Raw genomic sequence first — 71,830 nt, 5'->3', positions numbered from 1 at the left:
ATTGTAGGTTTTCGTTCGTATTGCAGTAACAAGGTGGTTGTTGATATTGGACAACCAACCCCTGCTTCTCATCCAAAGGTGCTATTCCATAACATTTTCCCCTTTTCTTTTCATACAAAAGAAAATGAAATTACTTTCAAGTTTCAAACTTGGCATTATTTGCTAAAATGATTTTTTTTGTCATATGGTTTTTCATTTAAGGGTTAAGGCTAATTCCTGATTAGCATGTTTATATGTTGTCTTGCAATGTGTTTTTAGTTACTAAAAGATGGGGAGATCACCCCAGGTATATCCAGCGATGAATATATCGAAAGAAGGAAGAAGTTATTGGATCTTCTCCCCGAGAAGAGTTTGGCCATCATTGCAGCCGCACCGGTGAAGATGATGACGGATGTTGTGCCATATACATTTCGACAAGATGCGGATTATTTGTATATCACAGGCTGCCAACAACCCGGTGGTGTGGCCGTTTTAGGACATGATATCGGTTTATGCATGTTCATGCCAGAAGTAAAACCTTATGTTAGTATGACAACATCTTATCCTTATTGTGACTTGAATTCACTTTCGATTTTCTACTGGAACATTTTCTGTGATACTTATCTTAACGTAATATATTCAACTTATGTAAATTGTTTTTAGACTAAAAAAAAATTGATTATTTGTTTATTGAGTTAGTCTCTGGTCAATCTTTAAATATATGTAGTATAATATTTCAGTTGTTCAATCATGCAAGTATCCATGGATTTGGGTCATGTGTGTGTGATTTTTGTTGTCGCTTCTTCTAGTTCTGCAGCAAGGAAGTAAGTAATCCGGAATCTGATGTAATTTTAAAACCATACTTTTGTCTAGGATGTGACTTGGCAAGGGCAAATAGCAGGAGTTGAAGCGGCATTAGATACATTCAAGGCTGACAAGGCATATCCGATGAGGAAATTGCGTGAGGTGGATCACTACTATCCAACATAAATTTTCAAGCATCTATGTTTTTGTCTTATGCACCTGAAATATTTCCATAGATAAGCCTGCTGGAGGCTTGCAGCCAATGTTGCTGAAGCTCTAATAAAGATTTTTTATGTTCCTCACCTCCTCGGTCAAGCAGTTGTGCTATTTATAATGATATTTTATTTAACATTTTTAATTAATGATTCAGATCCTTCCAGATATGTTACGGGGATCCTCAAAGTTGTTCCACAACACTCAGACTGCGACCTCCACATACACAGAACTGGAGGCCTTCCAAAAGCTAGTTTATTGTAACAATGTAAGGGATTTATCTGTTTATACACATCAGTTGCGATGGATAAAGTCACCAGCTGAGCTAAAGCTCATGAAGGAGGCTGCATCGATTGCTTGTCAGGTACATCCATCTTCGTTGCACAGTTAATAGTCCAATGACTCAAATTCCTAGCGAGGCTGTCTGATACACCGTTGTTAATTATATTTCTACCATTCGTTGGGTCTAGGTGCAAAATGATAAAATCTTGATACTTTGAACCTTTCCTGTCTGTCTTAAATAGGCCCTTTTGTTGACTATGCTGCATTCAAAAACATACCCTTTTGAAGGTATGCTAGCTGCAAAGGTTGAATATGAATGCAGAATGAGAGGAGCACAGCGAATGGGGTGAGTGCCTCTCTATTGAATTAATTAACTGCTTAAGGATTTCTTTCATTTATGATTACTTTTGTGTTTTTAATTGATAGTTTAAGAACCTTTCACATTTATCAATGATTAATTGCTCGCTTTCTCTTGTCCTTTATTGCACTTCATAACAGATTCAATCCTGTTGTTGGTGGTGGGCCGAATGCAAGTGTCATACACTATTCCAGAAATGACCAAAAGGTAAATTTAGTTATCATCATCAAATGCTGTCTCCTAGTATTTATTTTTTATTGTTGAATTTTTATCATATATTTGGCAGATTAAACAGGGAGATCTTGTTTTGATGGATGTTGGATGTGAGTTACATGGTTATGTTAGTGATCTTACTCGTACCTGGCCTCCTTGTGGTAGCTTTTCTTCTTCCCAGGTTTGCCTAATTGAATTGCTTTTAGTAATTCCACATAGTTATTGGACGAAACAAGTTTATTTTATTGTCATGGTGTCATTTGCCATTTCATCCTTGGTGGTATATTTAGGAGGTTTGTTTATGAAACTTTATTTACCTTCATCTTGTTTAATAAGGCCTTAAAGTTCCTTGCCACTTCAACCAAATCCATGAATGAATTGCTTAATGTTTCTTTTTATCTTTTTTTTTTAAGAAAAACATAAAAGGAAATCTCCATCTTCCAAATAAGGAAAGTGTGCAAGTTCATCCTTATCGAATTGAGGATTGAGTATACATATGATTGTGCATCTATTATAACTTCAGGAAGAAAGCCAAGGGCCACAAGGAATGAAAGGCACCTATTTTTTGTTGGTAAAATTTAGTATTAAGACTGTAATAAGTAGGAGAGTAAAGAAAGTGAGGAAGCAGATGCCTCAAAGACTTATTTGGTGTTTCTCTCAGTACTTACTTTTCTATTTGACTACTCTTTGGTAGTCAGTGAGATTTCTTCAACAAGACAGTATGATAGTACCACTTTCTTATCGATTCACTTGTTTTTGAAAATTCAATAAGCAACCAAAAGGCTTGCCACAGGAATCCATGACAGATCAGAAGATGGCATTATGGAAGAAGTGAAGATTTATGTTGGTGCAAATATGCTGAATTAGTGAGATATGCTCCTTTTTAACTTTGTTCATGCACGTTTGGGCATTCAAGATTCTCAATATATTCTTCCCTTGCCCATGGCATAGGGGATCTCATGGGGCTCTCTCTCCTTTTTGTTTAATTTTTTTTTGGGGGGGGGGGGGGGACTAGGAAAAGAATATCAAATGATACAAGGAAGCGGAGGAAAAGAGATCCTCAGAACTTATTTTTTGTGCCATGGCATCTTCCCCTCTCTATGCTAGCCAATGAAATTTAAATGTGTAGAGCTTACTTTTTGCTCCTTATTAATGCACCGTGAAATTGCTCATTTCAAATGCATTGTCTTCTTAGTCTTATAGTGTGTGATATGATCTCCTCTTGTACGTTCAGGAAGAACTTTATGAGCTTATATTGGAAACGAACAAGCTTTGTGTGGAACTTTGTAAACCTGGTGCCAGTATTCGAGAAATACACAACTATTCGGTATCTCCTTTTTCTTATCCCTTTTTAAGAAATATTATTATCAGAACTGTTTTCTTTTATTAGATTGCAGTTTTGTGGGCCAGCAGCCAGCTCATTAACAAATTTTAGGACAGAATCCATCTATTACAGCCATCCACCTGAAAACTTTCAATAAATGATTTGTACAAGATGACCAGTTTTTTCTTTCCCGTTCTCCCTGTATTTTGCCTTATTGCTCGTTGATGCATTATGCGGACCATCTCATAAAAATTAGTAGCCATTAAAGTGTGCTACTGACCTGAATATTTCCATGATAGAGATATCTGTGTTTTTTGAGTCACCTTTTGTTTCCTTCGGTTGAATGTTAACTCATTGTATACTCAATTAGCTTCCTGAAGCTTTATTTATAAAATAGCAAAACTTGTTAAAGGTCTGGTTGCATAGGTTGATATGCTGCAAAAAGGATTCAAGGAGATTGGACTATTGAAAAATGGTGGAAGCAGTTCCTACCACAAGTTGAACCCAACTTCTATAGGTATCTTTCTTAAAGCACCCTTTAATCTTTTCACTATCAAATTATGAAAGATATGGACTTCATAATAACCATTTGTTACTCTAGAGATTCATAGCTAGTTTGGATTTTTGAACTAATTTATACGATGATAGCTAATAGAGATTTGATGTATTCAATCACGTCACATTTTGTTGGTCCAGGTCACTATCTAGGAATGGACATTCATGATTGTTCAATGGTCAGCTTTGATGCTCCTCTGAAGCCAGGTGTTGTAAGTTATTTCCTTGACTATGCAATAGTTTTATCTACTACTTTGTTATCCATATCGAATATGGAGAAATTGAAATAATAGCACTTCTAAATTCTAATGACAATGTTAGAAAATGTATTTCCAGCATGCTATCTTCAGGACAGTAGGTGGACACTTTTCATGTCAAATGATAACAAAAGTTCCATTCACAGAATAAACTGCCTAATAAAAGAATAGGGATTCTACAATTCTTGCATTATTATAATCACAGCCAATCCAAGAACTAAACCAAAAGTAAATAAATATATTATTTTTAAAAACAAGATAATCTTCACGTTGAAAGAAAGCCATCCAGGTGGTTGTGATTTAACTTAGGGTGAGTTTGTTTTTTGTTTTTCCACAACAAAAGTGATTTCTTAACAAAACTTTCCCAATGAAGTTGTTACTTTCTCTAATCAAAGGCTGAAAACATAATTTATTTTATTTTTATATTTTTTGTTGAAATTAGGATGACTACCTTCTATTGAAAATGAATTGTTTTTAGAAAAAAAGAAAAGCTGAACCCAATTCCCTGTATGAGACAGAATACATTTTGCACTTCTACTGCTTTACTTAATATTCATTGGCTGACACTTGACAGCTTATGCTTTTTATTCATTGTGAGCAGGTGATAACTATTGAACCAGGAGTTTACATCCCATCTTCTTATAACTGCCCAGAGAGGTACTTGTGGTTTATTAAAGAACTTGTTGTAAGTGTAAAACTGAAATTGATTATTGGAAACTGCATTTTTCATCACTTGCTCTGAGATTTCTCTAGTTCACCAAGATGTTTCTACCAAAAGACATGAAATTTCGTTACAGTTTCCATCAATTGATCGGCTTCAAGAATCCCTTTTTCATAATTTCTTTCAGAATTCTCGAGTCTCTCTGTACCTCTGGCCATTGGAGCGTCCTCCATCTCTATATTTCATATTTTTAAATCTATCAAGAGAATTATAACAATAATCGGACTTAAAATTCTTAGTTGGGAATTAAGAATCCTATATTCCAAGTTAATCTGTTTTTAGCTGTAATTCAATTTGCAGAGATTGGATCCTCTCAATTTTTTTTTCTCACTTGAGGGGGTAAAGTGCAATTTCTTATCATACATTTTATAAGTAGGACCAAGAGAGATCATGAGAAAATATTAAAGAGTTAGAGATCACATTTTACACCCTCAATTGAAAAAAAAAATCAAGAGGATCCATTTCCCAAAGTTGCATCGGCCTAAGATAATATGCCTTTTGTCTTCAGGTCTTTGTTCTACTAGTTGGGTTCATTTAGCTATTCACTCTTCATAACTTTTGTTACATCATTGGTTGATCTCTTTACATAATATTCATCATGCATTCCATTAGAGCATAAATTTGTCTTCAAACATGGAAATAAATGTTATAACTTTATGTTACTGTTATTGATATAATCCATCTCGAGGGACGTGCATACAGGTATCGAGGCATCGGGATTAGGATTGAGGATGAGGTACTCATCACAGAAACTGGTTACGAAGTAAGTTCTTTAAATATGTGATTGAAACTAGTTTTTATCAATTTTTAACAGCTAGAGGCCTAGAGGTGCTGATCCGGGTTTTCTTGAGTGATAGAATAATATCTGAAAACATGTTGATAAATATCTATATCTTGTCCTTCTTTTTCCGCTTTTTCTTTTTTTCGCCCCAAAAAATTATTAATTTTACCAGAACTTGCGCATATGATATGGTTTGATTGTTATAGTTAGTGCAAAGTAACTAACGTCGTTGTAACACAGGTCCTTACAGCATCAATTCCAAAAGAAGTAAAACAAATTGAGTCCTTACTAAACAACTTCTGCAATGGAATGGGTGTGGACAACCAAAATAACATGAGAGCTACATTCAGTTGACAATGCCCTTAAAACATTCAAGAACCAGAATAGTGATCTCTTCACGTGTTGATACCAAATACCAATGTTCTAAATCCAGGAGCAGTGGCTCAGTTATTTTCATCCTTTGTTTTGGTCCCTTGAGTTAACAACATGAGCATAATAATGCACTCTACAATCTTGGAGGGGAACAAATCAAGGGTGTGTTGTGTTATTTAGCTTGTTTCATTACTTCCTTTTTTTTTTCTTTCAATTTTTTACTTATTACCCTACTTTTAGTGATTGATTAAGAGCTTTTCTTATTTTAGTTTTTTTCCCCTTAAAGAAAACTATTGTTGTAAATGATTGGTGGTATATCATGAAACGACCAACTTGCGACTTCTTGTTTACAGCTGTTGGAATGTAACTTTATACTAAATTTATGACAAATATAGTCATTTGTTTAAGAGGGTTGTTATACATTCAAGTATTTTTTTCATCCAAGTTCATTCAAGTAGGCTCAACACCAACAAAAATTACTCTCATTAAAAAAGCGTGATTACACGCGCATCTTCTTCTTCTCACGCTCATTTAAGCATGGAGCTGCTTTTTCTTCTTACGCTCGTTTACGCACAGAGCGTCTTCTTCTTTTTCTTCGCGTTTCTCCTCCTCTTCCTCCTCCTTTTTTTCGCGTTCTTTCTTCTTTACGTGTTTTTTCCTTACCATCATTCTTTTTTTGTTATTGCTACTGTATTTTTTTTTCTTTTCCTCCTTCTCCTCTCTCCAGTGAAGAAGCAATAGAAGGTGAGAAGGAAGAATTTTGAATTGTACAAAACAAAAATAAACTGAAATTATATTTAGAATGAACCGAAATTATATTAAGAAGATGTGGTGTGTGTACAAGCTTATAAGATTTTATATATAAATAAAACGAGAGCCTTTTAATATATATATATATATATATATATATATATATATATATATATATATATATTTTACACATACGTATTCTTATTGGAGCAGTGTTTCAGGGTACTTGCAGCTTAATCTTAACATAAATTCTAGTACAAGTAATACAAATCAGATATCTGAACTCAAACCACGGACTGATGGGAAATTTGTTGTTCGCCTTCTAAGTTATGTATATATAGTAAATTGTGCGGAATATGGAGACATATATGATCATGAATAATTCTCTAATTATAACTGCAAACGGATATATTTTAGGCATAAATTCATATTACAATAGTTTAAACACTAATACAACCGTGTTTAAAGACGATTTTTCATCAATCTTAAATTGCTAAACCATTTTGCTAACATCTATATTGATTCTGATTTTTTATGGTGATATCATTAAATAAATTTGGAACCGAAAATATTATAAAACGAAACCATTGTAAAATACTAAGTGAACCGAAAATTGTCCATTATATAAATTCAAATTCAGAAACACCTGCGTTTCAAATAAACCGAAAATATTATCAAAACAAAATCATTGTATAATGCTTAATGAACCGAAAATTGTCCATTATATAAATTCAAATTCAGAAACAAGTCAATTTTGAACAAAAATACATTCAAATCAATTTTGGATCCGACAATGTCATCAATATCACAAAAATTCGATGATAATGATAACGACGATACGTATTAAAAGAAGACAATGATGATGATGATGATGATGATGATGATGGAGGAGAATGATGAAAAGAAAGGAGGAGACGAAATTTCAATAAGAGGAGGTGTTGTTGGTGACGATGGTAACAAAATTGAAAAATAATAAAAAAGGAGGAGGAGAAGAAGAAGATGTAGCATCCGGAGTGAAGAAGCGCAAGGAGAGGGGAGAAAACGAAAAAAGAATCACGTAACTCAAATCACTTGGATGTTAAAATTGCTTTGATATGGAGAATTGTTCATAATAAAAATTTTAAATTTTTATACTTTAATAAATGTATAATAAAAACATTAAAACAAATAAACTCTACCTTTTAAAAAGAAAATTCTCAATTGATAACCTTATAACATTAGCTAAACCTCTAAGTTTAAACAAAAACAGGCTCTACACATTTACGTCTTTTTGACAACCAAGTCCAATTAAGTTAGTCTAAACTTAACAAAAACCACTTTCATTACACGCAGTATGTACACACACACTTCACTAACGCAAACAAAATGCCTGCTTCGCTGACATTTTGCATGCCACGCTCAAAGAATATGAAAAACGATTTCTATCTTCGTGCATCTTCTCCTCTTTTTTCTATTGGTACTGCTGTTATGTTGCTGGGTTTTGTTTTTGTTTCTTCTTTTCCTCCTTTTTTCATGTTATTGCAATCATTATTTTTTTCCTTCTCTTTTTTTGTTTTATTTTTTTCAAGAGAGTAAAACAAGAAGAATTATGAAAAAATGAAATAAAAAAGAGAAAATGAAGAAAAAAAAGATGAAAAAGAAGAAGAAAACGAAACAGAAGATGAGGAAGAAAAAGAAGAAGTGTTTTCAATTGTGCATATTATATAAAAAAGACAACACCGAACTTTCTTAACAATAACACATAAATGTCTTAGTTTTCACATCGAAATTTTGCTATAAAATACAAAAATATCTTTTTTAATGCATCATTTTTTCTTCTTTTTATTCTTCCCTCTTTCTTTTTTTTTTCTTTTTTTCTGTAGCTCTTACTTCTTCTTTTAATAGCATTACTTTTCATATTAGACTTGAATGTATGTATTTGTACTGTATTGCAATCTTATTTAATTGAATGTATATCACTTCATATTTATTGGATTGAATTCTTAGCAGAAATGGACCGAAATTTATTCTTCTTTTTTTCTTCTCTTTTTTTTTGTTTTATTCCTCCCAAGACGTAAAACAAAAATAAGTACAAGAAAATGAAATAAGAAGAAGATGAAGGAAAAAAAAGATGAAAAAGAAGAAGACGAAGTAGAAGACGAGAAGGAGGAGGAAGAAGAGTTTTGAATTATGTGCACCTTATCTAAATCTAGAAGGCACCAAAATTTCTTAATGATGACGACACACAAACAAACTCAGTTTAAAATAAGCTCAGATTAGAATGCACCAAAATTAAACTCAGAATGCACCGAATTAAATCCAGAATGCACCGAAATTAGGAACAAAAATAGATTCGACAAAAAATTTTCAAAAATCGTACATTACATTCAAATTCAAACTGTCAACCATGAATACAAATTTTCATAAACAAAGAAATTATTCAACTACAGGAGCATCAAATACTAACGAACTATATTAATGAGGTTTGAACCAAACTCGTCTACTTGATTCGTGTCAAAACAATAATCCAATTCACTTTGGTTCATCTCACAGTGCGAACTTGCATCATTCATTGTCTTCAAAAATGAAATACCTGTTCAAACTTGATTTCACAGCTTGATTTCAAAAAAAAAAATTGATCCAAATATTCAAATTAGATCAAAGAGCATTGATCGTGAACAAAGAGAACGCAGAGAAGGAAGAGAATGCAGAAAACGCTGAGAAAATTTGAAAAAGTAAAAAACGAAATCTACATAGAAAAGACAATTATATATAGTTGCACGTTAAGTCAAAAGGTTGTTAGAGGTAGTGGCGCGTGGAGCTGAATTAGGTTATAGCAACTTGGTTGGACTTGATTGGCTAGATGACTTCGATGTAGAGCTTTATTGTATTTTAAATATCCAAATAGATGTCATTTATTTTGTGACGGTTAGAAATATAACCATTAATGTTACCTTCTTCTACCAGCTTAAACTTTTAGAATGAGTGATTTCATAACAATGATATATATTGTAGATCTCTCATCAACCAAAGACGATTGTTGTTACTAGTATACATAGCAAACCCCATGTGATTTAAAAAAGAAAAATCAAATTGATATATATTTTATTAGATTTTTTGTTTTTCCGTTATTTTTAATTTTTTTTCTTTTTCTAACAAGTTACACATTTAACCTATGCTATGATGCACGGACACAGAACACGACATTACACGAGACACGCCAACACACGAATTTTAAAATTTTATACGACATGGGGACACGCATACATATAAAATATAAAGTATTTTTTAGATAAATCATAATAATATTTTTATATTTTCTTGATATTAAAATAGAAATAATTTTTAAATTATTTTTAATGTCTTATTTTAATTATATAAAGTATTTAAAATATTTTTTTATTTTAATAAATAATAATATATACTATTTTTAAATTTATTTTAAAAATACATGTTAAGAATAAGATTGGACACGCTAACATATGATAAAATTTAGGTGTATCCAAGCATATCCAGAGAAGAATTTTTTATTTTTTATTAAGACACGATTGGACACAGTAGACACGCGTGTCGGATGAGTATCGGTGAGTGTCGTGTCGGAAATGTATCCGACACGCAGACACGATAACTCAACAAAGTGTCTATACCTCATAAAACCTATGTAGTTAAGACTAGGAGGATTTTTCGCAAGGTTAGTTTCTCCACCAACATCATCACAATTGCAAATCTTGCACAAGGAAGCAGCAAATAGCAATGTATGATAGAAAACACTTAAAGGACAACAAATGCTGTCAGATCCTGACCTCCATGCATTCAAATAAGCATTCTAGAGCTACAGAGGTCCAGTTCACGCGCTCTCAATGGCGTTGGAAAGCTAACTTCCAGATCTTTCCAACAATATATAATAGTTTATACATTGCTTTTGAAATAAAGGACCAAAACAGGCGTTGAACACCCAAACTACCCCCTTCCTGGTGTTCAACGCCCCAAGAGGACAGAGCCCAGCGTTAAAACACCCAAAACTGGTGTTCAACACCACAAAGGGTGCAAGGCAACGCATTCACACCCCTTAGTGGGCGTTCAACGCCCATCACTCAATTTGGACACCAAGCTCAACCCAAACATTCACCAAGTGGGCCCAGAAGTGGATTTTCGCATCTTTAGCTTAGTTTATTTCATTTTTGTAATTTCTAATTCTTATTAATTTCTTTTTAGGTCTAGTCATTAGTATATATAAGGGAAGATCACCATTGTTTAGTATCTTTCCCACCACATTCAAACCTTATACGTTATTCTCTGTACAGTATGAGAAACTAAACCTCCTAGGTTAAGGTTAGGAGCTCTGCTGATTCCTATGGATTAATAATATTACTGTTTTATTTTAATATATGTTTGATTCTATTCTATAATGCATTTTTGTCCTTCATCCTTATAAATCTGGGGTGGAACGGAAGTTTGACCCCTTATTCTACATGAGTTCATGCGAGTCCTGATCCGGATATTATTGAGCTACAGCTTGAGAGTGCATCACAGGTTCCAAGAGAGCATCTGGGCTAATTGGGGTATGTGACATATAATCCCGTTAGTCATGGGTGAATGAGGTCTCTGTGGCGCTAAGGCTAGAATCATAAAGCGATCATTCTCCGATCCGGAAGATCCGACCTTGTTCTGTGGCGTTTTGAGTAGGATCAACAAAAAGGGAGTGGATTGCACGGGCTTCATCTTCGGCTATAGTGAAGCACTATGAGCTAACTTGATGAGAGGACATGAGTTACTCAAATACGGTGTGGAGCTATGGTTTAGAGGAGATTAACTTGATGAGAGGACATGAGTTAATCACTTACAGTTTTGCCATTGAATGAATCATTCATTATTGAAGTAATCAGTAAGAAAATTTAATCCAGAAAGATAAAGCATCTCCGAAGCCTTAACTGGTTTCTCATCATTTTTTTTTGTTATTCCGTTATTGCTTCCTTTACTTATTCTATGCACGTTCAACAACAACCATATTTTCTATTCGTCTGACTAAGATCTACAGAAAAACCACAGCTTGCCCGATCCGAAAATTCTCGTGGGATCGACACTCACTCACCTGAGGTATTACTTGGACGACCTGGTGCACTTGCCGGTTCAGTTGTGCGAGTCACAAATTCGTGCACCAATAACCCACGGATATAGTGCCGGACACATTCTTACTGCAGAATATCTGCCACGCCAGGGATATAGCGCCCTGCACACTCACCCACGGATACAGTGCTGGGCACACTCTTGCAGCAGAAGATCTGCCACGCCAGGGATATAGTGCTCTGCACACTCTTTCAATAACCAACCGTCTCTTATTCATCTCCAAGTTCCAAAACTTATCATCAATTCCAAATTTATCAAAGCAATTTCCTTCAAAATCAAAACCCATTTCTTTGGTAACATTTTCCAAAAATTCCAAAAATTTCAAAATCATGTCAATTGTGATTCTCTTCCAAAAGTCATCAAAAATCATTCATTCTAAATCAGGATTTGGTCATAAAATTCTCTAGCAGAGTCTCAAAGATTTAGGGAAGAATAACCTAACTCATTTTTTTAAATTCATTTAAAACCTCTAAAATCTTAGCTTTTTGATTTGAATAGATAAAATAGAATTTAAACAAAACTAAGTCATGTAGCCAAATATTCTGAACCAATTTCAAAGCCCACTTACTTAAACCAACACCAAATCATTTAAACCGAAAACTAAATTTCAATTTCATTCTTAAATCTGTTTCCAAAGGCTCGGAAATGATTTCAGTTTTGCTAAATCAAAGTTTTAGAGACTACTTCAACTTTTCCAAAAATAGCATCAAGTGAAATTAGTTAATCAAAATTCAAGTTTCTTTTAAATCCACTAGAACTCCTCCAAATCTGTTTACTTAAATCAGATTCTAAAAAATAAGAATTTTTATATTTAAATCGACTTTAAAACATAATTCTTTTCTTAAATAAATTACCTTCAAAATATAATAATTTTCTTAATAAAATAAGTTCAAACATAATTCATTTATCAATAATTCAATTCAAAGCATAATTCATTTTTTTTAAAATAACATTTCAAACAAAGTCTCAGATTTTATAGAAATTTCGACAGTATCTCCCCTAAAACTTGGACTTTGCCACCCTTTTCGGGTCCCAACCAAAACAATAAGAAATCTCCATTTTGAACAAAATCAGACATTGTTTCAATCAAACAAGCAACCATATCCATCCAAGACAAATCAGACAATTCATAAGACTTACATAATCACCAGAAAAGGATTTTGCTCATCATATCAATTTACAACAATTCTGCTTTAAAATAAATTAGTTTTTATAAACAGCCCCTACCTTGACAAGCCGAAATCATAACCCAAACGCGTCAACGAAACCTTTTCTCTCAACCCAAAACCAACGGCAACTGAAACCTCAGCCCCTGATCACTTTCGCAGCAATCACAGCAACTTAAAAGCGATATGCAACACTCAGAACACGATCCTACGTTACTAGAACTTCAGAATTTATAACCAAACATAACAGAATTCTAACGCAGGGGTTTTTGGAACAGAAAATACTTACTATAATAAGAAAAACAAAATAGCAGCGGTCTCTGAACTGATCTGGCGGCAGCCACCCCAAGTGGCAGCGGCGACCTGAACAACATGCAGCGATGATGAAGTTCCCAGAAACTCAACGGAAAGGAAAACCAACTTAAAACCCTTACCAGCAGTGGATCTCAGTGGCGGTAGCGGCGTTCCCTGGCGGTAGAGGCGTGGCGGCCATGGCAGCAGCAGTAGCGGAATTCCGATGGCGGCGGAACCTCCTTACTAGCCCTTCTCTCTCCATGCGCATTCTGTTTCGCTCCTGGCGACGGCGACAGATTCGGCGGCACGAAAAGGAGGCACGATCAGCGGTGATGGTGGCTGGGCTTGACAGCGAGGACCCTTCCCGCCGTGGCTCTGGGTAGAACAGTGCGTCTTCTCTCTGTTCGCGAACCTCTATGGACGGCGATGATGATGACGGTGACGCGGGCTCCACGGGACGGTGACGCCTCCTCCTCGCGCGGCCCTCTCCCTCAGTTCTGGCCTTCCTTGTGACAGCGGCGCGGGCTGGACGGTGGCAGCGACCTCTCTTTCTCAGTGCTGCTCTCTCTCTCTCTCTTTACGAACTTCCTCTCTCTCTCCTCGGTTCTGACTTCCTGGCGATGCCACCTCCCTTCCTTCCTCTTCTCTTCCCTCTTTGGTTCTCCCTCTCTTCTCCTTTCCCTTTCTTTTCTTTTGTTCTGCTGTTGGGTAGGGGTAAGGGCGGTAGGGGTGCACATGGGGCCGGGTGAAGCCGGGTTCGCCGTGACCCAAACCCGACCCTAAATAATGACCGGGTCTATTTATGAGACCCTTACTCGACCCTAGACCCGATGAAATCGTGTTACTTTCGGGCTACACTTAAGCCGGGTCTAGACTGGGTGAAGCCCGGGTCTTGATCAACTTTATCACGATATCACCAAAAATTAGATTCTACATCTTTTGAACCTCTAAATTTTGGAAAATAATTATTCTATAACATCGCAACATTCACATAATAATAATTTTGAATCTAATAATAATAATTTAAAGTTTCATAATAATAATTATATCAATTACACATTAAACATTCAAAGTTCAAAAGACAATTAAAACAAAGTTAACAACCAACACAAGATTAACATAATAATAATAATTTATAGTGTCATACCAACTAATAACAACAAAATATTAAGTAGCAAATAACTATACGGGTCCAACGGGCTGGGGCCGAGTGACCCGAGGCTTGGCCCGAACCCGATTTAATAAATAACCGGGGCCATCTATTAAAACCTCGGGTCTGACCGGGCCATAACGAAGCCGGACCAAATTAGTCCCGAAGTCATCAGGCCCGGTCCAGGTCTTCGGGCCGGACCGGGTCTTGTGCACCCCTAAAGGGCGGCTAGGATTTTGGTGAGTGTGTGTGAGGGAGTGGGTTGTGTCAAAATTAGGGTTAGGGTGTGTATTGAATTGGTGATTTTGGGTTTAATTTGAGTAGGGTAATTTTAATAAAATTGGTGCAATAAATTTTGAAATCTAATTAAATTTCTAAAATTATTTTAAAATATTATTTATTGTATCAAAATACTAATTTGACTCTCAATCAAATACTCTAATTAAAAATATAAGATAATATAATTAATTTTATTTATTCCTAAAACATAAGTTTTAAATTATAAAAATATTAATTATTTAGCCAAGATCATATAAAATTCTTATTATTTCATAGCTACCAAATTTATAATTTAAATATAGAAAATAATCCAATAGTTGTGAAATTAGATAAAATTCTAATTTAAATAGCCAAACCTCGTTATTTTTTAATTTCTAAAACTTTAAATTATAAATAGAAAAATAATCCATAATTATAGAGTTTGGATAAAAATCCTTAATTTATTTCAAATACAATTAATCAAGGCTGCCTTTGATTATCTTCAATAAAATAATTTCTGAAATTAAAACTGTAAATAAATATATAATTTGAAATTAGTTCATAATAAGACTTTTCAAAAGTCTTGGGTCTTACACGTTTGGCAAAATTCTTTTTGAAATCTTACTACATTCATGGCGTATGCTGGGATAGCTTGAACATCTGCTTCAATTAAGATTTCCTTCCTTGCTTGATTTAGAAGTTTTTTCTTACAACCCCTAATTTTATCAAGGAATGTTTCTTCAATTCATTATAAAGCTTTATTTTTTGATCTACCCCACCGAGTGAATAATCCTAGATACTTTTCAAGTTTGTCCCATGTTGGCATACCAAGAATTTTCTCAATGTTTACTCTGGTTTGGATAGGAACATTCTAGCCAAAGGTAATTTCAGATTTTTTTTAATTTATTTTTTGTCTCGATGCTTCCGTGTACATGTTAAGGATATTGATGAGCTGATAAACCGCCTTCTCATTTGTCCCAAAAAAAATGATAAAAACATCTGTAAAAAGAAAGTAAGTAATAACCAGAGCAGTAGGAGCTGTTTTTAAACCTGAAATTTTCTCTTCTTGCAAAGTCTCATCCATCAAAACAGTAAAAACCTCAGCTACTATGATAAAAAGATAAGGCGAGAGTAGGTCACCTTGTATCAAACTTCTTTGAGGTCTGATTTTTCTAGACAAAATACCATTAATCTTAATTTGATAATTTACCTTTCTAATGCATTCCATTAACAACTTGATCCAATGTTGATTGAGACCAAATGCCTTAAGGGCTACTTCAATGAAGTCCCACTCTAACCTATCATATGCTTTATTTATATCAATCTTTATAGTTAGGTTATTAGATGCTTCCCTACCTTCTTTATTAAGATAATGAAATATTTCTAACACAATCTTGTCAATGATCTTTTTCAATCTTAAGACTAGCACTCTAGAAATAATCTTATAAATAGTTCCAATAACAAATAGGCTTAAGCTGATTAAGAGATTTTGGATATTTAACTTTTGGTACCAAAACTATGGTAGTTTTGCAAATATTACCTGACAATGATCCTTTTTGAAAAAAATGCTTTACTACATCACATATCTCTTTGCCGACAGTGTCCCAATGTTTCTGGAAGAAGAAGCCATTAAGCCCATTCGGTCCAGGTACTTTCAATCCCCCATATTAAAAGTAGCATCCCTTATCTCTTCATTCAAGACCTCTTTCATAAGTTCCTCATTCATTTCCGGGTTTATTCTCCTAGATACTCTCTTTAAGTAGTCATCCATTTTGAGATTCTTCGTTGATGTAAACAGTTTTACAAAACATTCTTCCACTAGTCTTAAAATCTCTTTTTTTTTCGCTGACCCATTATTCTTATGAGTCTTTAACTCTCTCTATTCTATTTCTGTCCCTTCTCTGAATAGTGGTTGCATGAAAGAAAGAAGTGCTTCTATACCCCATGTTCATCCATTTTACTTTTGGTCTCGCTCCCCAATACTTTTCTTCTTGTTTCGAAAGCTGTGATATCTCTTGCTTTATTTTCTTGATTTCATCCTGCTTGCTCTCAGTTAGCTCTCCTTCCTATAGATTCATGAGATCTCTCTTTAACTTATCGATCTCCATATTAGCCCTTTTGAAGGTTCTTTTACTCCAACTTGATGATTTTCTTTTGCACTCAGTTATTCTTTGTGTCAAGTCTGTTTAAATATCTCTTCTTTCTTTCTTTTTGTTGCTCTAACCCTTTTTGATGATGTGCTCACAATCCTCATGGTCAGCGGATACAAGGAAGCCAATAGATTGAAGAAAGTGTAGTGTGGTATTAATATTGAGTATGAGTATCAGTAAGCAATTCACAATATAGAAGTATGAGTATAAAGGAATTGAAGAATATGACTAGCAAAAAGAAGAAGGGGTTTAAGAAGAATAAGACAGTGTAAAATCGCTAGCCTTAGGAAGCAGCCAACAACCAGTAACCTGAGACAAGAATAAAGGGTGTACTAAGAAATTTAGAAGAATTAGAAAAGGGATATAATAGGGGAAAAGAGAATAGCTATAGGAAAGGAGAATTCATACCACAATTCACTAACGATCATAATCCTCCAACCACTTGCTATTTGTTTTCTCCCTGGTGCTCTTCCTGCTGCCCAAAATAGGTGGACCAGCTCCCACCTGTCCATGGTTTGTTACAACCCTTCCTTCCAACCCTGTCTGACTTTTGTTTATGTACTCCTCACTTTTGTTTATGTACTCCTCGTTTGCTATATTCGTATCATTACCCTCCCCATCAGCAACAACTTTGTCCTCAAGGTTGAATTCTGAAAACAACTTGTGAAAGTGATGAACATCTTCCCATATTGTCTCTGTCAAGTTGTCCTGTCCCCATTGCACCTGACATTGTGGCACTAGTCTATCACCCCTCGTAATAGAACGTGTAGAAAGTATCCTGGAAGGCTCTAACACTAGTCCCACATTAGTAGTGGTCAATAGGAGAGGAAAGTACTGGGAAGTACCCTCACCCCAAAATCGTTTGAGAGCTGAAACATGGAAGACATTATGGATACGCGCTTCCGGAGGTAACTCCACCCTATAGGCCACGTCACTGAGTTTTTTGCTGATCGAAAAAGGACCAAAATAACACAACCCCAGCTTCTGATGTTTACGCAGTGCCATGGAATGCTAGCGATACGGCTGTAACTTCACAAGCACCAAATCGCCCTCCTGAAATTCAATTTGTCGGCGATGTTTATCAATAACATATTTCATATATTGCAGGAAGCGTTCCAAATTAAACTTCAGCTGATCGAGTAAGTGATCACGGTCTTGAAGCCACTCTTGCAAGGAAGGATTATCAGTACTAGAGAGTTCATAACGAGCCAAAGTAGGAGGGTCCTGATGCGTGAGCATCTTGTCTATCTTTTTCTAGTGAATTTGCATCTAATTTGTTGAGTTTAATTAAGAATTAAATTATTGATGAGAATTTCAGATAAGCGAATAGAGATGCTTTCGTTCCTCTGAACCTCTGCTTTCCTGCTATCTTCATCCAATCAGTCTTACTCCTTTCCATGGCTGGCTTTATGTGATACATCACCATTGTCAATGGCTACTTTCGGTCTTCTCTCGGGAAAATGATCCAAATGCCCTGTCACGGCACGGCTAATCGTCTGGAGGCATCACCCTTGTCAATAGTTTCATCCTATCCTCTCAGTAAAAATGGTCAACGCACCCTGTCACGGCACGGCTATTCATCTGTCGGTTCTCGATCATGCTAGAATAGGATTTACTATCCTTTTGCGTCTGTCACTACGCCCAGCAATCGCGAGTTTGAAGCTCGTCACAGTCATTCAATCATTGAATCCTACTCGGAATACCACAGACAAGGTTTAGACTTTCTGGATTCTCTTGAATGCTGCCATCATTCTAGCTTACACCACGAAGATTCCGATTAAGAGATCTAAGAGATACTCATTCAGTCGAAGGTAGAACGGAAGTGGTTGTCAGGCACGCGTTCATAGGGAATGATGATGATTGTCACGTTCATCACATTCAGGTTGAAGAGCGAATGAATATCTTAGAAGCGAAATAAGATGAATTGAATAGAAAACAGTAGTACTTTACATTAATCTTTGAGGAACAGCAGAGCTCCACACCTTAATCTATGGAGTGTAGAAACTCTACCGTAAAAATACATAAGTGATAATGGAGTTCATTGGTCTCGGCCCCAGAGGGGAACCGGAGCAACCAAGACTCTGAATACAATGATAAAATGTTCTATTTATAATAAACTAGTCACTAGGGTTTACAGGAGTAAGTAATTGATACATAAATCCACTTTCGGGGCCCACTTGGTGTGTTCTTGGGCTGAGCTTGAGTGTTGCACGTGTAGAGGTCCTTCTTGGAGTTGAACGCCAGTTTTTATGCCAGTTTGGGCGTTCAACTCTGGTTTTGGATCCTTTTCTAGCGCTGGACGCCAGAATTGGGCAGAGAGCTGGCGTTGAACGCCAGTTTGCGTCGTCTATTCTTGGCCAAAGTATGGACTATTATATATTGCTGGAAAGCCCTGGATGTCTACTTTCCAACTCAATTGGAAGAGCGCCATTTAGAGTTCTGTAGCTCCAGAAAATCCACTTTGAGTGCAGAGAGGTCAGAATCCAACAGCATCAGCAGTCCTTCTTCAACCTCTGAATCTGATTTTTGCTCAAGTCCCTCAATTTCAGTCAGAAAATACCTGAAATCACAGAAAAACACAAAAACTCATAGTAAAGTCCAGAAATGTGAATTTAACATAAAAACTAATGAAAACATCCCTAAAAGTAACTAGATTCTACTAAAAACATACTAAAAACAATGCCAAAAAGCGTATAAATTATCCGCTCATCACAACACCAAACTTAAATTGTTGCTTGTCCCCAAGCAACTGAAAATCAAATAGGATAAAAAGAAGAGAATATACTATAAATTCCAAACTATCAATGAAACATAGCTCCAATCAGATGAGCGAGACTTGTAGCTTTTTGCCTCTTGAATAGTTTTGGCATCTCACTTTATCCATTGAGGTTCAGAATGATTGACATCTATAGGAACTCAGAGTTCAGATAGTGTTATTGATTCTCCTAGTTCAGTATGATGATTCTTGAACACAGCTTCTTCATGAGTCTTGGCCGTGGCCCTAAGCACTTTGTTTTCCAGTATTACCACCGGATACATAAATGCCACAGACACATAATTGGGTGAACCTTTTCAGATTGTGACTCAGCTTTGCTAAAGTCCCCAATTAGAGGTGTCCAGGGTTCTTAAGTACACTCTTTTTTTGCTTTGGACCTTGACTTTAACCGCTCAGTCTCAAGTTTCCACTTGACACCTACACGCCACAAGCACATGGTTAGGGACAGCTTGGTTTAGCCGCTTAGGCCAGGATTTTATTCCTTTAGGCCCTCCTATCCACTGATGCTCAAAGCCTTGGAATCCTTTTTATTTACCCTTGCCTCTTGGTTTTAAGAGCTTTGGCTTTTTCTGCTTGCTTTTTCTTTCTATTTTTTTCGCTATTTTTTTTTCTGCAAGCTTTGTTCTTTGCTGCTTTTTCTTGCTTTAAGAATCATTTTTATGATTTTTTAGATTATCAAATAACATGTCTGCTAGTCATCATTCTTTCAAGAGCCAACATATTTAACATTATTAAACAACAACTTCAAAAGACACATGCACTGTTCAAGCATACATTCAGAAAACAAGAAGCATTGTCACCACATCAATATAATTAAACTAAGTTCAAGGATAAATTCAAAACTCACGTACTTCTTGTTCTTTTGAATAAAAACATTTTTCATTTAAGAGAGGTAATGGATTCATAGGACATTCATAACTTTAAGACATAGTTACTAACTACTAATAATCATGTAATGAAGATACAAACATAGATAAGCACTTAACATAGAAAACGAAAAACAGAGAAAGTAAGAACAAGGAATGAGTCCACCTTAGTGATGGATGCGTTTCTTTCTTGAGGAACCAATGATGTCCTTGAGCTTTTCTATGTCTCTTCCTTGCCTTTGTTGCTCCTCCCTCATTGCTTTTTGATCTTCTCTTATTTCATGAAGGAATATGGAGTGTTCTTGATGTTCCACCCTTAGTTGTCCCATATTGGAACTTAATTCTCATAGGGAGGTGTTGATTTGCTCTTAATATTTATGTGGAGGGAAGTGCATCCCCTGAGGTATCTCAGGGATCTCTTGATTTGCAGTCACATGTTCTACCACTGAGCTATAGACCCTTGAGCTGAATCTTTCCATCTCCCATGACTCGGAGGTGGAAGCCTTTGTCTTCCCTTCCCCTCTTTTAGAGGTTTAGGTGCCATCAATGGTAATGGAAAAACAAAAAGCTTATGCTTTTACCACACCAAACTTAGAATGTTGCTCGCCCTCGAGCAAAAGAAGAAAGAATAGAAGAAGAAGAAGATATGGAGGAGATGGAGGGATGTGTGTATGGATGTGAGTGGTGAATGGAAAACAGAAGGGATGGTCATGAACGGAGAGAGAGAGAGGGTGAGGTGGGTGGGGATCCTGTGGGATTCACAGATCCTAAGATGATCCTGTAGTGTCCACAGATCTTGAGGTGATCCTGTGGTGTCCACAGATCCGGAGGTGTCAAGGATTAACATCCCTGCACCCATTAGGCATGTAAAATGCCCTTGCACACAACTCTGGGCGTTCAGCGCCAGGTTGGTGCCCATTTTGGGCGTTCAATGCCCATTTGTTGCCATTTCTGGCGTTGAACGCCAGAACCATGCTTGTTCTGGGTGTTCAGCGCCAGGATGCTGCCCATTTTGGGCGTTCAGCGCCAGAACCATGCTCTGTTCTGGCGTTGAATGCCAGACAGGTGCTTCCCCCAGGGTGTGATTTTTCTTCTACTGTTTTTGATTCTGTTTTTGATTTTTTTGTTTATTTTGTGACTCCACATGATCATGAACCTATAAAGACATATAACTAAGAAAAATATAGTTAGATAAATAAAAATTGGGTTGCCTCCCAACAAGCGCTTCTTTAATGTCAATAGCTTGACAGTGGGCCCTCATGGAGCCTCACAAGCGTGCAGAGCTTTGTTGAGACTCTCCAACACCAAACTTAGAGTTTGGATATGGGAGTTCAACACCAAACTTAGAGTTTGGTTGTGGCCTCCCAACACCAAACTTAGAGTTTAACTGTGGGGGCTTTGTTTGACTCTACTTTGAGAGAAGTGCTTTATGCTTCCTCTCCATGGATGGAGAGAGAGATCCTTGAGTTGTAAACATAAGGTTATCCTCATTCAATTGAAGGATTAATTCTCCTCTGTCCACATCAATCACAGCTCTTGCTGTGGCTAGGAAAGGTCTTCCTAGGATGATGAATTCATCCTCTTCCTTTCCAGTATCCAGGACTATGAAATCAGCAGGGATGTAAAGGCCTTCAACCTTTACTAACACGTCCTCTACTTGTCCATAAGCCTGTTTTCTTGAATTGTCTGCCATCTCTAATGAGATTTTAGCAGCTTGCACCCCATAGATTCCCAGTTTCTCTATTACAGAGAGGGGCATGAGGTTTATCCCTGAACCAAGGTCACACAGAGCCTTAAAGATCATGGTGCCTATGGTACAAGGTATTATGAACTTTTCAGGATCCTGTCTCTTCTGAGGCAATGTCAGTTGATCCAGATCACTTAGTTCATTGGTGAACAAGGGAGGTTCATCTTCCCAAGTTTCAATACCAAATAATTTGGCATTTAGCTTCATGATTGCACCAAGGAACTTGGCAGTTTGCTCTCCAGTGACATCCTCATTCTCTTCAGAAGAGGAATACTCATCAGAGCTCATGAATTGCATAAGGAGGTTCAATGGAATCTCTATGGTCTCTAGATGAGCCTCAGAGTCCTTTGGTTCCTCAGAGAGAAGCTCCTTGTTGACTACTGGACGTCCCAGGAGGTCTTCCTCCTTGGGATTCACGTCCTCCTCTCCCTCATTGGGTTCGGCCATTTTGATTATGTCAATGGCCTTGCACTCTCATTTTGGATTCTCTTCTGTATTGCTTGGGAGAGTACTAGGAGGAATTTCAGTGATCCTCTTACTCAGCTGGCCCACTTGTGCTTCCAAATTTCTAATGGAAGACCTTGTTTCATTCATGAAACTTACAGTGGCCTTGGACAGATCAGAGACTAAGTTTGCCAAATTAGAGGTATTTTGTTCAGAATTCTCTGTCTGTTGCTGAGTGGATGATGGAAAAGGCTTGCTATTGCTAAACCTGTTTCTTCCACCATTATTAAAGCCTTGTTGAGGCCTTTGATCCTTCCATGAGAGATTTGGATGATTTCTCCATGATGGATTATAGGTGTTTCCATAAGGTTCACCCATGTAATTTACCTCTGCTATTGCAGGGTTTTCAGGATCATAAGCTTCTTCTTCAGAAGATGCCTCTTGAGTACTGTTGGATGCAGCTTGCATTCCATTCAGACTCTGAGAAATCATATTGACTTGCTGAGTCAATATTTTGTTCTGAGCCAATATGGCATTCAGAGTATCAACTTCAAGAACTCCCTTCTTCATAGGCGTCCCATTGTTCACAGGATTCCTTTCAGAAGTGTACATGAACTGGTTATTTGCAACCATGTCAATGAGTTCTTGAGCTTCTGCAGGCATTTTCTTTAGGTGAATGGATCCACCTGCAGAAGTATCCAATGACATCTTTGATAGCTCAGATAAACCATCATAGAATATATCCAGGATGGTCCATTCTAAAAGCATGTCAGAAGGACACTTTTTGGTCAGCTGCTTGTATCTTTCCCAAGCTTCATAGAGGGATTCACCTTCTTTCTGTTTGAAAGTTTGGACATCCACTTTAAGCTTGCTCAGCTTTTGAGGAGGAAAGAACTTGGCTAAGAAAACCGTGACCAGCTTATCCCAAGAGTTCAGGCTGTCTTTGGGTTGAGAGTCCAACCATATTCTAGCTCTGTCTCTTACAGCAAATGGGAAAAGCATGAGCCTGTAGACTTCAGGATCTACTCCATTAGTCTTAACAGTATCACAGATCTGCAAGAATTCAGTTAAGAACTGAAAAGGATCTTCAGATGGAAGTCCATGAAACTTGCAGTTCTGCTGCATCAGAGAAACTAATTGAGGTTTCAGCTCAAAATTGTTTGCTCCAATGGTAGGAATAGAGATGCTTCTTCCATGTAACTTGGAATTTGGTGCAGTAAAGTCACCAAGCATTCTCCTTGCATTGTTGTTGGGTTCGGCTGCCATCTCCTTTACTTGTTCGAAATTTTCAATCAAGTTGTCTCTGGATTGTTGTAATTTAGCTTCTCTTAGTTTTCTCTTCAGAGTCCTTTCAGGTTCTGGATCAGCTTCAACAAGAATGCCTTTTTCTCTGTCCCTGCTCATAAGAAAGAGAAGAGAAAAAGAAAAGAGGAGGAATCCTCTATGTCACAGCAAGGAGGTTCCTTATTGTTAGTAGAAAAAGAAGAAGAAGAAAAATTCGAACACAGATAGAAGAGGGGGTTCGAATTTGGTGAGTGATGTGAGGAAGAGATGTTAGTAGATGAATAAATAAATAGAATAAGAGGAGAGAGGGAAAATTTCGAAAATAATTTTTTGAAAAAGAGTTAGTGATTTTCGAAAATAGTTTTTGAAAAAGGTTAGTAATTTTCGAAAATGAAAATTAAGAATTAAAATAATTAATTAATTAAAAAGAAATTTTGAAAAAGGGGGGAGATATTTTCGAAAATTAGAGAGAGAGAGAGAGTTAGTTAGGTGGTTTTGAAAAAGATAAGAAACAAACAAAAAGTTAGTTAGTTAGTTGAAACAAATTTTGAAAAGATAAGAAGTTAGGAAGTTAGAAAAGATATTTTGAAATCATATTTTTGAAAAAGATAAGATAAGAAGATATTTTTGAAAAGATATGATTGAAATTGGTTTTGAAAAAGATTTGATTTTTAAAATCACAATTAATGACTTGATTCACAAGAAATCACAATATATGATTCTAGAACTTAAAGTTTGAATCTTTCTTAACAAGCAAGTAACAAACTTAAAATTTTTGAATCAAAACATTAATTGTTATTGTTATTTTTGAAAATTTGATATAAAAAATAAGAAAAAGATTTTTGAAAAATATTTTTGGAATTTTCGAAAATAACTAAGAAATTTGAAAAAGATTTGATTTTTGAAAAAGATTTTGAAAAAGATAAGATTTTCAAATTGAAAATTTGATTTGACTCAAAGAAACAACTTGATTTTAAAAATTTTTGAAAAAGTCAATCCAAATTTTCGAATTTGATGAGAGAGAAAAAGGGAAAGATATTTTTTTGATTTTTGAATTTTTATGATGAGAGAGAAAAATTTAAAACATCATTTTCATGTTTTTCTCTTTTATTTTTGAATCAAACAAGGAATGCATGCAAGAACACTATGAATGTCAAGATGAACACCAAGAACACTATGAAGATCATGATGAACATCAAGAATATATTTTTGAAAAATTTTTAATGCAAAGAAAACATGCAAGACACCAAACTTAGAATTCTTTAATGTTTAGACACTAAGAATTCAAGAATGCATATGAAAAACAAGAAAAGACACAAAACATGCAAATGCAAAGATCAAACAAGAAGACTTACCAAGAACAACTTGAAGATCATGAAGAACACTATGAATGCATGAGAATTTTCGAAAAATGCAAGATGCACATGCAATTGACACCAAACTTATAACATGACTCAAGACTCAAACAAGAAACACAAAAATATTTTTTTGATTTTTATGATTTTCTAATTTTTTTTTGTATTTTTTTCGAAAATTATTTGAAAAACAAAAATAAGGATTTCAAAATTTTTAATGTGAATTCCAGGAATCTTATACTCTAAAGCTCCAATCAAAGGGTCAGGCATGGCTTAATAGCCAGCCAAGCTTTAGTATGTAAATCAGGAACAGTAGCAGGTGGATTAGCAACTACTAGCTTGCTCTTGATAACAAATTGGAAGCCTCAGTCCAAATGAATTTAGACATGGCTTTACATGCTTCATGAACACTAGAATTCATTCTTAAAAATTTTGAATAAAATTATATTTTTGAAAACATTTTTTTTTATTTAATTTTTTTTTCGAAAACAAAGGAGAAATTTTTGAAAAATTTTTGAAAAATGTTTGAAAACAAAACAAAAAGAAAATTACCTAATCTGAGCAACAAGATGAACCGTCAATTGTCCATACTCGAACAATCCCCGGCAACGGCGCCAAAAACTTGGTGCGCAGAAATTGTGATTACACTTTGATTATGTAAAATTCATAGCTCTTTCTTTCCCTGGTAATGGCGCCAAAAACATGATGCCAATACCATGGTTCACAACTTCACACAACTAACCAGCAAGTGCACTGGGTCGTCCAAGTAATACCTTACGTGAGTAAGGGTCGAATCCCACGGAGATTGTTGGTATGAAGCAAGCTATGGTCACCTTGTAAATCTCAGTCAGGCAGATATAAATTGATAATGGTGTTTTCGAATAATAATTAAATAAACATAAAATAAGGATAGAAACACTTATGTAAATTATTGGTGAGAATTTCAGATAAGCGAATAGAGATACTTTCGTTCCTCTGAACCTCTGCTTTCCTGCTATCTTCATCCAATCAGTCTTACTCCTTTCCATGGCTGGCTTTATGTGATACATCACCATTGTCAATGGCTACTTTCGGTCTTCTCTCGGGAAAATGATCCAAATGCCCTGTCACGGCACGGCTAATTGTCTGGAGGCATCACCCTTGTCAATGGTTTCATCCCATCCTCTCAGTGAAAATGGTCAACGCACCCTGTCACGGCACGGCTATTCATCTGTCGGTTCTCGATCATGCTAGAATAGGATTTACTATCCTTTTGCGTCTGTCACTACGCCCAGCAATCGCGAGTTTGAAGCTCGTCATAGTCATTCAATCATTGAATCCTACTCGGAATACCACAGACAAGGTTTAGACTTTCTGGATTCTCTTGAATGCCGCCATCATTCTAGCTTACACCACGAAGATTCCGATTAAGAGATCTAAGAGATACTCATTCAGTCGAAGGTAGAACGGAAGTGGTTGTCAGGCATGCGTTCATAGGGAATGATGATGATTGTCATGTTCATCACATTCAGGTTGAAGAGCGAATGAATATCTTAGAAGCGAAATAAGATGAATTGAATAGAAAACAGTAGTACTTTGCATTAATCTTTGAGGAACAGCAGAGCTCCACACCTTAATCTATGGAGTGTAGAAACTCTACCGTGAAAATACATAAGTGATAATGGAGTTCATTGGTCTCGGCCCCAGAGGGGAACCGGAGCAACCAAGACTCTGAATACAATGATAAAAAGTTCTATTTATAATAAACTAGTCACTAGGGTTTACAAGAGTAAGTAATTGATGCATAAATCCACTTCCGGTGCCCACTTGGTGTGTTCTTGGGCTGAGCTTGAGTGTTGCACGTGTAGAGGTTCTTCTTGGAGTTGAACGCCAGTTTTTATGCCAGTTTGGGCGTTCAACTCTGGTTTTGGATCCTTTTCTAGCGCTGGACGCCAGAATTGGGCAGAGAGCTGGCGTTGAATGCCAGTTTGCGTCGTCTATTCTTGGCCAAAGTATGGACTATTATATATTGCTGGAAAGCCCTGGATGTATACTTTCCAACTCAATTAGAAGCGCGCCATTTTAAGTTCTATAGCTCCAGAAAATCCACTTTGAGTGCAGGGAGGTCAGAATCCAACAGCATCAGCAGTCCTTCTTCAACCTCTGAATCTGATTTTTGCTCAAGTCCCTCAATTTCAGTCAGAAAATACCTGAAATCACAGAAAAACACCCAAACTCATGGTAAAGTCCAGAAATGTGAATTTAACATAAAAACTAATGAAAACATCCCTAAAAGTAACTAGATTCTACTAAAAACATACTAAAAACAATGCCAAAAAGCGTATAAATTATCCGCTCATCAACAATACTGTTTATTTTAGGTAGCATTTGGCGGAATTTGATGGAGTTTCTGCAGAGAAAGAGAAGAAGCCAAGGAGATGACCAGCGAATACCGATGCAGACGCATGGCTCACGCGATCGCGCGGAATGAAGGAAATCGCAATGACGCGATCACGTGCCTGACGCGATCGCGTGGACTGGAATATGCACAAATGACGCGAACGCATGGACGACGCGGACGCGTCACATAAGCGATCTGCAGAATTGACAGAAAACGCTGGGGGCGATTTCTAGGCTGTTTTAACTCAATTTTCAGCCCAGAAAACACTTATTAGAAGCTGCAGAATGGACAGAACAAGTGGTCTCCACCCATCAACTGAAGATCTGTTAATTAATTCAAATTTAAATTCAAATCTTAGAATGAGGAAAAGATATTATTTTAATTTTTAGTTTTAGATATTAGATTTTAAATTTATTAGGATTAGTTATAAAAAGGGAGAAACTTTCCTTCCTTTGGAGGGAGGTCCTGGGGGAGATTCCACCTCATCCTATCAGGGGAACATAATTGACAATCCTAATTTTCTCTCTTTTCTATGAGCAACTAAACCTCCACTGTTAAGGTTAGGAGCTCTGTCTATTTGTATGGATTGATTTTATTGCTTTTTCTATTTTAATTTATGTGTGGATTTATATTTAAGAATTGTTTTCGCTCTTTATTTTATGAATTTGGGTGGAACGGAAGTATGACCCTCTTTCTATTTGAGTTCCTGTAAAACTTGGGAAAGCTCTTTACTTGAACAACAGCTTGAAAATAATTTCTCCTAAATTTTAATTATTTGGATTTAACGGGATACGTGACATATAATCCTTTTATTTTTGGGTAATTAGAATTTTTGTGGCATATAAACTAGAAATTGATTATCACCCTCTAATTGGAATTAATTGACCAAGGAATTGGCTGTTGATGAATTTTAGAGGAGACTAGAAAGGTCTAAGGAATTAGGGTCTAGTCACATATAGTTTGCCATAAATTAAATCCTACATGATTAAAATAGTTAGTAAGAAAAATTAATCAGGAAAAATAGATAACTCTAAAACCTTAACTATTTTCTCCATATTTTCTTCCCAATTTATTTACTTTACTATTTTAATTTCTGCACGATTGAATATTCAAATACTCTTTTCTGTTTGTCTAACTAATCCTATCAAACGCTATTGTTGCTTAATCCATCAATCCTCGTGGGATCGACCCTTACTCACGTAAGGTATTACTTGGTACGACCCGGTGCACTTGCTGGTAAGTAAGTGTGGTTACAAATACCGCATCAGGTCCCTGGCATAAAGAGCTTCCAAGGGAGTCATCTTGATACTACTGTGCCACGAGGAGTTATACCAAAACTCAGCCCACAGCAAAAACTCCAGCCAGCGCTTAGGATTCTCGAAACAAAAACAACGTAAATACATCTCCAGGGTTCGATTACAAACTTCACTCTGGCCATCAGTTTGGAGATGATAAGCTGAGCTCAATGCTAATTTAGTACCTTGGATGCGAAAGAGGTGCTGCCAAAATTTGCTGATAAATACCCGATCCCTATCCGATACAATAGATTTTGGGAAACCATGCAACTTAACCACATTGTTGATAAAAGTTTCTGCAACTGTCCTGCTATTAAAATCTTGTTTCAAGGGAAGGAAATGGGCATACTTAGTCAAACGATCGACAACCACCATGATAACTGAATAGCCGGATGAAACTGGCAGAGACACAATGAAATCCATGGCAATATCTTCCCATACCTGTGAAGGGATGGGTAATGGCTTGAACAAACTGGTTGGTGCCTTGTTCTCTGCCTTTGCTTGTTGACAAATGCAGCAAGATAAGACATACTGCTTGATATCCTTTCACATATGAGGCCAATAGAAAATGGAACAAATGCGTTCCACAGTCTTAGCAATTCTCGCATGACCACCAATCACACTATCATGGTATTCATGGAGGATTTGCCTAATTAAAGTGCTCTTGGAAGGTACCACTAATCGGTTCTTCCACAACAAGAGGCCATTTTAACAAGAGTAATTCAAATCCTCAACTGAATTGGAGTTTCACTTTGCCAATAATACTCGGAGATCCTCATCCGCAGACCAATCCCCAAAGAAGCTGCGAGAGAGTGCATCCGCTGCAACATTTTCAGTCCCAGCCTTGTAATAGATTTCAAAATCAAAATTGAGCAATTTATGAAGCCATTTATGTTGCTCTGGTGTATGAAGATCTTGTTCTAAGAGCGCTTTCAAGCTTTGGTGATCAGTGCGCAAGATAAATCTTTTCCCTAGCAAGTAATGGCGAAACTTAGCTAAGGCTTCAGTGATGGCGTAAAACTCTCTGATGTAAGCGGATTGCTTCTGTAAAGTAGGCGGTAGTTTCTTGGAAAAATAAGCAATGGAATATTTTTGTTGAATCAAAACAGCCCCAACACCAGTACCTGAAGCGTCTGTCTCCACTTCAAAAGGAATATTAAAATTGGGCAATGCCAAGACTGGTTTGGTGCATATTGCATGCTGCAACTATTGAAAGGCTTGAGTAGCTTACTCTGACCAATTAAACGAGTCTTTCTTAAGTAAATTAGTGAGAGGAGCTGCTAATGAGGCATACCCTTTAATAAATCGTTGATAATAACCAGTAAGGCCTAAAAACCCCCGAAGCTGCTTTACGCTTGCAGGTTGAGGCCATTCCAGAATTGCCTGAACCTTAGCCATTTTCATGTGAACACCACTGCCCCTGATTGTATGTCCCAAATAATCGACTTCCGAGGAGCCAAAAAGGCATTTGGAAAGTTTAGCAAATAGAGACTCTTGCTGCAGCAGTTTTAAGACTAGTTCCAAATGCTCTAAATGTAAGTCAAAACCACTACTATAGACTAGTATATCATAAAAAAAAAAAACTAGCACAAATTTGCGCAAGTAAGGATGAATATATCATTCATAAGGCTCTAAAAAGTAGCAGGGGCATTGGTGAGGCCGAAGGGCATCACTAACCATTCATACAGCCCTTGATGCGTGCAAAACGCTGTCTTAAAGCAATCCTCAGGTTTGACTAAGATTTGGTGGTAACCCGAGCGAAGATCCAGTTTCGAAAAAATAGTAGCCTCAAAGACTTCATCCAACAACTCATCAATGGTAGGAATGAGAAAGCAATCTTTGACTGTAATTGCATTTAATGCCCGATAATCAGTGCAAAAATGCCATGTGCCATCCTTTTTCTTGACTAAAAGAATGAGAGAGGAAAAAGGGCTTTTGCTGGGTTGAATTATCCCCTCTTGCAGCATCTCAAACACCATTGTTTCAATTTGTGCTTTCAAGTTGTGAGGGTAACAATAAGGACGGGATTTAACTGGTGCATCCCCTTCAATTAAAGGAATACCATGATCTTGGGAACGTCAGGAAGGAAGACCCGAAGGCTGCTCAAAAATAACAGCATATTGCTGCATTAAACTAACCAAGGCAGGGTGAAGAGCTTCTGGTAACTGCAAGGGGGCTTGACAATCTCATCCAATTGCTGAAGTTCAAGATTAAATACTGTAGCCACTGCATCGGTGCTTACCAACCTTCGTATATGATGAAATTGAGCTTGAGATGAAGGTGGACTCTTATAACCCTGCACAGTGACAAATTCTCCTTTATGCCAAAAGCGAAGAAATGAAGAATTATAGTCTACAATATGAGCCTTCAATGTTTGTAACCAAGTTGAACCAATCACCAACTCTCCCCCAGCCACATGGAGCACGTAAACCTCTGGAATGCTAACAAGGCAACCTGAGATTAACATCCAAACTAGCAATGCGACCCTCTACCGGCAAGACTTCAAAACTGCCTACTATCACCTTAAATCCCAATGCAGGTTCAATAGGTAGATTAAAAATTTTGGATATGCGAGGTTGAATAAAACTATCCAAACTGCCACCATCAATCAGGGCCTAGACCTCTAGCCCATTGATGATAGCGTTAACACGGATCAAAGTAGGACCACTTGTACCATGCATAGCATTGTAAGATAAATGATGCTCAACTACCTGAGACTCCAACGCCTCCAAACTGGGTTCAAATTCCAATGACTCTTGCATCCATGTGTCCCCTCCATCTGCATCATCTAACACTAGTTGCAGTTGCATATACTGGCAATTTGGGCAACAGTGAGCAACTAAAAATTTCTCATCGCACCAGTAACATAATCTCTTCTCCCGTTTGCTTTGAATCTCCACCGGGGACAGTTTCCGCACCGAGCTTTTCATCGGCGGTAAGGCAGGACGCTGGGGTGGATTCGGAAGCAACGGCGGTAGAGTATTCTGCTAAATGGGCCTATTACTCGAAATTGTAGCTGCAGGAGTCGGCTGAGGACGGGGAGAGGCCGGACCATAAGTGCTTCTCGATACTGAAAAAAACTTGTCCTCGTAAAGTCTAGCTAATGTGACCGCACGCATCAGGGAGGGAGGGCACTGTGCCTTCACCTCTCGTCTAATATCAGATTTTAACCCACTAATAAAACAATCCTTCAATACATCAGGGGGATCAATCTGTGTGCGATTAGCTAAAGCAACAAATTCGGAGTAATAGTCGCTCACTGTACCCAATTGTTGCAATTTGAATAATATTTTCCGCGGTGATTCATACAGAGAAGGCCCGAATTCGAGTTCAATGGCACGCTTCAACTGATTCCATATACGAAATCGAGCAGAGCGTTGTGACATTTGAAACCAAGGAATCGCGGCACCGGTCATGTGAATAGCCGCGATGCTGATTTGCTCTTCCTCAGGCACACGAAAGTAGTCAAAATACTGATCCAGAGAAAAGATCCAACCTAACGCATCAAAAGCATCAAATTTAGGCAGATCGAAACCCACTCGACGCGGTTGCATAAAAGGACGCTAGTGGAATTCTGACCCTGAGTTCGAACCATGGGAGAGCTCATGCAACTCAGATCTGTGATGAGGCTGGGCATGGAGAAGCTGAGTAATAGATTGTTGCAGCGCGCCAATTTTCAAATATGTTGCTTCTGACGATCGCGCGTGCTCAGCACGAGTCTCCTCCGAAATGGATTCGAACATCTGAAAGAGTTTCTTGATGTCAGCTTCCATGCCTTTCATGCGGGTATTGTCAGCTATAGCCATGGGATGAAAGCACCAAATGATACAAGGAAGCCAATATATTGAAGAAAATGTAGTGTGGTGTTAATATTGAGTATGAGTATCAATAAGCAATTCACAATATAGAAGTATGAGTATAAAGGAATTGAAGAATATGACTAGCAGAAAGAAGAAGGGGTTTAAGAAGAATAAGACAGTGCAAAATCCCTAGCCTTAGGAAGCAGCCAGCAACCAGTAACCTGAGACAAGAATAAAGGGTGTACTAAGAAATTGAGAAGAATTAGAAAAGGGATAGAATATGGGAAAAGAGAATAGCTACAGGAAAGGAGAATTCATATCACAATTCACTAATGATCATAATCCTCCAACCACTTGCTATTTGTTTTCTCCCTGGTGCTCTTCCTGCTGCCCGAAATAGGTGGACCAGCTCCCACCTGTCCATGGTTTGTTACAACCCTTCCTTCCAACCCTGCCTGACTTTTGTTTATGTACTCTTCGCTTTTATTTATGTACTCCTCGTTTTCTATATTCGTATCATCAGCCAAATAAGCTTTAAATTTAAATAACTTTGGTCTTCTACTTTTTTACTCCAAATCCAGTAGTAGAATATTGTGATCAGAATTAACAGTAGGTAACCCATTCAATACTGCATGTTGGAACCATTTTCTCCACTTTCAATTTACTAGCATTATATCAAGTCTCTCCTTAGTGACAAAACCATTTCTGGGATTACTAAACCAAGTGAATTTCATGCCTTTTAATTTCATATCCATTAATTCATTATCATCCACAAAAGCTCTAAAAGCCTGAATTTGATTTATAGGCTTAGCGTGCAAACCAATTTTTTCATCTTGAGACAAAACATCTTAAAGTCACCCAAAACCAATTTAGGCCCCTGCAGATTCTGCCTTCTCACAGTAAGCTCCCTCCATAGTTCTTTCCTTCTTTTGGGATCGGGATGCCCATAGGTAAATATCCCCTATCAATCATCAAATTCATTATTATTAATATTAGCTATAATATAATTATGACACCACTCATAAACATTAAGGTTTATATTAACATTCCAAAATAAACAAAGGTCCCAGACAGTCTCCGGGGTTCCACACAAAACATCTTGTCATATTTTAACCTTCTTCTAATCCTATTGATATTATTACTATTCACTTTAGTTTCCAAAAGAAAAACTATAGACAGCTTAAATTGTTTACACAAACTCAAAAGCTCATTAATTGTCGTAAGCGCCGCCAACCCACAACAGTTCCAACTGAGGACCTTCATGGCTGTGGGTGGAACATGTGTTGGCCCACCTCCTTAGCCATAATAATGTCTTCACGCTTCATCCTCTTCTTGCTTTCTTCTTCTATTTCATTAGCCATTATATTCATCTCATTTTCATTTTTAAACATTAGTTGGTCCTCTGGTTCCCTTTTCCTCTTCAGATTTAGGCAATTCTCAATGTTCTGGACTAGTTCTATTTTCCAATTTTTTCCTATCCTCTCTACTACCTCAATACTCCTTTCCATTTCATATTTCTCTGTTGCTAACTTGTCATCTTCTTCCCCTGCCGACTCTAGGAAATACATTTTTCCTCTTCAGTTACATGCATTGACGCTTTCCCTTCCTTATTCGCTGCACTCTTCATCTTTGTTTTCCCTCTGATGCTCCAAATGGTTCCTCTTTCTTTCATATTTATTTTCATGTTGGTCTTCAGGGCTGCCTCCTTGCTTGTGCTCCTTTCCACAACCTTCTTCCTGACTCCCATTGTTTCTCTTAAAATTTCTATTATAGTTTTGGCCTTATCCTTGCCTAGGCTTTGAACCACATTTATTTGGACTTTCTGATAATTTTCCTTTTCTCCAACAGCAAGGTATCCTTCACTATATATATTGAAGCCCATCTGTTCTCTTTCCTCTAATCCAATGTGTGTGAAATATTGGTCGTATTAGCCTAAGACCTATGATCTCTATTTCCTGGCCCAGCTTTACTTTTCTTGAACATTTCTTTAACCTCTTCTTTTTCCTGAACTAGACCTAATTCTTCCCTTGTATCTTCTCTGTCATTGATCAGCATTATTTTTGGGATTCTTCCACCAACTCCCTTGATCCATGGCTTTCCTTTCCTACTCCTTCATGATTGTCGTGCATAACCTCTCCTAGCCCCTGTTCTCCTGCTCCTACTCCCCACCCAGTCCCACTTTCTTTGGTTTGTTACTTTTCTCTACTCTCTCCTGTAGTGTGTGCAGATTCACGTGCCTGTTCTACCATAGCTGTGCTTCTAGGTTCTTCTTCACTCATACGTTCCTCATCCATTGGAGAAAGCAGTTTAGCTCTGTTTACTCCTAAACCTGGTCCATATCTTGGGATGCTTGGGTTCCAAACTGCCATAGCCATGGGTCTATTGCAATCTTTCTTTCTGTTAGAGATATAACTATTAGTGTTACCTTCTCCTATCAGCTTAAACTTTTGGGATGAGTGGTTTCATGACATGGTATCAGAGCTCTATATCCAAAAGGTCAAGAGTTCGATCCTTGGTGAACCCCAAAAAAAAGTGAAAAAGATAGCAAATCAAGCAAACCCAAAAGAGAGGCTCTTGCTTGAGGGGGATGAAAAAGTAACCATTAGTGTTACTTTCTCCTATCAGCCTAAGCTTTTGGGATGAGTGGTTTCATGACACTTTCCATGACCAAGTATACCGTAGTTGAAACAATAACTATCTTGTATTCTTTTGTATTTCAATGCTACTATCTTGTATTCTTTTGTATTTGAACTCTACTCAAACACTTGAAAGTTTATCTCTGGATAGCCACACCCATGTGGGTAGAGGTTCATTTATATTAACCGCTGCTCTTACTCTCAAAAAAATTCTTTCCAAAACATTACCCTTTCCAGGATTCTCGGATTCCACCACTAGTCCTAACTTTTTCCTGATGGTTTCAGCTACATTTATGTTCAAGTATTCCAAGGAAACTCCATGCATTTGCACCCATAACAGCATGTGGTTATGCTTCACATCATAAGCTAATTCATGTTGATCCCATATTTGTAGGTTGATGAGTTGACCCTAATGCGCCATGGACCTCCATCTAGGATTTAAAGACCCCTCTTCTTGTTGCTGAAACTGATCACCATTTTATTTCTACCTACCTTAGAAAAAGTCACTCCCTTTGGATTACCCCACATCCCTAGTAGAGCGTTTTTGCTGGTCTTGAAGTTTATGTCCTTGTCCGAGATTATTTTTCCTACCAAGTTGAGATTTTTCTAACTGTACATTTTCTCCAGTATTCTTTTGATTGAAATCACTTTTGCCCTCTATGGTTTGACTCCCTTCTTTGTCCATAATGCGTCTCCAATCCCTGTAGTGATGAATATGCCGGTGTATATTGGAAGGCTGGTGATGTTTCTAACTAAGCTAGTGGGTATAAAGATAATGTAGTTTGTCTGTTATTTTTTCAAATTTTTTATTTTCTATTACTGGTATTATTGTTGTAGGTTGTGTGTGAAAATAAAGGTGAAAAGCTGAAGGAAGGTAAAGAAGTTGAAAGACAGAACCTTTAGTTCTACGTGGCTCTTCTACAAAGAAAAAGGACTCTCAAAGAGAAAGAACTCTCCTCCAGACAAAGGTAGGTAACTATAAATATATTTGAAACCTAAACAAGATAATATAGTAAGTTTTTAGGCCACTTTAAATTTTAGCCCAATTTAATACTTTTTGTAAATCTTTTAATAGGTTTTTTGGAAAGTTTTTAGCAAAGTCAGGTCTCTCAACATGACAGACCAAATATCCAAAAAGGCTTCTACAGCAAGCACGTGCCAAATATGTTGGAACGTGAGGTAAAAGCAATGTTCTGAAAATCAATTTGAACCGGCCAGTAGAACCGATCAAACCGGAAACCATTGATAAACATGGTTCAGACAAAAGACAAAACTACAAGATTTGAAAATTGAAGTTGGCCTGCCGAACCGACCGGGAACCAGTCTGTCAAACCAAACCGTGACCCGGTTGGTTTTTGAAATTTGCCCCAAAACGCCGTGTTTTGCATGCTGGAAAGGCCAAAAGGAACCCTAATCACCCACACAGACCCATTCACCCCTCTCCTCTCTCGAGCCTCCACTCTCACCGCCCACGTCTCCAGTATCCACTCTCACTCTCCGTTGGGCCACCGCCACTTCTATCCAGCCACCGTCGCTGTCGCAATATCTGTTGAGCCAACGTCATCCAACTCTGTTCGCGCAGCCACGAACTGTCGCGAAGTCATTCTTCGAAAATCGCAGCCACGGCTAGTGTCAGTTTTCGTCGCGCAGTGTCTTTCTGCCGGCACCAGTTTTGTTCGACACTTTCCGTCACGGCATTGTCCCTGCCAGCTCTGCATTTTTCCAGGTTTCCAGCTTCTAACCCTAGGTATAAATTCTGTTGATTGTAATAATAATTGCTGAAGCATGATTAATTCATTTAATTGTTGAAGCTGATTGCTAGTTATTAGAATATTTTACAGACACTGTTTGAAATGTTTTTCACATCAAAAGTGATTAATTGTTGGTTCTAAATTTTGTTTTTGATTGCTTGAAACATGAATAATTATTGAAGCTGATTGGTGGTTATTAGAATATTTTTCACATACTGTTTAGAATGTTTTTCACATCAAAAATAATTAATTGTTTGTTCTAAGCTTTAGTTTTAATTGCTTGAAGTATGATTAATTGTTAAAACTGATTAATTATTAAAGCATGATTAAATGATTAATTGTTAAAGCTGATTGTTTGAAGTATAATTAATAATTAAATAATTGAATAATTGTTGAATAATTTTAGATAATTTTAAATATTGTTTATTGAGATTATTGTATAATGGGTTGCTATAATATTATAATTAAATTGTATTATTATAAAATTAATGATAATTTTTAAATATAAATGATAGTATCAACCAAAAATTACCTAAAAATAATAATGCTGAAAGCGTAAAACTTAACATATATATTTACTAACGGGCCTGCTACACATACAAGTATCCAAGCTTCCAAGTTGGCCCAGCCCAAATCGAAGACACGCGCATAAGGAAGCATAACATGGCGCGTCAAAATCACGCGCTCAACACAAACGGTTCGTATGGCAGACTCTTCCACTTCCTCCACTTCTTCCACTTCTCAAAACGCTTCGAAACCAAGGAAACGCTCCCAATTTCGAGCAAAAATCAAACTTCAAAAAATAGAAATCGTTGTTCGAAACCTCCATCAAAACAACATCAAACTCTACGTGAAGAATCTGAAGAGAAAACGAAGCAAATACACTCAACGTAAGTTCATCAAGAAAACCTCCCAATTTTAGTTTTCTTCTACGTCGTTCTTCTCTAGGGTTTACTGTGCTATTATTCTTGCTTCTTTGTCACACTGTTCTAAGTTCTACGTCATTCTTCTAAGTTTTACGTCGTTCTACATTCTTGTTCTAAGTTCTCTTGCTACTGTTGTTGATTTTTGGGGCTTTATTCCGTAGATTGGGGGTTGTATACTGTTTGAACTTGTAATGTGACTTGATATTGATGCATGTTTGAGTGATATCTCACTGATATATATGAATGTATCTGAATAATTTCAATGGGTGTATCTCACTGTTATCAATGGGTGTATCTGATTCTTACATATGGGTGTATCTTACTCTTATCAATGGGTGTATCTGACTCATATATGCGTGTATCTTACTGATATCTGAATTAATTTGATATTGAAGCATGTTTGAGTGATAACTGACTGATATATATGGATTTATATGAATAATATCTATGGGTGTATCTCCCTGTTAACAATGAGTGTATCGGATTCTTACATATGGGTGTATCTTACTGTTATTAGACCTTGTAATGTTGCTTGATATTGAAACATGTTTGACTGATATCTGACTGATATATATGAATGTATCTGAATAATTTCAATGGGTGTATCTCACTGTTATCAATGGGTGTATCTGATTCTTACATATGGGTGTATCTTACTGTTACTAATGGGAATATATTTGTGTGTATTTTTTGTTTCAGACAAAATGGCAGCAAGAAACCAAACGAAAGACCTTAAGTGTGCCACACATCTCCTGAGTGATAAGTTCAGAAACATGGCTGAGGAGAAGAAGGCAATTGTCAGGGATCTCGGATTTGGTGGGTTGATGCATGTCCCACCTCTAAGGGTGGATCACCAACTCTTAAGGGAACTGGCAAACAACTTCAAACTTGGGGAGAACAAACTGAAGACAGGATATGGTTCTTTCCAAATAACACCAAAGACAATAGGTGATGCGCTTGGCATCAATGCAACAGGTGACTAGCTCAAAATTATAGGTGTATATTAAGTTCATGCTTGGGTGTATTTAAGGTTGATGCTTGGGTGTTTTTGAACCGATTTTGATACTTTGTTGTTTTCTTTTTTGTAGGAAATCTGTTTCCTGAGAAAGTTGAGTATAAGCAACTTTATAAGCAACTTTCTGATGATGACAAAATAATTTATAGAAGATTCCAGGGTAAGACCCTCAAAAGTCTTACCGATGAAATGATGGAAATCGGCGTTGGCAGCGAAGAGGAACGCCTGATGTTCAAGAGGATATTCATCCTCTACATACAGATGGCGTTCCTTTTGCCAACGACGATAAACAAAATATCGCCCGTGCACCTCGCCCCAATTTTTAAGATGGACGGCATATCGGAGAGAAACTGGGGGGCGCATGTTTTGACCTTCTTGATCAAAGGCATCACAGACTACCAGGATAAGAAGAAGAAGGCAATTGATGGCTGCCTCTTTGCCCTCATGATAATATACTTTCATCTTTCTGAAAACAAAGGCAAGAAGAGGGCTGAAAGACCACCAAAGCCTTGGATTGCCAACTGGACTAAGGAGAAGTTGGTGGAAAGAATGACTGCAGAAAAAGAAGAAATTTTGGTAAGTAAACATAATATGTTGCTTCTATTTTATTTACCTGAATGCTGCTAGCTAAAATATCTCATGTTTCAGGGAATTGTGAAGATGGCGGAGACAAGAGCAAGAGAAAAAATGAAAGAAAAAGAAAAAAAAGAAAAAAAACAAGAAATCAAAAAAACAAAAAAAGGAAGGCGAGTCCAACATCGTCTTCGGAGACAGAAACAGCTACTGACAGTGACACTTCTACCTCTGAGTCTGAGACTCAACAAGACTCGGAGGATTCAGCAAGAAAACAACACATCAAAAAGGGGAAAAAGTAAGTACCATACTTGGGTGTAATTTCTTTTTCGAGTTGGGTGTATCTTGTTGATCACGTTGGGTGTATTTTAATATGTTCTAAATAATCACTGTTTGCCTTCCAGAATGGACTCCAGAAAAAGAAAGCAGAGGCAAGAGGAGCCAGATTCTGATTCAGAATCTGAAACTGAACAAAGTGATGAGTAATGTCCTGAAATTATTACTCCTTTCTTTTGGCTTCATTATAAAGATTTTGTGTATTAACTGAAGTGTCTGTTATTAACTTATAGGAGTGAAGAATCATCACCTGCAGAGAAGGAGAAGGAGAAGAAAAAAACAAAAACAACACCAAAAAAGTAAGCACTTCTTTGCATAATATTCTGTGATAAAATTAATTTTTTATTTCTGATTGGTACTCTTTTTTTTCCACCCAGAACACAACCAAAAAAGAAAAAAGTTCTCGTGGAGGATTCACCTCCTAAAGAAGACCAATACTTTGACGGGTACAGTACCTCGTAAGCTATATTACCGTCTATCGTCGTAATTATTTTTGTTAACATCTTCCTTTATGAATGTAGTGAGACATATGAAATATCAAGTGACGAACTGGATGAATGGCTAGGGCAAAATGTTGATAAATCTGCTGCAGAGGGGTATGTCTTGATGGGCTGTCTATTTCATATTTTGTTGTGTTTTGCATGCTAATAATTGTTTCTTGTTTCGCAGGGAGAACCAACCTGACCTGCGATCGACAGAAGGTCGCTATGTGTCGTCTGAAACGTAAGAAGCTTTATTATTTAATAAAATCTTGTTATCATGAATTGGGTGTGTCTTGTGGTACCATTTGGGTGTATTGAGTGGATCAAGTTGGGTGTATGTTGTCTAATAAGTTGGAATATTAACTTTGTTGTGTTGCTTGGATCAAATCTGTCTTAGAATACCGGCTGTGAACTTGGGAACTGATGCTCCTTCCTCTCAAGGAAACACAGAACAGAGTAGTGTAAACCAGCCGTCACAGAGCATGTAATTTCTCTTTCAAATAACCGTTACTTTTGTTCTTCTATTACCCTTCTACTTCTAATTCTGTATATATTTTTTTTTAGAAAAAAAAGCCCTTTATTATTTTATTCAAGAAAAAAAAGGCAGGAAAAAAAAGCAAAAACTGCAAGTATGTAAGTTCTCAAAAAAACAAAGCCTGTCTTCTTTTTGAAATATTCGGGTGTATTTCTTGAATTTCTTTGGGTGTATTTTAGGTTGAGTCCGTCTGATTCGAATATGATGGTTGTGAGGGAACAGACACCGTCCGAAGCGCTTGCAATGTGAGTTTTACAATAATATTCAACCTTATAACCTTATTATTTTCAAAGGCGTTGTTAACCTTTCATTTTTCTTCTTGTTTAGAGTCCCGATTCAGGTTTTTGTGCCGGCATCCCAAACAACCACAGAGACAGATTTTGAACCAACCCCTATGCTACAGATTGAAGGGACTACGGAAACGTAAGAAATAGTATTGAGTGTATATTTGTTTGGAGTTTGGGTGTATATTAGCTAACAGTTTGGGTGTATATTGTTCCTGATTAGTTTCTTTTACGACGTGATTAATTTTTTGTAACTGTGCAGCACTCCTGAAACCCCCAAACAACTTCAAGAGACCACACCCACGGTTCCCCCAGCTCCAACTAAAGTGTAAGTTCATCAGACTAAAATCAATCTTTCCTTATCATCTGTATATTCTTATTCTTATTCTTATTCTTATACATGATGACGCAGTCATCCAGACGCAGAAGACGCTGCTGCCCTGTTGATGATGGCACGGACAGCTTCCTATGTTCCGAAAACAGATCCAGGGGTGCCATCATTCAGCCTTGGATTCACTGATTCAAGCCAGGAGGGGGCGTCAACACAGGAGACAGAAAGGGAAAAATCTCCAGAAGCTGCGAATTTGATAGAACAATTGGACAGTTTGGTCCAAAGAATAGCAAGCAGCGCGACGAAGGGAAAAAACACAAGTCCACAAATTCAGAGGGAGACTGGGGGAGAAAGTTCTGCAAAGTTTGAAACTCCTCGGGATTATATCAGATTACGGATGATATGAAACAAAAGTGCTACATCTGGGGGACGAGACTGAAGGAAGATGCAGATGGAAATACTAACGAGTATGAGGAGATGTGCACTCTGATTGGCCAAGGAGAATACATTTTGATGAGAATGCACCTTGCTTCCCTCCAGGCAAAAAGTGATATAGAATCTCAGGTAATATTAGAATAAGATTACTGTTTTTACACCAAAGTCAATTACAATGCTTATCAATGTAAAATTGATTTCGGCATATATTTCTAGATTGTATCTGCCGTCTGCCTCATCCTCAACAACAAAAATGAAAAGAGATTTCAAGAACAAATATACTGTCTCCCCCCCGATATTGTGGTAAGTGTTACTTCTACGAACTTCGGGTGTATTTTCTGTATTGATTTGGGTGTATTTGTCACGTTCCATTGGGTGTAAGTTTAGTATTTCATTTCTCGTTTCCCATTCTTGCAGTGCATGGCGCTTTCGGATCACCCAAACGGGGAATTCGTATCACCAAAAACGAAAAAGGAATTCAGGGTGGAAGCCTACCCGAGTTTCATTCCCTTCATAGATAGAAAAAAATTGACTTCGCACCCATATGTAAGTTTTCGTTTGCTAAATTTGTTACTACGCTTATTTACTTATTTGCAAAATAAAATAACACACTGTTAATGTGTGGGAATCCTTCAGATTTTTGCCCCTGTCTGCTACGCCGGGCATTGGTGGTTATGGCTGATAAATACAAGAAAGCGTAAATGTCAAATACTTGACCCGCTACACAAAATAGCTCCCACTGATGAGAGAAAGACCATTAATAAATTCACTGTAAGTTGCCTCTGTCTTCTTTACTTTAATAGATAGGTCTATTTCGTTACTTGTGATGGGTGTATATTGTCCATTCAGTTGGGTGTATCTTGTCCATTCATTCGGGTGTATTACTGATTTGTTTTCGTATTTAAGGGATACGTATTTTCAAGATTGATAACATATGCCGGCGGGAAACCTCTTCAGAAAGCGGAGAGGGAGAAGGAAATTAAATCACCATATGTTAAAATATCAGGCCAAAAAACAAGGTATAAATTTGTGAGTCTGATCATTAAACTTTTGTAAATGAGATTTGTAATTTATTTTCTTTGTTTTCAGCTATGACTGCGCTGTGTACGTTATGAAGTGGATGGAGATAATTGAGCCGGAAAACATCAAAAAGGGGAAGTATCAATGGGATAATTGGCCACAGGTAACTGTCTTTAGAACCATATAACTCTGTATTACTTTACTGAATTAATATTGCTGTTTAAACAGAATATACTTTTTTATTGTAGGAGGAGGTGGACCACTATAGAGTGGAGTACGCATCCCGGATACTATTCAGTGAGATGAATACCCAGAGAGATCAGGCAATTAGAGAGAGTAGTGCTATAAGGCTGTCGAAGCCATCCTCTATATTATTAAGTCCGTTTTGTCAGATTAATTCTGCTGATATAAAAACTGGGTAGTTTGTAAATTGAACAAATGATGTAAATATTTGCCATTTATCTACAACTTCTATTCCATGTATATTTTTTCCCATAGTTAAACTATCTGTGCTGGTAAACTGTCTGTGATGTATTCAAAAGCTGTATTACAGGTGCTAAAATATGAAGGAAAAAACACAAATTATAAAATGCTACACCCAACGCAAGTCTAATAATACACCCAAGGTTGTATTAAATATACACCCAAACTGTCTGCGCTGTATTCAAAATGTATGAATTACATGTACTAAAATATGAAGAAAAACATCAAATCAAATATAAACCCATAACCTGAGAATTTTTACAGCTTTTGTTTTATATTTATATCTAAATTGTGAATTAACGAAAATACACCCGAAATAACAGTGCTTTTACACCCATATTCTGTAATACTATACACCCAACCAGTTATCCCCTGCTGCTGGTACCCTGAACTGATAACTCATAACGTGTCCTTGATATTGGCTGCAATTTGAATGCGCCGCTGATGCAGCATCAATCTGAAATATAACATACACACATTACCTAAACTATTAACGAGAAAAATAAACTCAATCGCCACAAATTTAAAGAACATTACTTTTACCTCGCTTAAAACTTTCGTCTTCTTCTTCTTTGTGGCATTTGCGATCTGTTTCTCCAGCTTTGAACCTAGCCTGTTTTTTGGACGTCCTCTTGTTCGAATCCTTGGCGGGCTTTGAAGCTCGTTAACGGATTCCAAGTTGGCGTCTTCGTGGGATAAAGAAGATGTCCCCTTCCTTTTGGCTTTTAATGCTTCCATCTCGGCCATGACGTTATCGTACGCGCGGTGCAGAATTGCAGTCAGCTCCTCTGATTCGGAGGCAAATTCGCATATATTTTGCGAACGAAAAACCAATTGGTCGAACCTCTTGCTTCTTGGCTCCATTAGTGGCTCGTCGTGGCTGCTCTTGATGTGTGTGTGTCGCCTCTTTACCTTCTTGCTCCATCGTTCCAGTATGTATCTCGGTGACACTTGGCTTACTTGTTCGAAGCTTAACACGCTTAGTGCGTGACGGCACAGTATCCCTCTCGACTCGAATAATAAGCAATGGCATTTTACCTCGGCTGCAACCGAGTCGTAAGTAACCACGAACTTGTTGAATATTGAGCTGGAAACTTGTTCTCCGACTTCGTATACTGAATAGCCTAGAGCGGAATTCTTTAGTCTGGTGATGCAATTCGCCTTTCCTCTGAATTGCGCTTGGACTTCCCTAAACTTTGCGTGAGTGTACGCATCTTGAAACTGAGCTTCAATGCAGGATTTGGTTGCACACGGTATGACCGTATGAAAATCTGCAGCATCTGATTCTCTCTCTGCTTGCTCCCTGCTTCCGAGGCAATTATCGTATTGTTTGACGAACTGAATAAGCGAGCTGTTCCGGGTGATATACTTGTTAAAAAATGAATGCATGCTCTCGCTCCTTTGTGTGCTTCTCATCCCTGCCCAGAAATGGTGATCCAGATAGATAGGAACCCATATGTGACGGTCTTCGTACAGATCTGCATAATACACCCAAAGACAGTCTATAAATACACCCGAGAAAACATGCAACTTACACCTCTGATGCAGATTTTAAAAAGACATTACCTGAAAGCCACTTGTTGTCCCCAAGACCAAAATTCAGCAGAAAATCGTTCCAATTCCTATCGAATGAGTCTTTGCTTTGAGAGTTCCAAACAACTTGGCTCATTTCTTGTTCGATATCGGCATGTCCCTTGTACCCGTTTAATTTGCTTGGAATCTTCTTCATGATGTGCCAAATGCACCAGCGGTGAACTGTTGTTGGCATACAAGCCTCTAAAGCCCTTTTCATGGATGCGCACTGATCGGTGAGAAACCCTTTCGGAGCGTTTCCTCCCATGCAACGAAGCCAGCTTTGAAATAACCATTTGAATGATTCAATTTCTTCGTTCTTCATCAAAGAGCATCCGAGAAGTGTTGATTGACCGTGGTGATTCACCCCGACAAAAGAACCACAGACCAAATTATACCTGAAACAAATTACCATGGTCCAGAATGCAAAATCATTAGCTACACCCTAACAAATGCTTCGCATACACCCAATGAAACAGCCAATATACACCTCTACTGCGGATTCGTAAAAATAAATTAATTTGGCATCATAAACAGGGACAGTTTGTTACCTGTTTGTATTGTAGGTGGTGTCGAATGAAATGACGTCTCCGAAATACTCAAAGGCGGCTCTGCTTCTTGCATCGGCCCAAAAAGCCAGCTTAATCGATTGATCCTCTTCGAGTTGGAGCTCAAAAAAGAAATTCGGATTCTTCTCTTTCATTCTTAACAAATATTTCCCGAATTCCTTTGCATCTTCTTGTTCGGAAACATTCCGCACTTCCCTGGTAATGTAATTCCTCACGTCCTTTTCGATAAAATTTAACTCGCGGTGACCCCCGGCAGCAGCAACAAATGATTGGTAGGTTTTGCTTGGTCTGATACCGGCCTCCTCGTTATTCTCTATCGTACGACGAATGGACATGCTTAGTTCCCTGTGCTGTTTGAGCATCTCTGCTTTGCTTGGACAGCAGGGGTGTGAATGATCCAGCACAACCTTTGAAATGATCCAAGCACCGACATCCTTCAATGTGTGTATATAAATTCTTGCAGGACAGTTTAGACCGGCTGTCGGATTGGTCTTCTCGGTTGGAGATATTTTAGATTTCCATTTTCCCTCTCTGCTACATGTAATCAGTTGGTTCTTAATCTCGTTTCCCTTCCTATTTGTGCACCGAACTCTTGTAGAGAAACCTGCAGCCTTGGCGTAGTTCCTGTAAAATTTTCCAGCATCTTCAAGGGTAGTAAAGGTCATTCCAACCTTTGGAACAAGCTCGTCATCAACAACTGAGAGAGGCTGCAAAATACACCGTGTCAGAACTGTAAATACACCCATAGATATGATTCAAATACACCCAATCATGTCTAATACCATACACCCTAACCGCAACAACTCAACAACAGAATGACTTTTAAAGCCATAAACTGTAAATACACAGCATGCAGATATAATACAGTTCTAAAAACACACCTAATCATGTCTGTTATAATACAGCTGAACAACAACAAGTAAATTAAAATAACAAAAAACCAGTAAAGTGTAGATACACCCACACTTCTAGCTAAAGTACACCCAAACAAGAATTGATCTACACCCGAGCGTCTGCTACAAATTCCAGGTAATTAATCACAACTAATACATTGAATCGACAGATTCACGTAAACGTGTTACTTTCACAGTAATGTTCAGTAATTTTTCAACTACACAATGCTATACAAATTACTGAAAGAAATTTCATACTAATCCTATGTAAATCAAACCTCAGGGACTTCGTTAGTTTCTGACTCATAATCCACTTCGCCTGCATTCAGATGACAATCTGAGGTTGAATGATCCATTATCTTCAAAACGAGATCAAAATTTGATTTCGAAAAACAACAAATCAAAAATAGAAAACGAAGATGGAGTTGCAGAGAGAGACAAAGGTAACCTAAACGAAGAAGATGCTAGTGAGAAAAGGAGAAGAAAAGAACAATGGAGAAGAAGGAGGGTAAACGCGGGAGAAGAAGAAGAACGAAATCTCAAAATAACGAAAACGAAAAGGGAAAGAAATATTTTAAATCTGGTAGTTAGATATACGCGCGATGTTATATAGCGCGTGTAATCAACGTCCTGAAGCAGCGCGTATTTTGATCTTATTGTTTAATGAACTTGTATGGCATACAAGCCACCGATTTACTAAAATATTTCCGTTTCATATGTTTGATCACTTTGATGTTGCAATTATTTCACGATGCACGCTCACCCTCCACTGTCTTTGTAAGTGCTTCGAATTTTAATAACTGATATATATCCAATCGGTTTTGTTTTTCTAAAATGCAGATGCTACTGCAGGATAAATTCTATCCGTCTTACTAGCACCCTAATTATAATACATAATTAAAAATTATTATATATATAATAAAATAAATGAGAATTGAATTTATATTTTTTTTTAATAAAATATTGTTTTTATTCTCAACATTTGTAGTAAATTCTAAAATTATTCCTAATATTTCAATCGTTCTATTTAAGTTCCTAACATTTTAAAATTGACTCAATCCATTAACAAAATTGACGGTAGGACAAAATTGAGACAATTTTAAAACATTAGAAATTTAAATAGGACGAAAACGTTGGAGACAAAAACCATACATAGAAATAAATTTTAATTTTATCCTTCAATAATATTAATTTTTTACCGTATATAGTACTAAATAAATTTTAATTTTATCCTTCAATAAATTTGAATTAATTATCATGAAATTTAAAAAATAATTGAGTACTATGTACGGTAAAAAATTGATATTATTGAAAGATAAAATTAAAATTTATTTCTATGTATCGTTTTTGTCCTCAACATTTTCGTCCTATTTAAGTCCCTAACATTTCAAAATCGTCTCAATTTTGTCATGCCGTCAATTCTGTTAACGGATCCCTAACGGCAGGACAACATTGAGTCAATTTTGAAACATTAGGACTTAAATAGGACGATTGAAACGTTAGGGACAACTTTAGTACTTACTTCAAACGTTGGGGACAAAAACGATACTTTACTCTTCTTTTTTATTATAAAATTATGAAATTACTGAGTCAATTATTTTAATTATATTATTTTAATTTTAATGAGAACTTAATGATAGATTAATAATTATATTATTTATAATTTTAATATATTTTTTATTATGATTTTAATCTTTTTTATTTTGATTTGGATTTAATTCTGTATTTTTTGTTTTATTATTGTACTTATAAAATATAAAATAATTAAATATTAAATTTGGTTGAAAAAAATTATCCTTATTGTAAGTATAATCAAAGAAAATCGGATTGAGAATTTTAGGATTGAAAAGTCTTTAACTCATAAGATAAAATTGACTTTTTAAAAAATTTTAAACTTGTTGATAAAATAGTAAAATCTAAATTCTGATGTACCCTACTCATTTCACCCAGGAACAAGGATATAATTTGTGTGTGCTGTGTGAATATCTATTTTTAGCATACAGTTGTTGTATCAAAATTTATAATAAGTTTTTGCACTTGAAGAGAAAGTCATTATTCTGCTCAATATTTTACCACTACTTTTTCAAGAACAATGCGCCCATTATGATTTGGTTTTTAATAAAGATGTTCAAATTTAAACCAATTTAAATTAAACTGTTCATTCAATCCGATTCAAATCGAAAATCAATTAAAATCATATTAATTTGAATTTGACTGAATTTTATTTTTTGTAAACTGCTAGATCGGATCGAATTTTGGATCTATTTTTTATAACCGATCCAAATTCAATCCAATCCAAACTATACAATGTACTATAATATTATTATTTTATTATTATATTTATAATTATACTTATAACATATTCAATTTATTATATATATTTTTATAGTATTCATGTATTATTATTATTTAATAAATATTTTATGTTTAAAATGTGATTTATTTATTTATTTTAACTAACCTATAATTTTATTTCTATTGTTATATTATGGTTGATTTTTAAGATATTATTGAAACTTGTTATGTCATTGTTGGTTATTTAAAATTTGATATTGAAACTTGTTATATATATATATTTAATTTTTTTAATTTACAAAACCACAAATCCAATACAATTTAAATCGCATGAAATTGGATTGGATCGGATCGATTTTTTAAAAAAAAAAAAAAATTCAACCAATCTAAACTACATCACAAATAAAATTAATATTCGAATCGAATAAATTTTTTACTCAAAATTGATGCAAACCGCATGGCAAACGACCCTAGTTTCTAATATGATATTACTCATTTACTCATGACGATGTACTCGCGCATTAAGATTTTATGCAAAATAATCCCGTCCAAAAAGAAAACTCCATTGGCGATTTGGCGTGTGGATTATTTCAGATAGATCCACGCCTACGCATAAACATCAAATGATCTCAAACATGCTTCTAGAAAACCATATCTGGTCATTCGACAGACTTTAAGCTTTACTCTTCCAAGGTATTAACTCTTTATCAACATTCGAACTTTAATGTACAAGCAAGCGTACAAGGAAGTAGGAACTATCCCCCCTCCATTTCCAAAACGGCAAGACAAGTGTGTCACGTGTGCAATCATTCTGGAAACCAATATGAGGTTTATATGCATGTAATTAATTTACATACATGCATATACATACACATACATATATAATTTAATTGGTTTAATCCAATCTTTAATATTAAATCACTTTATTTCTTTTATATTAAAGTTGACAACAAATGATAATTTATTCTTTAATCCTTCCTTAGCTTAAATTAAATATAATGTGAGAGATGTAGATATGCATCTAGGTAAATGATGGGTCATGGGTGGTCCTCCGTTCATCACAAAAGATAAAGTTCAACCCAAAAGAAGAGTTGAACTAAGCGCTGTTTGGTTACTATGTAAGTATGTATGTTAGTTCATGAGAGAGATATACATGACTCATGTTTACCGTTTATTTAATAAGTGAGTGATATAATTGTTTATGTGTTTTTTTTTATTAGATTAAACATTTAAAAATATAGTTTTATAATGGTATAAAATTTTTTGTGATTAAAAAATTTAGAGTTCAATCATTGTTAAATTCTGAAAAAAAAATTAACATAAAACAAAAAAAAATTATACAAAAATTTAAACAAATTTAAAAAAGTTTTTTATTTGAAGAGTTTATTAAAAATATAACCATTTATTTATTTTTTTCTATTAACTTAAGTTTTTGAAAGAATATCTTAATGAAAAACTAAGACACATATATTAGACATAAGACTTAGATAGTTAGATTTTTATTACAATTTTGTCCATTCAAAATAGTCAATATTCAACTTTCTAATCTCATTATTTTCATTACCAATATGATTATATCTCTATATTAGTATTTTATAAACTAAATTCTATACACTAAATTTTAGTTTTAAATTTTAAGTTTGTAAAAAATAAAATTAAAAAAATAATTTTATAATAAAAAATAATTAATATTAATTATTTTTTTATTTTTTCTAAAATTATTCATACTTCATATGCATATGACAAATAAGAATGGAGAGTAATTTTAAAAAGATAAAAAAAATATAATTGAAAAAACAACATTATTTATTTATGAGTGATATTTTTTAAATTAATTTCTTATACCTATTCCGAAATAAATAAGTCACCGTCCCAACAGCATTACACGTCAGGCACGCTCACTGGCCATGCTCTGCAATCCAACGAACTCGTTTATTGAGCAATAAATTTTCAACTGTATCATAAGAGCAAAAACCACCTCAACTGAGAATAATTTAAAGAAAAATAAAAGAAGCATTAAAGAAAAACACTATAGCCAACAATTCCTTATTTATTATTATTTATTGTTTCTAGGCTGCTACCGACTTTGATTTAAACCAATCCAATTTTTCTACCAAACAATAATCCAATTTAAACGGTATATTTATTAAGTCTGCTATTTTTGTTTGCCACATTTATTTCACTCTATCAATGTTTACAAATTGTTTATATCTTTTTAATATTATATTAACATAATTATTTTACTCTTGAAAGTTGAAACATGAGGTAATTATTATCTCGAAAAATTGTTGCAACATCGTAATTCATAACATCGTTTGACGAAATATATATGTAACTCATAAATTAAATTAAAAAATATAAACATATATAAAAATTTTAAGATGAATTCGTATATTTACATGTCTATCCATCATCAGTTCTCTTATTTTAGTTATTTGTGCAAGATATTAACATAAATAAATAACTACCACAATACATAAAAGAATAATCCTATTTGTTTTCCATTCACTAATTCAATAACGAAAAAGTTGTACATCCATATAAAAATTACATGAATGTTATCTAAGTACCTTTTACTATATGCGTTTTACACTCGTTTATTTTACACGCGCCTCATATAACGTATATAACGTAATCCTTCTTTTGCGTGATCAACCTTTTTAAACGTAAACCTTTCTCACCGTAAACCTTCTTCTTCTTCTTCTTCTTCTTCTTCTCCTTCTCCTTCTCCTTCTCCTTCTCCTTCTCCTTCTCCTTCTCCTTCTTCAACCTAATTAAATTTGTTGTTCTCCTCTGTTCGCGTTTTTCTTCTCTGGATTATGGATCTGGATTGACTTCAACATAACTAGCTTCGTCGTTCTTTCTTCTTCTTCGTTTTCTTCTTCAATCAGCACTTCTGAATTGAAACAATTAATGAATCAACTTAAATCAGTTGAATGAGTGCGATTTGGATAATTCTTCCGAAACGCATCAATTTGATGAGGTTTGGATTATTGAATTTTGAATCAAATTCAATGGAATGCAATTGCTAATTTTATTTGAATTGAATTGAATGGACTGAGGTGATCTGTATCTGAATTGAATTGAATTGATAATATGTAAATTGTAGATAGAGTTATTTCGAATTTGGTTTTGTATAATGGTTTCGTTCACTGTGAGTAACTGTTCGATTTGGTAAGTACTATAGAGTTGTTTTACCATGTCCATGTGTACGATTCGGTATGTAGAAAGGAGTTTAAAAAAAGTTAGACGAATATATTCTTTTTTGTTCCCTAAGCACTATATAATTGTTTCACCGTAATTAAGAATTCGGTTCACTATATTTAAGATTTCGGTTCACCATGCAGACCAGCTGTGTTGTGGATGAAAAATTTGTCCCAAAGGTGGGAATGATTTTCAAGACACTAGAAGAAGTTGGAAAGTTCTACAAACATTATTCCAAACTTTTCGATTTTTCTACGAAAATAAGAAACACGACTCGGGACGGAGACAAGATTAAGAATCAACTAATTGTATGCACCAGAGAGGGGAGGTGAAAATCCAAGATATCTCCAACTTTGAAGACAAACCCTTTAGCTGGGTTAAACTGTCCGACCAGAATTTACGTACACATAATGAAGGATGTTGGTCTTTGGACAATTTCTAAAGTTGTTTTGAATCACTCACATCCTTGTTGTCCAGACCAGGCTGAGATACTCAAACAACACAGGGAGCTTAGCATGTTCATGAGTCGCACCATCAAAATCCACGAGGAAGCCGGAATCAGACCAAGCAAAACTTACCAATCATTTGTGGCAGCAGCTGGCAGCCACCGTGAACTAGGTTTTATAGAAAAAGACGTCAGAAATTACATCACAAGGGAAATACGGCATATTTCCAAAGAAGACGATGCCAAAGAATTTGGGAAGTACCTAGTAAGAATGAAAGAGAAGAACAAAAATTTCTTCTTTGAGCTCAACCTTGAAGGCGATCACTGCATTAAACATGCATTCTGGGCAGATGCAAGAAGCAGGGCTGCATTTGAGTATTTCGGAGACGTGGTTTCATTTGACACCACCTATAACACAAACAGGTATTTGGTTCATTCAAATATATTTTGATGTTCAGTGCATGTATATATTTCGGTTCACCACGGTCTGCTTGTTATTTATGCAGGTACAATTTGGTTTTAGGTTCTTTTGTGGGTGTGAATCACCACGGCCAATCGACACTTCTCGAATGCGCGCTGATGAAAAATGAGGACATCCAATCATTCAAATGGCTATTTGAGTGTTGGCTACGTTGCATGGAAGAATATCAAGAGAGAAGCAAAGGAAAAAGTTTGTTAACCCAGGAAGAAGCGACATTAAGCAATGTGAATAACCTTCAAAGCCCACCACGTGTCAAAACAAGAGGTCGGCCCAAGAACAGACTTGGATCAAACCTGAAAAAAAAGATCTCAAATGTCATGAAGAAAAAGAAAAAGACAGCTCCAAGTGAGGTAAAATTGACTTGCTTTTGATTAGTTAAAAATTCAATTGTTCATTTTGCTAATATATTAATTATGTCTTTTGTAGTTGAACCTTTTAGACTCCGGATCATCGATTCAGTCAAGCTCCACTCTTTACAATGCACCAGATATGAATTATCCAAGAGAGGATTGTACAAGTTTTAGTTTTTATTAATGTAAATTTTTGTTCACCCATGAGCAAATTTCGGTTCACCATGGTTATAGTAGGGTTAATTTCTGACTGTTGTTAGTCTTTAATAAATAGTCACTTCTTTGTGAAATTATATATTGATATATGCAGTTTTTTTATTCGTCTAGTGTATTAATTTCTAAGTTGAATAATTAGAATTTATTTTGAGAAACGGGAATCAGGTGTAGTGCTAGTTACATTTTCCGTATGATTAATTAAATAAAAATTATTAAAAAATCTAAAAGAGTAACATAAATATTTTTAACTTACATTGATGGAGTTTTAAAACTCTTTCTTGGATGGATTTTCAGGGTTTAGGGTTTTAGGGGTTTAGGGTTTCTGGGTTCAGGATTCAGGGTTCAGAGTTTACGATTTAGGGTTCAGGGTTTAGGGGTTCAGGGTTCAGGGTTCAGGGTTCAGGGTTTAGGGATTCAGGGTTCAGGGTCTAGTGTTTAGGGTTCAGGATTTAGGATTTAGGGTTTAGGGTTATGTTGTTTAGGGTTTAGGGTGGTTTAGGGTTTAAGGTTTAGGGTTAGTGTTTAGGGTTTAGGGTTTAGGGTTAGGGTTTAAGGTTTAAGGTTTAAGGTTAGGGTTTTAGGGGTTTAGGAGTTTAGGGTTTAGTGTTTAGAATTTAGATTTTAGGGTTTAGTGTTTATGGTTTAGGGTTTAGGGATTCAAGATTCAGGGTTTAGAGTTTAGGGTTTAGGGGTTCAGTGTGTTTGCAACTTTCGGTTCGCCCAGTGTATTAATTTCGGTTCAGGGTTCAGGGTTCAGGGTTCAGGGTTTAGGGCTTAGGCTTTAGGGTTTAGGGTTTAGGGCTTAGGGTTTAGGTCTTAGGGTTTAAGGGTTCAGGGTTTAGAGTTTAGGGTTTATGGTTCAGGGTTTAGGGGTTTAGTGTGTTTGCAACTTTCGGTTTGTCCAGTGTATTAATTTCCGTTCACTGTGTTCTTTTGGTGTTCGTAATGTATTGATAAATATAGTGATTGCAATCACTGAGAACCTGAAATAAAACAGCAGCCAAACAGTTCCAACAGATATATAAATTAGCATCTCAGATGAGTAATCCATCTTGAATCAAATATAAATATTAACATTAACATTTACATTAATATTGACATATATACATTTGAAGTAAGCATTTTTTACTTTTTAAACAAGTTAAACAAAATATTGTTAATTACAACCAGTCAATCATAGTATATGCTATTTACTATCTAAATCCCCAGAGGTGAATTTACTATCATAGTATATGCTATTAATTTCTTCCACTATATCTTTCTTTTCTTGACTCATATCCCTATATACTGTTGCTATTGCCTTTGTTTGGCATATGCAATAATGAGTTTTCTACAAGTTTTGAAACAGAATGTGAGGATATATTTATAATACAAAATAGATGTTATTCGAATGAAAGCGGATAAATATATTTAATCTGCTTACGTTATAGTGCGGCTTCTCCTTCATTGTTGCCATTGTCTTGTTCTGTTTTGCTGTAATGAAAAATTTTGGTCAATACTTCACTCAATACATCAACAAGCACAAGCATGTATATTTTAATCAAGTCAATTAAAATGCCACAGGCCACCAAACCGAAAAACATTCATTTGCTGAACCAAACTCACAAAGGCCACTGAACCGAACAACGTTCGTGTGGTTAATAAATGGTGATCAACTTTCAATCAACAAGAATAGTATTCCTCTTTGCAAAAGAAATACTAAAGATAGTAACAACCAATTTCAAAGCTCTAGTTAAACTATCCACACTGATAAGAATAAGCATGTATATCTTAATCAAATCAACATCTTTCAAAATAAAAGTTTTTCAAATTTCATGAATTAGGTGTTCTTTCAAAATGACATTTGCAAATTAGCTTCTTTAAAAACTCTTATTAAAACTTGATATCTTTCTGTAAGTATCAAGGTTAACTACCATTCGTACTGATATCTATCCAATATAATGAGACAATTTTACAGTAGTGTGGCTTATCAAAGTGAAAGAGTTGTCTCTAATATCAATTGTCCTAAATAAAACTCATTTACATCAAGTCTCGAGATATTGTCAATTTTTCTGCTAAAATTGCTGACAAGTGTAACTCATGCTTAAAAAAATTGTAGAAAGGGAGAAAGACAAAGTTATTCAAGAGCGATACATTTGGACAATACACTATTTGCTTCTCAAAGGGATCCAAACTGAAGATTCTTACTAGCATTATATAGGACAGCCTTAAGGAAACTCATTCATGTGCAGAATCAAACATTATAAATAATGAAACAGCTAGGAAATGATTTGTTGCATGCTATCACAAAAAGAACCCACCGAACCAAACAACATTCACTTGGTGAATCAAAATTACAAAAGCCACCGAACCAATCAAATCTCAAAGCCCTAGTTACACTATCCACTAAATTGAATGAAAATAACAACAAATTTCATTCCAAGGCCTAGTTATATTGTAAAAAATACATTCACAAAAGTTCGATCTACTAAACGAAGCAAATCAATCCAGTAAACCTAAAATGCAACTAGAAGAAACGCGACATTGCAAGATTTCAAATGAATAGTAGTTTTCTCATACCTTTGGTATTCTCTGTTGCAGTTTTTGTTCGTTTCTGGTTGTTGCTTGCAAAATCTTCTCCCGATTCCTTTCCAATAGTGGTTTTCGCAGAGAACGTGATTTAAGTTTGAGTGATGTTGAGAGAGATTCGAAGAGAATGAGTCGTTTCGTGTATTGGTTTCGTGTTGAAGAAGATGTAACATTTTTTCATAATGAAGCGCAAATGAAAAAGGAGGGGTTTCATTCGTCTCTGGCGCATGTTTTCATTCGCCATTTAATGCGCCTGATTCTATTTGGGCTTGGGCCAACTTGGTTACATGGTTATATGGATGTGTAGCAACCCTGATTCAATAATTGTAGAAAAAGATAGAAAATGGAAACTAACATTTAAAATATAACAAAACAAATTCAACAATAATAATTCTTCCAATCTTTTTTAAAAAAGAAAAATTCAAATATTAGAATATTTTCCTATCCTAATTCCTATGTTTCTATTTGTCCATGTGATTCAAGTTTTTCCTTCTCTTCTTAATAATAAACTACTAATATTTTTGTTCTACCAAACTAGTTTAACTCTAAATTAATCAATTAATGGATTAGAACAAAAAAAAGAGTAGTGAAAAACAGAGCATAAGTGTTGAGAGGACTGAAAAACTGAGGAGGAAAAAAAAGAAAGAAAAAAGAGAAAAATGAAAAAGTAAAGGCAATGATCAATATTCATAAGGAAAGACAGGGAAAAGACCGAGCGACAGAGTAATGACAGTGGAAGAATAGAGAAGAGAGCTTTAGTGAGAGACAAAGACAACATAATGATTTCAAAAATAGAAAATATAGAGACAGTGAAAATGGAGCAAGACTAGGGTTTTGAGCGTCTTCATCACCACAATTTGGGCATGGGTCGTCGGCAGAAGCGTGATTCCATCATTTTAAGAGTTTTTTCAGTGATTCTGCACGAACGCTATTCTTCTTACTCGAAGAACATAAACAAGTCAGAATGATGGAGTAGAATCTGAAACTCGTGCGATTTCACGAGTTGACTCGCAATTTTAACTACCTTACGAATAATGTGCGTCTTAACAATGTGTGCTTGTATTAACGGTAGAAATTAAATCATTATACAAGAAAGATTATTATGCAAAGATTCTACTCCCTAAATTATAACGTATCAGATTAATTTTAAAAATTATTAATATCGAATACATCATTGAAAGTTCAACTTAACATTGTTGACAAATTATGTATTTAAATAAAGTGGATTTTAAAATTATCTATATGCAAGAATTGAAAAATAATTACATATTCATTCTATATCAATTAGCAAATCTAGATAAATTGTTGTAGGGGGTAAGGTTTTACGAATTTAATCAATTTATAAATAAACTACTATGAAGCATTGTGGTTTACGTGAAAAATTTAATGGGATAAAATCATTATCCAAAATTACAATTTATGAACAAACCGATGGGACAAATCTGCTACTACCAATCACGTTTTAGTGTTTTATGTGTTAGATGCTATAAAACCGTAATTGCTAGCTACTAATTATTCATTTCGATTGTTTTCAAAATTTTATTTTGGAAAGTTTTCAGAGAGAATCACAAGGATCACACATAGGTGTGGCATTGGAAGAAGATGATCGTGGTTATTGACTAGACGGTGTTGTCCACATTGCTGGAAACTCAATAAAAAAGTTAGTGTAAAAAGTTGTTCTTAGTTAATTCAAAGAAAAGTAATGATATATTATTGATTAAAGAAAGTAGATTTGGAGTGATAGTCATAAGATTGATGATAGTGTGTTATTATTCGTTAAACATGCTAGTTTTATTATCTATTAATCTTGATTCATATAATTTGAAGAAAAATAGTGAGGTTAATGATATTGTGTTTGGATATTTTAGTGAAGATTAGAAGACATTCACCAACTTTAATTTATAAAAATCAAAATTTTTTAGTTGATTATTATTGTTAGAATTTTCATTAAAATTTGATTAGGGTCAACTTTTTATTTGTTGATGCAGCGAACTAAGTGATGTATCTACACGATCGGGTCATCCCATACTTAGAGGTTGTCGGGTTGTACTACCTGGCAAGGCTGAACAACCATTGATTTAGGTTGGATGAGTCTTTGGTCAGTGCATTCATTAAGAAGAAGCATCCTGAAACGCACACCAGTTGCTGTACCAGTTGGGGTTGCTTATTGATGGCGAGGCGGTTAGCAGGTGCCTCACTGATTTTCCACAATTCATTTCTGATGAGAAGCTAGCATGAAAATGGTTTGAAGAGCTACTTGGTAATCTTCCGTCGATGACTAAACCAATAAGGTCAAGCATATGACAGTTCACTTCATATAATTCCATGAGAAGCTCAAGGTGCTCCTAACCAATGCGAGTGAAGAGAAGTGCGTATACACGCTCAGGTCTATATTATGATATTGCTCTCTACTCAGCTGTTGCGTGACAAGAATGAGAATTGGGTTCACCTTCGATGGTTGTCATTTGTGGCAAATCTAGAGAAACTAAGTTAGTATAGTTGGGGTTCGATCACTCTCGAATAGTTGTACAAATGCATGTTTTGGGTGGCCAACAAAAATGTAACCAACCTAGCCAGACCGCTGCAACTACTACAGTCATGGATATTTTAGCAGTTCCCCACACTGAGGTCGTATGGCTTCAACACATTTTTTTCCCATTGACATCCAAGTATGATTGAGTGTTTTATGTTGGCGATATTTAGATAAATGCCTTTGTGTCTCTATACGTTGAACTAATGATGGAATTGGAGATGGGTGGAATATCTGCCTACTTATATGAGAAGGAGCCGAAGGTTATTCGAATGAGGGTTGCGTTGGATAAGTTGCAGGCTCAAGATGTAAGTAGTTTCAGGTTTTAAATCATATTACATTTCATATTATGGTTTCTTTTTATGTTGTCATCTAAAAATGGTTTATTTTTTCCAATTTATGTAGAAGCCATATTCTTCAGGGGAGGTTATGGGGATAATTCACCCGAGGAAACTTGTTAAGGAGGGTTCGAGGTTAAGAAGGCGGTGACAAGCTTGACCTATTTTGTTGTGATTGAGTGGCATAAGGTGGATCAAGTCATACCCTTTCTCTACTGAAGTGAAATCCGAATCAACCAATTGCATCATTTTTCAAATTCTTTGCACTTTCTATGGTACTTGAGGTGGTCTGATAACAAGATTTTTATATTCAACTCCAGGATGGATGCTATAACTCTTGACACTAAGTACATCTTCTTCTTTATTCTGGAATGATTGGCCAATTTGAAATTTTGTTGGAACATTTGTATTGTACAATCCCTGACCCCAAAAAGTAGACTCAAACTCCTGTTGTTGCGCTATTGCCTCCAAGTTTATGATGGAAAAGTGTGGCAGGTACTGCTGTGTGGCTGAATTGCTCCTGTATCTCATCACTGTCCCCACCTTATCTTGGCAGGCTCCTCTCATTTGAATCATCTTCTCGCATTGTATTATCAATTCGATCTAATCCTCCGTCCTTCGCACCATTAGAAATCATGAAGAGAACCAACCATTGCAATCATAAGCTTGCTAAAAAAACGATTATTTCCCATGACACAAGCATCCCCATCATTGTGGTTTAAATCAACTGTAAAAGATGGAGATACCACTAACACCAGCACCAGTATGACTACAGGCATTGAACTTGAAGCCCCCAATCCAACAGATTATGGATTCAGAGCTAATCCCGCAGAACTGGTGATAACATCTTCAAGCTTTGCATAAAACTCATGGTTTCTCACCTCTAGAAAGTTTTTCCAACAATGAAACAGAATTTACAGATATGTACCGAATCCTATAAAAAAGGTATCATACTTTAAAGCAGCCAACACCACGGCAATCATAATCTTGTAGAATAATTTCTTCACAGGCTTGGTTCTACACACCCCAAACATCTGTAATATACTGGTTTGAATATCTACCAAAGTATTTGTTGAATGGATAAAAATACTTAAAGGTTCTTTATTAGTAAACTTTATACTCTCTCTTTTGCTTTTCTGAATCTTTTCCCTGTGGTATACATGAGCTACGAAACTATCCTCACTTGACATTGTATTTAATCACTCTACATCACAATCACGTTTAACTAGTATTTATAGACAAAATTTCATTTATAAATCTCTATACCCTCTCAAGGATTACCAAATTCATGTAAACTGCTGTTATGTATTGCGTTTTATGTATTTACACTTTTTCTTTCGTAAATTACTACTATCTATAGCGATTTCTGTTGCTTTTTCATTTTCTCATAAAATGTGATATGTCATATAGGTTTATTTGTAAATTCATAAAATTTTATACCCTATAACAACTTATCTAGATTCAATACAAGACCGAGATATAATTATTTTTTAATTGTTGTATTTAGATAATTTTAAAACCTGCTCTATTTAAATATATATATTTTGCCCTAATATTGCATTAGTACCTACAAAATTTAATATAAAAAATTGTACTTCAAAGTTAAAATGTGACATCACATTACTTTCTCACTAAATGTGAACAATTTTAAAAGATATAATGTCAAGTTAAATGTGATGTCTAACTTGTTTTATAAACTAAACTAGGACTATGTATTTTTGAGATACAAAATACATGCTTGTTTATTTATTTATTTATTTTTTTGAATACTATGGTTTCTTAATTTACCCATGCAAGGCAATAACAGGTAGAATTGTTCATTAATTAGAAAAAATGTCAATATGCATTTCACTTTATAATTTAGTAAATACAAAGACAATGCAATTATTAATTTTTTGTTTTCATGGTATCGTTCAACTCGATAAGACATGGACTAATAATATGTTGTAAATCTGAGTTTTATTTAAGAGTTTGTCGCTGGCTAATAGATTGCTGTATACACAAGGTAAAATTCAAATCTTCGACATCTATTTAAGCAAACGAATGAACTGACTATTCGACTAATTTAAATTAGTTAAATACAATTATTAATATTAAGGCTAATTTTGTCCTAACTTATTTTTAAAAATATTTATTTGAGAACCGGAGGAGTATAATATAATTTTTGCGCTGGCTCTTGCATTCAAGTGTAAATTAATCATCTAGGTGGTTCACATGGATCAAAGTTGTATAAGAGGAATCAATCTCCTTTCATTTCTATTTTCAAGAATAACAATGTTTCATAAACACTATAAATTAATCACTATATATTTATATAAATTTATACATATTATTTTATATATTTTAATAAAATATCAATTATATTAAAAAAAATCAAAATATTTACAGTAAAATAATTAATCATTTTACAAAATAATCAAACATTTTATAAGTATAAAAATTAGTCACATTTTATTTTAATAATTTTATTCATATTTTAATTATAAATGTAAATATAATTTTGAGCCTAAGTACCAAAAACTTGTTGTATGATCCTTTTTTTTTTTTTTCCACCAGTAAAACCTATAATCTAATTTTTCTTCGGGTTATCCGCCAGCTGTCTAACACACTGAGTCTCTGACTAATTCGAACTTGACTTGTGTAGTTGTGTGGCCCATCTGTATGGTTGTACTTATATCCTAACGGGGATACCCTAAAATCCTAAATCATAATGTCTAAGTCTAACTACTCGTACCCTAAACTCTATGCCACACGTTTCCTTAGCATCTAGCACTATTAATACCTTAGCTAGAGAGAAATTCTGGTTTAAATTTAGAAAGTTGAAGTTTAGAATATACAACCTTTTTTGTTAATGAAAATTTAGAATAGTGATAAATTAAATTTTATGTATAAGTTAATGAAATTAGTTTTATGTTTATGAAAGATAATTTAAACTTTGTGTAAAAAAATCTGAAAATTAATTTTATTCATTGGTTAATATCTTAACATTTCAAACTTTAATTCATGGATAAAATTAATAGCTTATTCATTTTTAGTAAGTATAAAATTAATTTTATTCATTTATCAATAAATTTATGGACGTTTTGAGTTTTTCACGAACAAAAAAACAAAAAGTTTTCTATAGTAATTGTGACCCAAATTTTTGTTAGGATCTACACATCATTAGCATACAAATACAAATATCACTTAAAATCTAGGGGTGAGCACGGGTCGGTTTGGTTTGGATTTATGGTAAAATTAGAATCGAACCGATCAAAATATAATTGGTTCGGTTTGGTTCGGATTTGTATTTTTTTATATATGTATCCGAATCAAACCAAACCGATTAAGAACGAATTGGTTCGGTTCGGGTAATTGGGTACCCGATGATTTTGAAATTCATAAAGAAAAACTAAATTTTTATCTTAAAAATTCAACAAGTACAATAAACATGTAACATCAATAGAAATAATCCAAACATGTTAAACATCAAATACATTAAAAACTGAACTCATTAAAATCCAAACATATTAATAATGAATAATCATTGTCTAATGAAAAAGTCATATATATTTTTTTATTTTTTTATTTAATTAATATATGATCGAGTTCACGGGTTGGTTCGGGTTCCGCATCTCCAAAATCGATACCCGAACCAATCACTAACAAAAGCCATCGATTTGGTTCGAATTAGACTCGATTACCCGTTGGTTTAAGAACCAATTTAATTGGTTCGGTTCGGGTTCGGACGGATAATCGGGTACCCGCTACCCGTGCTCACCCTATTAAAATCAAAAGGAGAAAAATAATTTAATCAAATTTAGGATAAATCATACTAACTTATTGTCAATTTTTTTAATAGATTATATGTAATTTTCAATTTATTTTCCTCTAAAATTTTTATTGCAATCTTCATTTTATTGTGAAATAATTTTTAGTTCCTTCTTAAAATTTAACCTAATTCCACCCCTACTTATCTCTATACCGTACATAATCGTAGCACCATCAAATTTATTGTAACTTAATATTGCGCGAGCTACCGATTACGCGCATTTATGAATGACAATGGCATCTAAGCAAGTTAATGGGACATAGTAAGGGCAATGCCATTGATTCAAAACTATATATTAACCTCTATATCTCCCTTGAAATAATCAAACACCAAAACGTAGCAAACAACCAAAAAAAGATAATAATGTCTCTAGTGACCGAAGAGATCAAGGCCAAATCAGAGGTGTACCGAGGAGATGAACTGTGCCAAGAGAAAACACAGCTTCTCCTGAAGGAAGTAGGGTTACCCAATGGGTTACTTCCATTGAAGGACATGGAGGAGTGTGGGTACGAAAAGGAGAGTGGGTTCGTGTGGCTGAAGCAGAAAAAGAGCTCAACACACAAGTTCGAGAAGATTGGGAAGCTTGTGAGTTATGCCCCTGAGGTCACTGCGTATGTTGAGGTTGGGAAGATCAAGAAGCTCACTGGTGTCAAGACCAAGGAGCTTCTTCTTTGGCTCACACTCACTGATATCTATGTCGATAACCCACCGACCGGAAAGATCACTTTCCAGATCTCGTCAGGGCTATCCCGGTCATTTCCGGCTTCCGCCTTCGAAGTCGAAGAGAAAGTTAAGGAGGAGAAGAAGGAGAAGGGGAGTGAAGTTAAAGAAGGAGCTGCCGCTGCTGCTGCTGCTGCAACTGCTGTTCAAGTCAAAGAGGTTTGATTTGATGATTTAAAATGATGGTGCTAATTAAGTTCTAGTTATGATTATTAGATACGGTGTTGGATTCAATAAGTTGCTGGTTAACTACTTACTATCTTTGTTTTAGTAATTTAAAGTTCTTTCTAAATCTTGATTAGTTAGTTATAAGCTGTGTGTGAGAACCGATGTGCCTTGTAATGCAGCTATATTTATATAAGAGAAAGTCTAGGGCCAGCAACTTTTGTGTTTTGTGGCCAGCACTTAACCATCAAAAGAAAAGTGAGTGATCTCTCATCATTGGATGTAATCTCACACCATTAAAATTTAAAAACACTATTGATGACCAATTGATAGTTACAAAACACAAAAGTTGCTGGCCCCTAGCACTCCTCTGTAATTTAAGGAAGAATCGTATGATTGATGGTTCTCATGCTCTGGAATAAAAGAAATCTAATTTACTATCTAATATTGCTTTTGATTGGAAGCTAAGAAGTAAAAGTAAAGTTCATTGCTTGATAAATTTGATATGTAATTTTCTATAAAAAAATTCTTAAAAATTTAAATTATCCTCTAATTTATTAAATAAACACTTTGTTTTTTTATTTATATTTAAATATTTACTCACTTAAAAATTAGAAAAAAAACTATAATTTATAATTTAATATAATATAATTTATGACTTTCAGTCGTCATTATCTTAAACATTATTTACAAATTTCACTTTATTTTTTCCTCAGGCAAACAGAGTCATACTTAAATATTCTAGGGACTGATTTTAAATTTAACCTTTAATGATTAAGCAGGTTCTATAAGTATTTCTTTTTTTATAAACAAATTAATTTTTAATATAACGAAAGAGTGAACTTTTATTTTTGAAATATGTAGCAATACATAATTCTAATAAGAATGTTTATTAAAAGTATTTTGATTACTTGGAGCTTATAACTATTTTAAAAAAGAGGAAAGTATCGTTTTTATTCCAAACGTTTGTGATAAATTCTATTTGTGTTTCTAACGTTTAAATCGTCCTATTTGTATCCCTAACGTTTGTAAAAGTGATTCAATGTTATCCTGCCGTCAATTACACATCATGAGCGCTTTAGTTTGAGTTCTAAAAATCTCTTCTTGAAGTTAGAATACAAATGTCTGTGATAGAATCGATGATATACTCCGAAAAATAGCTCATCAAATGTTGAAACTAATTCCTACAATATTTACATAATTCACTTTTTTAGGGACATAATTGAATATAAACACAAATAGTGTGTATAATATTAAAATCGAACACATTCAATTGAGACCTAATTGAGAATGGATACATCCAAGTGTGAATAATTGAAAAATATAATCTGATTGGTTAGTATAATTGATAGTAGGATAACATTGAATTACTTTTATAAACGTTAAGGATACAAATAGAACGATTTAAACGTTAGGGACACAAATAGGACTTACCCCAAACGTTGGGGACAAAAACGATACTTTCCTCTTTAAAGAATCTAAAAATTTTAAGTTATAGAAATAAATATATAACATATAAAAATAAATTTTTTTTGACATAAACATATCGAAGTATATATATTAAATAATATAAAAATATTAAATATTCAATAATCTTTTATTATTCATATTAGTATATCATCTATATTTAAAATTTAATATTAAATGTTAAATACATATAATAATTGATACGAAACGTAATCTAGAGTAAGATGAAAAATTAAAGAAAGGGACTCATTTATCTCAATTTGATTTCTTGATGCAATAGTTAAGAAAATCACTCTACCTCTTCTATTCACATCCAAGTTTCTCAAAGAAATTTTCATTCATCAAAATTAAGAAAAAAAAAGTAGCTATCAGATTTTAGAGAATTTTTATACCTCTTAAGTTTAAAATCCTAACTCACAAGTTTACTAAAATAAAAATGGGTCAAATCATAACTAGGCCTATAACAAACAAAACAAACTAAAATAAAATAAATATAAAATAAATACTAAGAAAGTAATGCATATTTAATTCATCTTGACTAACGAGAGTTTTCAACTCATTTTGTAAATAGTACGACATTTGACTTTTCATAATCGTTAATCATTGTCTTGCCCAATTCTTGATGCATCTCCTGAACAAGTAATTTAGTCATGTTTGCAAAGTCTTCTTTTATTCTCTTAGTTGTTGCTCTTGTAATTGGACCAATTGGCATATGACAGTTCTCAATTTGTCCCACGTACAGAGCTCATATCATTCCCTCTCTCCTGAAAAAGATTCGTCCTCGAATCTGCATCCAAATTAAAAGGAAATAGGTCAGAGAGATTAAAAGTAGCTAACACATTATACTCACCTGGAAAGTCAATCTTGTAAGCATTGTTATTGATCCTTTCGAGCACCTGAAATGGACCATCACCCCTAGGGTCTAACTTGGATTTTCTTTGAGTAGGAAACTTCTCCTTTCTCAAAAGAACCCATACCCAATCACCAGGTTCAAAGACAAGTAGTCGTCAATCTTTATTCACCCTTTGAGCTGTCGACCTGTTTTTCTTTTCAAGCAACTCACATACTTTCACGTGCATTTCTTTAACCTTTTTAGCTTTGCTATTTGCATCCAAGCTAACAAGATCACTCAAACACAAAGGTAATAAGTTCAAGATAGTTAAGGGATTAAAATCATACACAAGTTCAAAAAAAGAAAAACCTGTTGATGAATGAATGTTTCTATTATAAGCAAACTAATAAAAGCTAAACAATCTTCCCAAGTTTTTAAATTTTTAACAATAATAGTACGTAATAAGGTCCCTAATATTCTATTTACTAGTTCAGTTTGACCATCAATCTAAGAATGACAAGTAGTAGAGTATAATAATTTTGTGCCTAATTTACTCCATAAAACTTCCAAAAATGATTCAAAAGTTTTACGTCACGATAAAAAATAATAGTTTGGGGAACACCATCCAAGCGCACAATCTTTCTAAAAAACAGATCAGTAATATTTGTTACATCATCAGTTTTATGGCATGCAATGAAATGAGCCATTTTACTAAACTTGTCAACCACAACAAAAATGCTATCTTTATTTTTCTTAGTTCGAGGCAAACTAAACACAAAATCCATGAAAATATCAACTCACAAATGCATAGGAACAAGTAAGGGGGTATACAAACCATGTAGTAAAGATTTAGATTTAGCCTGTTGACATGCAATACACTTAGCACAAATTTTTTTAAAATCTCTATGCATATGTGGTCAATAAAATGTTCAGATAATACATTCAATCTCTTATGCACACCAAAATGATTCATCAAACCCCATTATGTGATTCCAGAACAAGCAAGTCCCTCATTGTACAAGCAGACACACAAATTCTATTACCACGAAAAAAAAAATTTCATGTCTATAAAATTTGTTAAATGCACCATGTTCACAAGAAGTATAAATAGCAGAAAAGTCAGAATCAGTTACATACAACTCCTTTAAAAACTCAAATTCTAACAACTTACAAGTAAGTGTAATAATCAAAGCATACCTCCGAGATAAAGCATCAACAACGACATTCTCTTTACCTTATTTAAAGACAATCACATATGAAAATGTTTTAATGAATTTCACCCATTTAGCATGTCTTTTATCAAGCTTATCTTGTCCTTTTAAGTGCATCAAAGATTCATCATGATCCGTGTGAATCACAAACTCTTTAAGTAAGAGGTAGTGTTGCCAAACCTCCAAAGCCCGAACCAAAGCATATAATTCTTTGTCATAAGTTAAATATTTGCGCTGAGCTAAATTTAACTTTTCACTAAAAAAGGTAATAGCTCATTTTTCCTGCATCAAAATAGCACATATACTAATCCAAGAAGCATCACATTCAATTACAAAGATTTTATCAAAGTTAGGTAAAACAAGAATAGGTGCATAACACAAACAATCTTTTAAGGTATGAAATGCAATTTCTTGTTTTTTTTCCCATTTAAATCCAACATCTTTTTTGATAACCTCTGTGAAAGGCACAGCAATGATAGAAATTTTTTTTTTTTATAAATCTCCTATAAAACCCAACTAACCCATAAAAACTTCTTACCTCAGAAGCATTCTTAGGCGTTAGCCATTCACGAATAGTCTTTTCCTTTTTCTCATCAACCTCAATTTCACTCGCACTCACAACAAAATCAAGAAACACAACTCGATCAATACAAAATGTGCACTTTTTAAGATTGGCATATAATTTTTTCGAAACACTTCCAAAATAGCTAAAACATGTGACAAATAGTCATCCAAACAAGTGTTATAAATGAAAAAATTATCAAAATAGACAATAACAAATTTACTAAAAAATTCTAGCAAAACATAGTTCATTAGACGCATAAAAGTACTAGGTACATTAGTTAGCCTAGAAGACATTACTAACCACTCATATAACTCATGTGTTGTTTTAAATTCAGTCTTTCATTCATCCCCTGATTTCATTCTAATTTGATGATACCCACTTTTCAAATCAATTTTAGTGAATATGCATGCACCATATAACTCATCAAGCATGTCATCTAACCTAGGGATAGGATAACGATACTTTACTATAACATCCTCACTATTAGAATGTCACGCTTCCGGCTACGTCACTCTGATAGCAAGAAGTATTACAACTACTTTATATACTTAATATTAAAATAGGAGCCTTTGACTCGACACTGTATTGCTAATTTCTTTGAAAACCGAAAAAATACTTTAACTTGAAAACAAACTAGCATATATTTATATACAAGACTTCTTACATAAGTAGCTTATAAATATAATATACAAATAAAACACACAACTCCTATCCCTCTTACAATATTATAATAATAAGAGCGAAGGAAAAATCTATAACATATGTATACAAACAGAAACAACATATCTAAGTACTTAACTAAAACACCACAAGCTTCTTCGTCCGTCCTGAAAAGATAAAGCTGTAGAGGATTTTGAAAAATTGTTATAAGAAGATATTTTAAATAAAACTATTTTCAGTCACAACGAATGTCAGTTCATTATCCAAATTTAAATCTTATATTTTTCTTATAAAATTTCACACAAAACAATACTCCATACATTGCATCGCTTACTAAAAAAACATTTTAAACAAACTTATCACTGATCCAATCTTTCTCAGCCTCCGACCCAATTCAAATCAACCACCATCAAAACTCAAAATAGAAATCAATCACAAGCACAAACAAAATATAAGGCAAATATATTTAAAGAATAGTTACAGCAAGTATTCACAGTTACTAGTTAAACAGAATTCAGCAGATAGGCAAACCAAGATACTTAAGCATACACAAACAAAGAAAATAAAGGCAATTATGATGTATGCCTGTCCTACGGCTAATGAGCTCATTCGTCAGTTATATAGCCAAACCCGACATGTCTGCACTACTACGTTTTAAGCATTTGGTAACATTTATTGGTTAACATTTATTAAAGTGTTAGTGATTATTACAAAATTATATATAAAGTAACATTTATAATGAAATGTTAGTAAATATATATAATTTTTTTAAAAATTTTTTAAAATGTTACCTATTCCAATCCTGGAAATCAAAATCGGAGACTACCCTAATTGCTGGGACGGAAGAAACATCAGGGAACCTGCTCCAAATCGCGTTCTTCTTCACACTATCACTCTCAATCTCTGCTTCGCACTCTCGCTCTCAATCTCACTGGCGCTCTCGATCGTGCTCCTTCTCTGCTTCGCACTCTCGCTCTCAATCTCACTGGCGCTCTCACTGGTGCTCTCGATGGTGCTCGTTCTCTGCTTCGCACTCTCGCTCTCAATCTCACTGGCGCTCTCGATCGTGCTCCTCCGCTCCTTGAATCTCTCTCGTTTCAACAAATTCTAGGGTTGGGTTTGTTATTCTCTGTTTTGAGTTGAGTCTAATGGAGGAGGAGAAGAACCTCCTTTCGTGTTCTTTCTTCTCTAATTTTCACTGCTTCATTATTATTCTTTGCAATCTTCTTAAGCGTTTTTGTATATATTTGTTAAGATTTATTGGCCATGAATTGATTTAATTCCTAATGTTAAGATCTGCTTAATTCAATTCCGAGAATCCCGAAGAGGACACTGGTGATTTCAGAATTGCATCTCCAGCTGCTAAGGTGCTCCTTTTTCTTTCCTCGCTTCATTTCTGAAATTCATTTAGTTATCCTAGCAATATTTTGCACTAGAAAGCAAAGTGTTAGTAGTTAGTAACTAGAACGAGGGAAGCAAGACTTGGATATAATGTGACATGTTACGACTATTGTGATAAGATATTGTCAAGCCTGTTCTGTTTCTGTTTCTATTTAGGTTTGTAAACTTAACTAGTTAACTAACCAGTTTTGAGTTTTTGCTATAGAGATAGCAATGACATGAATAATGTTCAGCTAAATGATGATGTTCTTGGTCTGATTGTGTTCAAATCAGACCTCCATGACCCTTCTTCATCTCTTGCTTCATGGAAAGATGATTCAAGTGCTTGTTCATGGAACCGGGTTCAATGCAATCCAGCAACAGGAAGAGTCACTAAGATCAATCTTGCTGGGTTGGAATTATCTGGAAGAATTGGAAAAGGCCTTGAGAAATTGCAGCATCTAATGGTATTGTCTCTTTCTCATAAAAAATGATTAATTGCTTCTATTTGTTTTATCGTCTGATCTAATTAGAAGTTTGCTTTTATTTACTTTATTGTAAACTGCAATCAAAAGCCAAGAACCAATAGTATAATTGGTTACATTGATGCAAAAGGGTTGTTGATAACCTAATGAGAATATAAAATGTCTCAATTAGCTAGAAGGCTTAAAGTAGCTCTTTAATGAAAATCAAATCATGTTTTCAATTAGTAAGATTTGAAGAAATATCTCAATAAAATTTCTCTGTATACATTTTCATGGCATTTTGGATGAAAATAAAACTTCCTTTAGTTCTATTAAATCAATTAATTCTTTTGGAGTAGGTTATTGTTTTCTCAATCAATTGTGATTAGATTTTGTAGCTCATTCTCTTGTGGTGCAGATTTATGTCATTTAACGTTAAAGTACATTTTCCATAACTTACCATGCAAGATTCTGTATTATACAAATGATGGAGAATTTTCTTGCAAATAAATTCTGTTAAACTAATACAACTAAGGCTGAAAGTAGTTTAACCATGTAAGCACAAGAATATTGCTAATCACATAGATATACATATCATAAATTACTAAAACAATTTATGCTATACTTGAATGCATGTCTCATGCAATTATTTATTCAACTGCACTGGCAAGGACATGCTTGATTGAAGGAAATTAAAGAAGAAACCTGCTTTTGAGTTCAGGTGTTTCAGTTGTTTCAGGTGTTTCAGTTCACTTTGTTCTACCTTAATGGATGCCAAATTTTGACTTCAATACGTGATCTGTTTAAGTTGTGTTTATGAGGTAAATTTTTTAACATTTTCATTTGCTGATATTGTATTATTTCATTCGAAAAGGAGAAAAAAGAATTGGCTATTTTAGGTGATAATATAACATCTCCTGCCCAGTCAAGTTTTCAGTACAATATCTGCACATGGAAAACTTGCAAGATTTGGATATGCCTAATCCTTCAGTAAAAAACTTGTGTGAGCCTGTATATACCATGACTTTGTGCAGTTTTTGTTCCTTTTTAAGCTTAACGGTGTTTGTTGCGCCTCCGTGTCCCGTTCTTATTTCCCTCCATTACTGATTTGCCTTTGAGGTGCTATAAATGGCAATTCCATAACGGAAGCTCAACAAATTATAGGAGAATCTACACAGATTATAAGGGGAATCCTGATAAAAACCCATTACTCATCAACACAAGAAGTAACAATCTTCCTTTAGTGAGTTTTCTCTCTATCTTTCAAATATTCATTTCAATTTCTATGCTTTGTTCCACTAGAAATAAGTTTACTTCACGGCACGGTCACAATCTGATGAGCTTTATAGTTTGCCCTTTTTCTTTCTTACTCATGCTAAAAAGATGTATGTTTTATTTTTATTTTTATTTTGAAGAGCTAGAAGGGTCTCTTGTTGGATTTTCGCTCTCAAGTTTTGTATACAACTTATCTGTTTGTAGACATAAGTTTTAGACTTGAGTTCTGTTGGGTTTGAATCTTTCTTGTGTTTTAGACTGTAATAAGTGTAAGTACTGGCATAGAAATTACATTTTCAGTCATGAATTAAGAAGTTGATTATTAAAAGGCT

General features: G+C 35.1%; 5 protein-coding genes, 1 long non-coding RNA gene and 1 other non-coding gene across 9 annotated transcripts in view; all 7 read left to right on the top strand.

Moving 5' to 3' along the window:
* The window catches only part of LOC112776768 (intermediate cleaving peptidase 55, mitochondrial), a 6,754-nt gene extending 488 nt beyond the window's left edge, over window positions 1-6,266 (top strand). For 2 of the 3 annotated variants that reach the window (XM_025821004.3, XM_025821005.3), the window contains exons 2-14: window positions 1-78; window positions 259-522; window positions 853-945; window positions 1,154-1,360; window positions 1,521-1,624; window positions 1,777-1,843; window positions 1,923-2,030; window positions 3,084-3,176; window positions 3,600-3,690; window positions 3,870-3,940; window positions 4,587-4,642; window positions 5,409-5,469; window positions 5,728-6,266. The exon at window positions 1-78 ends at the window's left edge or, in 1 of these variants, runs on beyond it. In XM_025821004.3, the coding sequence (XP_025676789.1) occupies window positions 1-78; window positions 259-522; window positions 853-945; window positions 1,154-1,360; window positions 1,521-1,624; window positions 1,777-1,843; window positions 1,923-2,030; window positions 3,084-3,176; window positions 3,600-3,690; window positions 3,870-3,940; window positions 4,587-4,642; window positions 5,409-5,469; window positions 5,728-5,841 (1,407 nt within the window). In that variant the 3' untranslated portion in view covers window positions 5,842-6,266. The remainder of the gene's footprint in view (window positions 79-258; window positions 523-852; window positions 946-1,153; window positions 1,361-1,520; window positions 1,625-1,776; window positions 1,844-1,922; window positions 2,031-3,083; window positions 3,177-3,599; window positions 3,691-3,869; window positions 3,941-4,586; window positions 4,643-5,408; window positions 5,470-5,727) is intronic. The other variant, XR_003190179.3, reaches the window with a different exon arrangement.
* Window positions 6,267-23,328: 17,062 nt separating this feature from the next.
* On the top strand, window positions 23,329-23,436 carry LOC112781203 (small nucleolar RNA R71). The gene has a single exon (XR_003191994.1). It is a non-coding gene; the product is annotated as a small nucleolar RNA R71 (small nucleolar RNA).
* A 14,226-nt stretch (window positions 23,437-37,662) lies between these two features.
* On the top strand, window positions 37,663-39,650 carry LOC140182011 (uncharacterized). The gene is made up of 3 exons (XM_072227982.1): window positions 37,663-37,957; window positions 38,693-38,968; window positions 39,082-39,650. Exons 1-3 carry the CDS (start codon window positions 37,771-37,773, stop codon window positions 39,633-39,635), a joined length of 1,017 nt encoding a protein of 338 aa, XP_072084083.1. The 5' UTR covers window positions 37,663-37,770; the 3' UTR covers window positions 39,636-39,650.
* Window positions 39,651-40,059: 409 nt separating this feature from the next.
* LOC112777564 (uncharacterized) lies at window positions 40,060-41,361 on the top strand. Its single transcript, XM_072228368.1, has 9 exons — window positions 40,060-40,068; window positions 40,131-40,216; window positions 40,295-40,363; window positions 40,439-40,513; window positions 40,587-40,640; window positions 40,797-40,883; window positions 40,964-41,032; window positions 41,114-41,179; window positions 41,262-41,361. Exons 1-9 carry the CDS (start codon window positions 40,060-40,062, stop codon window positions 41,359-41,361), a joined length of 615 nt encoding a protein of 204 aa, XP_072084469.1.
* Window positions 41,362-42,011: 650 nt separating this feature from the next.
* LOC140181817 (uncharacterized) lies at window positions 42,012-43,454 on the top strand. Its single transcript, XM_072227199.1, has 7 exons — window positions 42,012-42,113; window positions 42,201-42,287; window positions 42,402-42,530; window positions 42,621-42,755; window positions 42,891-43,003; window positions 43,074-43,167; window positions 43,253-43,454. Exons 1-7 carry the CDS (start codon window positions 42,027-42,029, stop codon window positions 43,424-43,426), a joined length of 819 nt encoding a protein of 272 aa, XP_072083300.1. The 5' UTR covers window positions 42,012-42,026; the 3' UTR covers window positions 43,427-43,454.
* Window positions 43,455-62,410: 18,956 nt separating this feature from the next.
* LOC112779212 (uncharacterized) lies at window positions 62,411-64,089 on the top strand. Its single transcript, XM_025823456.3, has one exon. The coding sequence runs from the start codon at window positions 63,012-63,014 to the stop codon at window positions 63,642-63,644; it is 633 nt and encodes a 210-aa protein (XP_025679241.2). The 5' UTR covers window positions 62,411-63,011; the 3' UTR covers window positions 63,645-64,089.
* Window positions 64,090-71,148: 7,059 nt separating this feature from the next.
* Window positions 71,149-71,830, top strand: part of LOC112777188 (uncharacterized) — a 2,107-nt gene continuing 1,425 nt past the window's right edge. Inside the window, exon 1 of the long non-coding RNA XR_003190335.2 lies at window positions 71,149-71,466. This is a non-coding gene — a long non-coding RNA (uncharacterized lncRNA). The remainder of the gene's footprint in view (window positions 71,467-71,830) is intronic.

The sequence above is a fragment of the Arachis hypogaea genome, chromosome 19, assembly GCF_003086295.3.
Source record: "Arachis hypogaea cultivar Tifrunner chromosome 19, arahy.Tifrunner.gnm2.J5K5, whole genome shotgun sequence".
Lineage (NCBI taxonomy): Eukaryota > Viridiplantae > Streptophyta > Magnoliopsida > Fabales > Fabaceae > Arachis > Arachis hypogaea.
The sequence above is the reverse complement of the archived record's forward strand: the minus strand, read 5'-3'. Positions and strand labels throughout refer to the sequence as shown.

What these genes read in the sequence shown, in the direction of transcription:
- LOC140182011 (XM_072227982.1), top strand. Translation starts at nt 37,771, where the DNA reads ATGGCAGACTCTTCCACTTCCTCCACTTCTTCCACTTCTCAAAACGCT. An exon ending in ACGAAGCAAATACACTCAAC is followed by an intron (nt 37,958 to 38,692) that starts GTAAGTTCATCA and finishes TTTTTGTTTCAG; the next exon opens with ACAAAATGGCAGCAAGAAAC. An exon ending in GCTTGGCATCAATGCAACAG is followed by an intron (nt 38,969 to 39,081) that starts GTGACTAGCTCA and finishes TCTTTTTTGTAG; the next exon opens with GAAATCTGTTTCCTGAGAAA.
- LOC112777564 (XM_072228368.1), top strand. An exon ending in CGCTATGTGTCGTCTGAAAC is followed by an intron (nt 40,641 to 40,796) that starts GTAAGAAGCTTT and finishes AATCTGTCTTAG; the next exon opens with AATACCGGCTGTGAACTTGG. An exon ending in AACCAGCCGTCACAGAGCAT is followed by an intron (nt 40,884 to 40,963) that starts GTAATTTCTCTT and finishes ATTTTTTTTTAG; the next exon opens with AAAAAAAAGCCCTTTATTAT.
- LOC140181817 (XM_072227199.1), top strand. Translation starts at nt 42,027, where the DNA reads ATGTGCACTCTGATTGGCCAAGGAGAATACATTTTGATGAGAATGCAC. An exon ending in AAAGTGATATAGAATCTCAG is followed by an intron (nt 42,114 to 42,200) that starts GTAATATTAGAA and finishes ATATATTTCTAG; the next exon opens with ATTGTATCTGCCGTCTGCCT. An exon ending in GTCTCCCCCCCGATATTGTG is followed by an intron (nt 42,288 to 42,401) that starts GTAAGTGTTACT and finishes CCATTCTTGCAG; the next exon opens with TGCATGGCGCTTTCGGATCA.
- LOC112779212 (XM_025823456.3), top strand. Translation starts at nt 63,012, where the DNA reads ATGGGACATAGTAAGGGCAATGCCATTGATTCAAAACTATATATTAAC.